This window comes from Podarcis tiliguerta, assembly GCF_965153285.1.
Source record: "Podarcis tiliguerta genome assembly, chromosome: 9".
In the NCBI taxonomy this organism is placed as follows: domain Eukaryota; kingdom Metazoa; phylum Chordata; class Lepidosauria; order Squamata; family Lacertidae; genus Podarcis; species Podarcis tiliguerta.
The window spans coordinates 23,386,124-23,437,246 of NC_139542.1; the positions used below are offsets into that span (position 1 = coordinate 23,386,124).

Genomic DNA, 51,123 nt, shown 5'->3' on the forward strand with positions numbered 1-51,123 from the left:
GGCAAAATGTATAAAGGAGAGAGCATTTCTGTATGAATATAGCATTCAAGCTGTGTAGATCAACAAAATGTGTGCATATGTTTGCACATTAACAATCTACACCTATCCTGCATGCTACAACAAAGTGGTTCTCATGATGCATTTTATCACATTTGAAGCAACCCTCAAGCTGGACTGAAACTCAGATGTTTCAAAAGCAAGTGGCAAAGTTCGTGGTAAAACTTCTGTGTGGACAAAAGGTCTCGTGTCTTTTCAATACGTTGCATGTGTATTAGGGGTTCAGCCAGAAATTGAAAGCTACACTTGCAAAAATAGTCTCTTCCTTCAAGTCCTCAACCTGGTTTCTGTACTTTAACATCAAATTGCTAACCTTTTAAATTTCTAAGGTAGACCATCTAGGTTTGAGGGCACCATCTGTGACTGAAACATGTACATTTTATCTCCTAGACGACAAGTGTAGATCAGAGAAAGTTGGACTGTTTATCTCCCATTCAAAATTGGTGAAACTTGAGCTGCAATTTTGTGCTTTTAAAAAAAATATTATTCAGGGGGACTTTGGCATGCTTCTCTAAATTGCTTTCAACACTAAAGCACAAGGATCTGGTATTCAAATAGTATATAAATGCACTGGCCAGTTAATTAAAATAAAGAGATAGAATTGAACTATACAGCTATTTCCATAATTCACAGTGAAATTTGAGCTTCTTGGTTTGGATTCTTGTTTTGGATGAGAAATACTAAAGTGGAGAATAAATGAACCCATCTCCTTAGATGGCAAGTGTAATTTGATAAGCTTGTAGATAACTGTTAGCAAAGGAATGCCTAGTAAACTACAGTAGTACACTACTTGAAAACAGCTTCAGGATTAATCTCCTGACAAATAGGGGGAAATAGGGAGAATATTGAAAATGATGCAGTTTTTGTTGACCGTGTTTATTCTGGTTCTTAGTGAGCTTTTTTGCTCTTGTTCATTTCAGTATATTGTTTAAAAGGCCTGCACAACTTATGACAGACATGTCTGCTGGATACCTAAGGGCTTAAATAATCCTCTTGGTTTTGCTGTCTACAAAACCAAACCAGGGGAGCTGTAGAGTACCTGGCTGACCATCATATTTGGCTGGGAGGCTGCATTTGGCAAGATGGTCACAGGCTATGAAGGCCTGGCCTCTGGTATTAACTTTATTGCCAAATATTTCCAATAACTTTATTGCTTGACAAATCGACTGAAAACGATTGTAAGAAAAGAAAGTATACAGGATAGGAAGGAGCTTAAATATAAGTTTCATTATCTCTTTAAAACTATAAAAAATACCAGTCTGTACTCTGAAGTCTCCTTCAGCTGTCAAAGCAAAGGCATCCCAAAAGCATAGCTCAAAAGCTTGAAATATGATATACATAAAGTCAAATTTGTAACTGGCACAGCGAGGTAGATAATGTCCATCCCGAAGTAAAAACGAACCAACAAATGAGAAACAAACAAAAATCTTAGAATACATTCAAAATCATTATTGTGGTCACAGCCCATCCTCCTTTTGTTTCCTTCCAGTTTTATGGATTTTTATTGAATTAAATATTCTTTATACAAGCCACAGCAGTAAAGTTGAAATTTCTTGGGCATGCCCCCCCCCCCCCCGGGTAGGATGTGCATTTCTCTTGTGATGTCAGTGAAGTGCCTCTGATAACATTTCTAAAATACCAAGTTCTGTTTTAGGTGCTTATTTAAAGATTTTGGCCATAGTTGTATCTTGTAAAGAAAAGGAGGACAGGGAGAGTGCTTTAGTATGATGACTGGCAACAGAAGTCTTGGATATGTTACTAAACCTAGATATATAATCCAGTGTACGTAGCCTCTGTGTGTAGTGCCTGTTAGCCCCCTAATGGACATGCACAGTGTTGCATTTCTGTTCAATGTCAATCAGTTTCAATGAGCATATTCTTGTGGCTGAATCTTTAAAGGTTTATTAATTCAAGTAAAAAAGGCACTGTATGCCCACATGTTTTGCATTAAATATAATTTCAATTTACTTTTTGTCTACAACACTGTTGTAGTGTATGCTTCTTAGGTCTTTCTAATTTGGCTCAAGAGGCAGAAGTGAATATATTATGACTAGATATGCAGTATTTTGTGGGTTTAAACCCAGCAGCTGTAAGTATAAGATAGCGGCATCTGGATGAAGTTTTCAAACCCTTTACCTATGATCTGTCAAAACAGATCCTATGGCTTGGATCTAGTTGCATTGAAGTCAGTTGGAATCTAATCATCATGACTATCAGCACAATCTTAGCCATGTCTCCTCAGAGGTAAATTCTATTGAATTCAGTAGGGCTTACTTCCAGGTAAGTGCGGTTATACTCAAGTTGTTTATTCCAGTGGCACCCGAGTTCAATTAACTTGGGCTACAATCTGATATTCATACTTTCCTGAGAGTAATGCCCACTGAACTCAATGGGACTTACTTCTGAGTGGACATGTGTAGAATTACACTGTTAGTCTGGATCCAGCTCGTTATATTTAATTTTTAGAAATCCTCTGAACTTTTTGAGTGCTGATATATTTTGATATAAACACCCTGAGCAGAATAAATATTTCAAAGCTTGGATTTTCATCATACTACAGAAGCAGATGTTGAACTCCCTGCAAAATCAGGATAGTGAGAATTGCACTTGTAATCTAGCAGCAACTGGAGGTCACAATGTTGTCTACCCCTGCTCTAACATATCCTGCTTTTCCCCAGATAAATTTTGACTGGGATTCGCTTTCTTTATGCTAAAGTAAGCAAAAAGAGCAGCTAAAATTTACTCTGGTAAATGTTGCTTGAGAAGAGTTAGGATACCTTTCCAAGTATTATTCTAAAAAAAAGAAGAAGAAGTTGCACTACACTATCTGTATACAACCACAAAGAGGTGTACCTAGGGGTTGGCAAATTTGGCCCACCCCTCCTTCTGCAAAAATCACCCCAGGCTTATATGTTGCACCCGTTGCTCCCCACTTCCTTGCTCATCAGGCGCTTCTCCTTTTGCTCAGGAGAGAGAGAGGTGGCTGATGGAAAGGGTGCTCAAACCCTCAGCCTCTTCCTCTTCCTCTCCATCTGTTGTTCCTGCTGATGCCTTCCCTTCCCTTTTATTACAGCAGCCCAGCAATCAGCAAAGGAGCTACAGCATCTTGTTTACATTGGATACACACACCGTTTACTGGTATTGCGAATGCACAAGACCCCTCCCATGCGTTGGGGTGGGTGGGTGGGTGCATGAGTGTTGGTTGGGAAAGGCTTGGGAATATCCTTTATCTTTCTTTCTTTTCTCCTTTTCCTCCACACTTTAATGCGGACATTAAAGTGATGGAGAGATCAGACCTCCCCCTGCTGTCCTTTTTGGAAACAGCCTTTGCCATGAATGAACATAAGGGCAAATTTGCAAGATAAGCACTAGGGCAAGGTTTCCCAAACTTAGGCTTCCAGCTGTTTTTTTGGACTACAATTCCCTTCATTCCTGACCACTGGGTCCTGCTAGCTAGGGATTATGGGAGTTGTAGTTCAAAACAGCTGGACAACCAAGTTTGGGAAACTGCACTAGGGTATTGCTTGCTTATAATATTTGTTTGTGTGCATTTGGATCTAGAAGACAACATATATGTTTACACCAATGTGAATACATAAAAAGGGCATTGCTGCATACAATCAGCTACAAAAACAGAGTCCGGTTTATACTGAAAATAAAATACCTGAACTGAAGGAAGGAAGGAATGGTGAAGCTGACATACATTTTGAAGGAAAATGTAACCAATCCACTTTAAACACTTTAATTACAATAGTTTCTCAGCCAGCATTTTTTAAAAAGAAAACTCATGGAGTGTTTTATTCCTTTGTTGTAAATAGAGCCTCACACTGCAAGACTTTACATGCCTACTCAAAAGTAAGCTCCACTGAATTAAATAGAGCTTACTCCTAGGAACTGGATAATTACTTTGCAGTCTTACACTGTGCCTGAGCATTCTCACAGTTTCGTTTCATTCATTCATTCATTCATTCATAGCCCACCTTTTTCTCTAACAGGGACTGGAGGCTGCTTAATCCATCTAGTCTAGCATCCTGTTCTAACATCCTCTCGGCATTAAATCCACATCAAGCACCTGATATACTTTATTACTTCCTGCAGGTACTTTATTACTTCCTCCAGTGCTTTTTTTTTCTGGGGGGACGCAGGGGTACACATACCCCTAAACATTTTGTGAATCTAAGTTTGGCCTCATTGAGGGGTCAGTATTTCAATATGAGTAGGAAAATGAGAGTACCCCTAAATATTTTTTTATTAAAAAAGCACTGCATGCAGTTATCACCGGAATAGCTTGGGAAGCTTGAGTTAAAAAAAAAAGCAGCCCAAAATACCAGAGTTGGTTACTGCTGTATTTAGGATTGCTATTTTCTGGTAGTTATGGATTTTCCCCTTCTGATTCCTTGCTACAACTGTAATACATGAAATGTGGGGATAAGGACATTTTAGTTTTTCTTTTAGAACATAGAGCTCCAGTGACAGTGCAGTGCACATTTACTTGTGTGTGCATGATAGTCCTGTGCAAACTAATTTACACAAATGTATGTATAAGCCCTGTTAAACACAGACTTACTTCTGAGTAAACATGGATAGGATTGGACTGCCTGCATTTCTTCAGTCCCGTACTCAATAGAGGTAAATCTGCAATCCATGCACATTTACTTTGGGGTAAACCAAATTTTTTCCTTATTCCACCTTTAACAGGTTAATAGAGATGGTTGTGTTTCTACTTACACATAAATAAATGAAAAGACTAGTTCCTTAGGTTGTGATCCTAATCACACAAGCAAATAAGCCATATTGAACTCAATGGAACTTACTTAAACACTCACAGGATTGTAAATGTAGTTCCCCAGGTTGTAAGCAGAGATATATCTGTGTGTTTGGAACTGCAAACTTGTAATAACAGTTCGATACGATCATAAACAGCTCAGTAATGTTTGATTCACTAATGTTGAACCTTTACAAGTGCAAACATCCACTGTGAAAATCAATGGATGTGCTGCCCTTCTTAAAAGAGGAACATTGTCAGCAAATCATTAGAAAATATAAAGCACCATTACAGTGAAGGTTAAAGACCTTCTCCTGCTGCAGTGAAACAATAGCGCAAGGGTAGTTAATGCAGTGCCCTCCAGATGCTCCCCACAACCCCAGCCCACATGGCAGATTATCATGGTGTTGTAGTCCACAACATCTGTAGGCGGGGCAGCCCAACTTTTCATACCAAGTGGGCTGCAAGAGTACTTTGACGTGAAACATGCAGGCCACGCACTACCTTGTCACACTGAGGCCAAAATCTGATGCCCCCTCCAGCCCTCACACTGCTTTCCTAAAGCTGGCTGAGCTAGGTGCTGAGCTTTTGGAAGGAGGCATGAGGCTCTGGCAGGGTCCCAAAGTCTAGCACCTCAACCAGCTTTGGAAAGGCAGCACAAGGGCTGGGAAGTACATCAAATGTTGCAGAGGACCGCAAAAAAGGCATGCTTGATCTGAAGGGCATTATGTTAGCTATCTCTGCAATAACCCTAGACACTTCCCTGAACATAGTCTGTTTCTACACTATATTGTACATATGTTTTAAACATATTTGAGTATTTCCACTCAATAAATCCTGTCCACTGTAGACCTATTACGAAGCTATCACTGCTAAGACACAGTTATCAGCATTTGCACAAAATTCATGATCCTTGGGGGGGAAAGCAGTACAATTTTAGCTAATTTAAATATGTGTGGTAGATGTGCCTTTTTGGTCTTGGTCCTATCCGGACAGTAGCTTTGTGATGTTCTACTTGTAATATACAAAATGGGTGTAGAGGATATATCCTAGGAAAAAAAAGAGATATCTCTTTCAACCAGTCCTTCATTCACAATAGTTAGCAGCAGCAACTGATCAACATCTACCGATCAATTCTTGACAGTCCTGCAGTCTAAAAGAGCTTAGTACAGGCCGGCCTGACCCAGCTGGTCTGACCTTTGCAGTGTTAAATGCAGTCAAACGGCACAATCTCTTAATAAACTATGTGAGTGTGTGCAGATCTCAGAAGCAGCACAGTATAAACACTTCTGTGTGGTAGAGAGCTGCCAAGAGCTGGCAGGTACTGGAACAAACCTGTAACACTACTTAAAGGCAGGGCTTTTTTTTCCAGCCAGAACTAACCAAAACTCAGTTCCAGCACCTCTCAGGTGGGCACCACTGCCATGATAAGAGAACAATGATGATTTCAGGCACCTCTTTTTCCAGAAAAATAACACTACTTAAAGGCATATATTAGTGCTTTGCTACTACATTAAGAAATGGTGCCTTTTAAAATCTCATTCTAATAGCATTGTATGCCTGTGCTGTGATTGATAAGTGATACAATGAGAGATAAACATTATGGCAGGATTCTGATTTAGGTGACTGGCCTTATGCAAACATTTTTCTTTCATTCATGAATCTGTTTTCCATAGATTTTCACAGCCTTTGAAGTTATTTGTTCTGTAAATTGCAGACTTTATGTACACTTACCAGTATTAGCGGTGTGGTATGTTTTGTAATATTCTGAAAAACTTCACTGCAAAACAATGCTATAAGAATAAAGTGCCTATTGAAAAAATGGTTGAGAACTGTATTTTGAAATGTGTTTATTTAAAAAGTATAGTCTTCCTTGATCACCTATTATTCTCTGGTTCCTACTGTAGTGTGCTTTTTTATTATTAAAGTTAATTCTGCGCAAGAATCCTTGCTTTCTGTAACCTGCTACATAATGCAATACTTTATTTTGCATAATATGACCAGTGGCACATGGAAAGATGAAGGCAAGTACTTGCCTGAAGTCCTGGGTACTGAAAACACCACAATCTCCCCGCTATGTTCAGAGGAACACAAACCCTGGTTAAGTGCCAAGACCCCTGAAATTTCTTGCTACCGCTCAGCAGGGATTGGAGTGGCCCTGTTAACAGTAGAAATGGGATGGATAGATTAGGCACAGCAAGACAGACTAGGGACCTGGTCAAGTTCACTGTGCATCTCAAAATTGTATCACTGTCTGACAAAGGGGCGCAAAATGGTTAATTCTATCCTGGTTGCCTCCTTGGTTTCTAAGGCTGATGATGAGTACGTTGTCAACAGTTTTGGTGACTTGTATTGTTTATTGTCAAGGGCCTTTACAGTTCACATCACATAGTATAAACTATCACAAAATTAAGTGTAGAGCATCCTTATTATCAACCATGTGTTACTGTACATTATGGAGGGTGTGCTGGTTTGTATATGTTAAATGACAAGAGGAGGGAGCGGCCATGAGGTGGAGTTCAGAAGTTCAGAAGCAAGGCAGGGCATGGAAAGGAGTTGAAAGGGCGTTTGATAAACTTCAGTTCACTTGCTTTGGGTTTGAAACAGCTGATTTCAGGTATTACCTGTCAGAAATGGCTTGGTTTCTTTTGAGTAACAATAATAGCTCTGTAACACACAGAGTGGCCCTCTATGCATTGGCTGCAAAAAATATCAGGATAACGCATTTAGATAAAATCCCTGTAAATTGTTGTGGTGACTGAGAGCTTTAATCTGAAATCAAGCTAGATTTAAGCTTGTTGATGTCTTTGGCACCTTCTCCCTCTTACATCATGGATCTCGCCTTATATTATGAATGCATGTTCTGTATTAGTTCATTAGCCCTATCGCCACAAGTTTAGTCAGCTGAACAATAAACTTATGAACTAGAAACTACTGCAGATGGGTGCAATATGGCAGCAATACGACGCGTCCTGAATAAACTAATAAAACTCCAATCCCACCCTGAGGGATATAAATACATAAAAAAACAAGAACAAAACAATGCTTGCAGAATGCACCTGTCCTGCAATAAACATGGGGCTGGGAGATGTCCCCCTCCTTTTCCGCTTTTCTCTTCGCCTTTGACCCCTTCGCTTTCTCCTCCCTTCCCTCCCTCCCTCCCTGAACTCTGCAGCAGGCCGCTGCAAGTCGCCATCGTCACCCAGCTTTTTGCGGCAATCTTTGCGCTGGGGTCTTGGGCAGAGAGAGAGAGATATAGATGGGTTGGGGTGGAGCGCAGCGGAGAGATAAGGCTGGACGGTCAAAGCCAGGGAAGCCCTTTCCCCGGTGACGCAGCGCCTCGGGGGAGTTCTGTCCGGAGCTGGGCGTTCTGATTGCGCCTCCTCTGCCCCGCGGGCGGCCAACCAGAGGCGGAGGAGGAGGCGGCGCCGCGAGGAGGATGTAGCGGGATCCGCGGAGGGAGACTCCAGGGGGCCGCAGAGCGCGCGCAAGGGAGGTTCCGCGTTGCGCACGGCTTCTGTCCGGCGAGCCCGCCCTGATGGAGGATCCCGTTAGCTCGGCGCTGCTGGCGGCCGCCGGGCTGCTGCTGGCGCTGTGGTGGCTGCTGGGCCGCCGCCGCCGGCCGCTGCAGGGGCTCCCGCCGGGTCCCAAGCCGTGGCCTTTGGTGGGCAACTTCGCCTTCGCCTTGCTGCCCAACCCGCTGGTGCGCAAGCGGCTTCTGAACATGGACCGGCAGAAGCAGCTCCCCAAAGGCGAAGGCGGCGCCGGGAGGGAGCAGCAACCGCTGCAGCAGAACCCCCCGCACCTGCTACTCACCGCCCTGGCCAAGATCTACGGTAGCATCTTCAGCCTCTTCGTGGGCAGCCGGCCGCTTATCATGCTCAGCGACTTCGAGGCCGTGCGGGACGCCCTGGTCAACCAGGCCGAGGTCTTCAGCGACCGGCCCAGCATACCCATAGTGGCCCTCCTCTCCAAGAGGAAAGGTAAGGCAAAAAGGGGGCGGCGTGGGGAAGGGGTCAGATCCGCAAAGGGGCACTTCGGCCGCCTTTCCCCAGGGTCGTGGGTTTGGGGCCCGCGTCAGGCAAAAGAGGCCTGCATTGCAGGGGGTGGGGACCCTTGCCGTCCCTTCTAACTCCCCAATTCTCTGATTCTGTGACTCCTGGCAGCTGCATACATTGGCCCGTGAAGCAGGATGCCAGCGGCAGGGTGAGTGTGGCACCTGTGGCTGGGGCATATAACTTGAATAATAATAAGCACCCAAGAAGGAAGCCCTATTAGGATTATTGAGTGGCAGGTCCAGCTGCAGGGCTCCCTTGGAGTGCCAGGAGGGAGTGAAATACGACTTTGATTGAGGGGCTTGATGAGAATATTGCTTAGGATTAACAGAGTGCTTTGCTTATATTGCCATAAGCCAGATGTTCTTGGGCTTCAACTCCCATCACTCACTGCTGGGAGCTGTGTTCTATAACATCTGGAGGGCACCAGGTTGGCAAAGGCTACTTGAAGCTGTGCATCTAAGCTCCTTGAACATGGTGGGACATATTTCCTAATATTTCCACTGTCCTGCATGTAATCCTTCCAACAGCTCTGTAAGGTAGGCTAACATTATTGTTGGAGTGTGTTATGTGGTTTGCCTAAGACTGTTGCGAGGAAAACCAGCAGACTTTTAAGACTGGATTACCACAGTGTGCTCTATGTTGGGCTTCTGTCACTTGATCCAGAAGCTGAAGTTAGTGCAGGATGCGGCAGCCCGATTGCTGACAGGAGTGAGACCTTGTGAGCACATAGCACCTGCACTCAGAGATCTGCACTAGTTGCCGGTATATAAGAATGTTGGAATTGTGTTAATTACTTTGCAGTTATTCAGGGGGCTGTAGAGTTCTAAAGTGGAAGAGACCAAGGAAGCGTCTGTGGATGTACATAAAATATTCAGCAAAATACAGATCCTATAGATCTGATTTTACTCTGGCCATCTGTTGGCGATGCTCATATAAGTGGGAATTGCCAATCTCACTGGCATCAATCCCTGTAGCACTGGGGTTGCAAACCTTTCTTGGGCCCGTGAGCCCATTTGCAAACTGTCACGGGCATCCCACACAAAAAACACACAACCAAGCATGCACTGTATCCTATTCTGTTGGTAGTGAATCCAAGAATTGTAGAGTTAGAAAGGGTCCAACCCCTTGCAATACAGGAATCTCAGCATGCAGTTCCTCATCCAGTTTGAAACCTTACCGGATCCTGCTTAGCTTTGCAAATGTGCTAGCAGTTTTATTGTGGCAGCAATAAAGTTTAACAGGAGATAGCTGAGTACTTAACTTCTCAGATAGTTGGCAGTCCTTTAGTAAGAGTAAGATAAGTTACTTCATAGAGGCCTCTGGTGATGCTGCAGGCTGCATCTTTTCTGCATTAACACATGTAGCTGTTTCCAGCATTTCTTTGCCAGCGACACCTGTGTGTTGAAAGCTGCAGACTGTTGTAGCTGATTGCATATGCAGATTTCCCATTGCCTTTCAGGTTTCCCATATAACCTGCTGCAAAGGGAAACCACAGGCACCTGTTGTTGAATACTGCGGTATAATATGACAGTGGTGAGAGAGATACGCTTGTGAGTTCTATCCCTATTCAGGATTCTTCTTTCTAACAAAGGAACTTTGCCATGTGATGCTGTGTTTGTTTTTGCAGCTTCCCTGTCAGTCTAAAATAGTTGGAGAGGAGCACCAGATAACTAGGCAATCTCCCAGTTCTGACCAAACAATTCACTTGGACTTGTAAGAAGAGCTGCGGATAAATGTAGTTTCCAAATACACTAACAGGGATTATTGTACAGTCAGCAAACACACACATACACCCCCGCCGTATAGTCAGGAGTTGCAATTTCGACAGTCTTTGGAAGTTCCCTGCCAAAGTTTCTAGCAGGATGAAAGTAGAGTTTGAAAATATTGAGGCAGTTCTTCAAACGGCTCAGATAAAGAGACAGCTTGCTCCTTGTCTGCATTCTGTTCCTTTATCCCTTGCTTGCCTTCTGTTGCCCATTTTCATAGTTTCTCTGCTAATTTTGCAAAACAATAAACAAACATAAACTCCCCCATAAGTTCCAGATTAATATTGTGCAACTCTTTTGTATAATCGTACATGTCCGAATTTGGTTCTCCTGGGCAAAGAATACCTGTCTTCTGAAACATAGTCAATTCTTGGTTGTGCAAGTCCAAAAAGCAGCAGCTCTGCCTTCTCAGGTAGCCCAACATCTAGCCTGTTAAGCACCATAGCAGCTTTCAGAGATTTGTGCAAGGAATAAAGGAATTTAGAGTAGCTCTCAGTAGCTACTTCAAAAAACAATGCTGCAAAGCTAACATGACTAGAAGCGTTTGCCTTTTAACATGGGACCCATTCCTCTTGTCACCGAGACATTTATACTAAGGAAGTTTTACACTTAGAGGTTTTTGCGCAGAGGTTGGATCATGGATGCTTTTTAGCTGAGATTCCTAAATTGTAGGGCGTTGGAATAGATGACCTTGGGAGCCCCCCTTCCGACTCTACGATTCTATGAAATTGCATAAAAACTGTGGAAGGCAGTGGAAGACAGGAGTGCCTGGCGTGCTCTGGTCCATGGGGTCACGAAGAGTCAGACACAACTAAACGACTAAACAACAACAACGTTGCTTTGAAGTAAGCAGAATGTGATTCCAGCATGTGTCTTAAATTAAGGGCCTTATCTAATTAAAAGGCCCCCTTCTCCCATTGCCACCCTGCTCCCTACTGATTGGAGGGATGGTATCGGGAAGGGCTCTGAGGAAGGCAGGTTGATGTGGCAGATGGTATTCCTTCAAAAGTCCAGGTCTCAAGCTGTATACAGCTTTGTACTAGGGTTTGTTAAAATGCGTATATTAGTGAAGATAACATACAGAAGTGAATTATATTTTGTGTATATTAAGCAAAGTTGCATATAAACATAGGTATAACAGGAGAAATTTGTGCTAAAATGCTGGTGTATTTTCATGGGGGCTTTTTAAAAATAAAAAATTGCAAACGGATGTGGAGAACTGAATTGAACACTGGAAAAATGTGAAACTGGGAGAAGCTGAAATTGGCAGATTCACCCATACCTAATCATAAGTGATACCTCTTCAGCAGCTTACTGATAAAAGGGTTGGTGTGGTGTAATGGGATCCCTTGAGGCATTTTCAGCTGGAGCAACCAAATTCATACCCTTGCTTGGTCTCAAAGCCAATTGAGCAAGTTGATATCTTGGCAACAGTGCAACTACAGTTTCATCACAAGTATAAATGCCCTTGGGTATACAGTAGATGTGAAGATATGGTACCCTGATAACTTGTTATCAAGACTGTGTGTAAATAATACTATTATGCAAGTTTGGACTTGAACATTGGAGCCAGAGTGTCCAACGTTCATGTGTATTCATGCACACACTACCAAGAGCTTTAGGGTCTTTTGCTAGAGCTAAGGTGTGTGTTTGCCATGAATATCTGTTTACCCTTCACTTTATGCCCACAATAAGTTCTTGCATAAAATAAATAAAGATTTATTTTATGGTTTATTACATGAAATGAAAGGGACGGAATATATAAATGCTGCTTGAGACAGAAAAATTGCAATTTTAGCAGGCAGCAAATCCTACAGTTCAATCACATCTGGATCGAAAGAGTGAAAGAACCTCAAAACCTAAGTGAGCGTGGCAATTTTGCTGCAGAACCCATGCTACTAGTAAGGCAAGAAATGGAAGGGGATACCAGTCCTTTAATAAAGCATAGCGTCAGGCTGGTCCTTGAGAGCATAGAGTGAAAAGGGGTCCATGTTGGAGCTTTGAGAACTAACCAACCATTGAAAATCTAGGGCTTAAGTACTATTTTCAGTCAAGGTATTCTAATGGAGAAGGGAAGGAGGTCTTTGAGATGAGCAGTTTTTATTATTCCAATAACTCTGGTAGTTCTGTTGCCTCTTCCTGTAATTTTCTATTTTCCATTTTGTATTTTTTTCTGCTTAATTGAATATAATCCTAGTGAGCAATGACTAAACTGGTTATCCTTGTTTGTTTCTTGTCTTACTGTTATCTTCTTATTGCCTAGGTGGGAACCATTCTTTAATTGGAGTTGTTTAAATTTTGCTGGTAACTAGGTGCAATTATCATCATCAACATGTAGTTCTCTTTACACAAAGTATTAGAATCACATAATCATCGAGTTGGAAGGTACCCAGACCATCATCTTGTCCATCCTCCTGCTGCACATTGGGGAAAAGATTTCTGTATTGCAGAGGGTTGGACTAGATGACCCTCGTGGTTTCATCCAACTCTGCAATTCTACGATGCTATGATTCAATGAACTTTTCCATAAACCACTCTGAGGTTTTGGGGTTTTTTTATAACCAAGCGGTGTGTAAATATTATGAAATATGAAATAAGTAAAAATAAAGGACCCCTGGATGGTTAAGTCCAGTCAAAGGCAACTATGGACTTGCAGCACTCATCTCGCTTTCAGGCTGAGGGAGCTGGTGTTTGTCCACAGACAGCTTTCCGAGTCATGTGGTCAGCATGACTAAAATGGTTCTGGCACAACGGGACACCATGACAAGTGCCAGAGTGCATAGAAATGCCATTTACCTTTCCTATTTATCTACTTGCACTGGCATGCTTTTGAACTGCTAGGTTGGGAGAAGCTGGGACAGAGCAACAGGAGCTCACCCTGTCCAGCGAGGCTGAGTAGTTTAGACCACAGCACCACCCGTGTCCCATGAAATGAAATGAAAACTGGGGAGAACCCAGGATTTCCTGTAGTTCAAAGTTTCAAGGTATCTTACAAACAAAACTGAAAACTCTGTTCTCGATTTCAATGGTTTACCCCTTTCTTTTCCTCCAGGTGTGGTTTTTGCCCCTTACGGCCCAGTGTGGAAGAAACAGAGGAAGTTCTCCCATTCAACCCTCCGTCACTTTGGACTAGGAAAGCACAGCTTGGAGCCTAAAATAATCGAAGAATTCAAGTATGTGAAAGCAGAGATCCTGAAGCACGGGGACGAGAAGTTCAACCCCTTCCCCATAATTGGCAACGCCGTGTCAAACGTCATCTGCTCTATGGCCCTTGGCAGGCGCTTTGACTACGACGACGCCAGCCTCAAGACCATGCTGAAGCTCATGTCTCGTGGTCTGGAGCTAAGCCTGAACAGCCACATGATTCTGGTCAACATCTGCCCTTGGCTCTACTACCTCCCAATCTATCCTTTCCGAGTGCTTAGGCAGATTGAGCTGGATATCACGGCCTTCCTGAAGACTATTATCGCACAGCACCGGGAAAGCCTCGATAGCCAGAATCCCCGAGACTTCATCGACATGTACCTCCTTCACGCAGATGAGGAAAGGAAGATAGACAGCGAGAGCAGCTTCACTGAAGACTACCTGTTTTTTATTATTGCGGACCTTTTCATCGCAGGCACAGACACCACATCCAATACCCTTCTCTGGAGTCTGCTTTACATGTCGCTTCACCCACAGGAACAAAGTAAATGTCATCCTTTCTCCGGTGGCTGATTCTTAATTGGGTTTGCTCTTATTATGCAAGCTATCCATTTTGGGGGAGGTTTTCCACAGCATTGTTGGGAAGAACTGGGTGTATAATACAGTGGTACCTCAGGTTAAGTACTTAATTCGTTCCGGAGATCTGTACTTAACCTGAATCTGTACTTAACCTGAAGCACCACTTTAGCTAATGGGGCCTCCTGCTGCCGCTGCGCTGCCGGAGCATGATTTCTGTTCTCATCCTGAAGCAAAGTTCTTAGCCTGAAGCGCTATTTCTGGGTTAGCGGAGTCTGTAACTTGAAGCGTATGTAACCTGAGGTACCACTGTATGGCCATAGCTGCACCCTTCTGATCAAATCTTGCATGGAAAACAATCACCCGCAACACAACAGGGAACACAGTACTAGGGTGCTGACAGGCTATCCATGGGTACTAGTCAAAATGACTCTCTAGGCACACACACACCAACACACAGGGCTGCCACCCCTGTTGCTCACTGCTTGCCAACCACACCTCCTCACCACCCCCCTTGCTAACTCTCTTCCCTCACACCTGGGTGACCAACCCCCCCCTTGCTTTAGACTTTGCCCACGTCCCCTCATAGCTTGCCCCAATCCTCGCTCCCTTTTAAAGGAGGGTGGGAGGCGTTTCAGAGAGTGGTCCAGCAACTGTGTTTAATATAGGGCACCTCCCCCCGTCCTTCAAACAGCTTGCCTTGGCCAGTGGCCACCTGTGCTGCTCGCTTGCCTGCCTGCTATTCTCTCATGCTACAGTGTAAAGACAGCTTTCCATTTTTATCTATCTATCTATGAGGCAGTATATACCTCTGAATTGTAGTAGCTGATGGAGGGAGCAGTTGTTCTCAGGTCTTCCTTTGGGGCTTGTTGCCAAAGGCATCTGGTTGGCCATGTCAGGAGTTCAGCCTACACTCGAGTAGGACCCCGGCAGAGACACATGCCCGACTGGCATGTTCTCTCCCTCCTGGTCGATTGTTCCAGAGCTTCGTAAGCTTTCTTCAGTCCAAACATCACAGCCACCGATGCCAACTGACACCGGCACATTTAGAGATCCGCAGAGTTTGCGCATCATGCGTGTGACAGACCTCAACAACTCAGCATTTTGACTAATCTACTTTATCTACATATAAACACACGCGGAGCACTGCAACATAGCTCCCTCTCTCTTCAGCATCAGACAGCAAAGAGAAAAAGAACAAAGGGCAATAGTCCCACTTCATGGAACACAGTAACACAAACATCCTGTCTCCGTCACTTCCCACTCTGTGGAGTCAAAACATATACCGTCATGTGAAAGACAAAAATCCCATCACTGCATTCATAGATCAAGAATTCTAACAGGCCATTGGGTGAATAGGGTCCCGAGCTAAATGAGGCTCTGGTTGGATCCAAGTGGGCTCTTATTATGTTCTTATAGGAACCCAAAACAGGGTCACTGAGGAAAAAGCAGATAGCTATGGGCATGCTTTTGTGAATCCTGAGGTATGCAAAGAGACAAAAAGCAAACTTCAAAGTGACAACTCCCCCACCCACTCACACCTAAAGTTCAATGAGTACTGGACATAGAATCATTGAACTGCAGAGTTGGAAGCGACCCCAGTGGTCCTTTAGTTCAACCCATGCAATGCAGGAATTTCAGCCAAAGCATCCATGACAGATGGCCATCCAAACTTGGCTTAAAATCCTCCAAGGAAGGGGAGTCCACCACCTTCCGAGGGAGACCGTCCAGCTCTTCCCACCAGAAAGTTCTTCCTAACATTTAGTTGGAATTTCCTTTCTTGTAACTTGAATCCATTGGTTTGGGTTATACCCTCCAGAGCAGGAGAAAACAAGCTTGCTCCATCCTCCATGTGACAGATATTTGAAGATGGCCATCGTATCTCCTCTCAGTCTCCTTTTTCCCCAGGCTAAACATTCCCAACTCCCTCAACCATTTCTCATAAGGCTTGGTTTCCAGACATGCTCATTGTTTTCCAGGGATAATGGAATTTTGAGTGTCGGTGGAAAAAGAAAAACAGGAAACCAAGGAGGAATAGCAAATTGGATTCCTTGAGACTCCAACGGCTTATAGCAGGGCTGGGAACTTGTTTGGCCTTTGAGGTATTGTTGGACTCTTAACTCCCATCAGCCTCAGCCAGCATGGCCAATGATCAGGGATGATGGGAGTTGTAGCTGCAGGCAGAATTAGTGTTTCTGTGTTTTAATACATTTCTTCTCCTCTGACACAACACTCTCTAACCCACTCCCCAATTCCTGGACAGTTTCAAGTAGATGACTGCAGATGGGCTTCATTTTAATAAGTTATTATACATACAAAGCCAGATTTTCTTATTACTGGGTTTGTATGTCTCATGGGGCAAAGACCTAGAGTATCCTTGGAGTTGGGTTACATTAACTATTATATTAAATAATAGTTGGGTTATATTAAAAGTGTAAAGTTGGTTTTAATGGTTACCTAATGTTTTTTAATATATTCCAGCTTTTATTCATTCTCTTTCCACCCCATAGCCATTTCGATTTCTAAATCACATAGCTGTGATGAGCAGCTAAAATCAGTCAATTTTACTGCTTGGCGTACATTTAATGCTTTCTGTTTCCCAAAAGTTGATTCTCTTAGTTTCTTCCAGAAAACAGACAGCTGCGTTTTGAATGTTTGTTAGATGCGTAGTGGCATGAATGTCAAAAGATGATGGTGTGATGGCAGTCTGTGGTACACAAAGCTCTCTGAAAGGTGTTAACATGACCTTCACTGTAAAGACCTTTTCTAATCTTATCTAATTCACATGGAGTTCCATTTATTGTACCGTGGCTAAAGTCGCTTCCAGACAATCTGTTTATTGAGCACCCACCCTGTTTAGTGTGGGCAAAGTTTGGGGGGATGTTAGGTGACATTGGCTACTTATTGAACATTGTTTTGCTCTACATGCAGAATAGCTGACCTCATGTCAAGCAATTTCCACCCCATACTTTCCAGTGCATTTCCCCATCACTTTCCTTATTGCAAACAGCCTGATTGTATGTGTGCAAGAGCCCAGCAAACTTTTACTGCACAACCTGAATTTGCTAGTATTATATGATTAAATCCCACCTGAAAATAGCAAAAATCTGGAAGTGCCCTTAAGTCAAGTATTTTTAGGGTCACAGCAGTAATACTTCTGATTGTAGACACTGGAGGGCAGTGTTTGACATGCAGTTGGTGTTTAATTTGTTAAAAGAGAGAGGTCTCAGTGTAATCTCTCTCTTCTTCTTTTTGCAGCCTTGCTCGCTAATCCCAGAAGTGCATGATGCCATCATAGAAACCTAATGTAAAGTAAATAAATTGCATAAAGCCCATTTAGCTAGGGTTGCCTAATTTGAAGACCAAAAAGGAGGCGACTCTCATTTTAAATACCCCTACTATATGTAGGCTATAGAAGCTGTGATATATTGCTGAGAGGGGCAGGAGAAGAGAAGAGGAAAGCCTTCATCCACCAGCTATGTCTATGTCTCATCCAGAAAGTATAGCCAGAGACATTTTGGCAAACTTAACAAAATCCACCTGGACAGAAATTTTACCCCTGAAAAAGAGGATGTGTCCTGGAAAAAGAGGACACGTGGCAAGCCTAATTTCGCCATTTAGTCCCAGTGCTCATCTTACTGTCTCTTGTTTTGCACAGAAAAGGTCCAGGAAGAAATTGATTTGGTCATTGGGCGCAATAGGCCTCCTACCCTTGCGGACAAGGCACGTATGCCCTTCACAGAAGCAACCATCATGGAAGTTCAAAGGATGACGGTGGTTGTACCTCTTTCAATTCCTCGAATGGCCTCAGAAACTACAGGTAAGCGTTTTTGATAGGCTGCTGCTCTCACGTTTTGGTACGAGTTCATTTAGCCAAAAGCTGATTTTCACATTGGAGAGAAACAAGGAAGGCTGAAATTTGAACAAGCTTTCTTTATACTAGGTCTATCCTGTTAGGTCTTTTGGTCTATCCTAGATTGGCAGAAGCTTTCCAGGGTTGCCAAGGACAGGAGAGTCTGGAGTTTTACAGGCAAATTGCCCATTATCACATATTTATCTGCTTTATACTAGCCCGGACTTTGAAAATCATCTAATCTTCCTTGCTGTATTATACTGTATTGTTTAATTAGTGTTTTTATGGAGCAGTCAAGTAATTTCGTTGTCCCCGAAGGGGGCAATGACAATAAAGATATTATTATTATTATTATTATTATTATTAAGCAATACCAGAGCTGAAGTGAGAATGGACTGTGGTCAGGTGTAAGAGAGCCAGTGTGGTGTAGTGGTTAAGAGCGGTAGACTCGGAATCTGGTGAACGGGGTTCGCGTCTCTGCTCCTCCACATGCAGCTGCTGGGTGACCTTGGGCTAGTCACACTTCTTTGAAGTCTCTCAGCCCCACTCACCTCACAGAGTGTTTGTTGTGGGGGAGGAAGGGAAAGGAGATTGTTAGCTGCTTTGAGACTCCTTCGGGTAGTGATAAAGCGGGATATCAAATCCAAACTCTTCTTAAGTGCTTGAACTGTTGTGCACCTCCAGGCATTGCACATGTAGTAGATACTTCATTAATGAGCTGCTTTTGCAACTAGTCAAGTCACCCAGGGCTGATTTTCAGCTGCTGTAAACTGCAGCTTGGACTTTGCAGTGTTGCCTCACGGAGTGTGCTCCTCCTTTAGGTCAGATGGTATCTGTTAGCAGCTGACAAACTTAAAGCAAGCAACCCCTGTGTTTACAAAGTGCTCTGATAACAAAGGGTCTGTGTTTTTGGTAAGCTTTTTGTTTTCTGTGCCCTTGGTGAGGGTATTATTTGCCCCTTCCCGCTCCTAGAGAAGTCCACAATACCATTTTAATGGCACATAGAAATACAAAAGTGTGCATTCTCTCAGTCACGAAGCAACACTTTCCCACAAACCAACCCAACCCAAACACAAGCATTTTATGTTCCTTTGATTAATATGTCTGTGTGTAAAATCTCTCCATAAGGGTAATGCCATTTATTAATTTGTTTACCTCTCTGGTTGTGTATGTGTTGTTGTTGTTGTTTTAAGTGCTCCAGGGCTACACTATTCCAAAGGGCAGTATAATCATTCCAAACTTGTGGTCTGTGCACCGAGATCCCAACATATGGGAGAATCCGGATGATTTCCACCCAGCAAGGTTTCTGGATGAAAATGGCCAGCTCATCAAAAAAGAAACATTTATTCCTTTTGGAATTGGTAATTCAACTCTGTTTGGTGTGTGTAGGGAGGGATGGGGGTGCAGATTGTGGGGACACCATCTCTTGATAGTAGGACATCTTTAAAGCACTGTACATTAAGTATTGTATGTTCAGCATTTGTGAAGGCCAGGAAAATGCTTGCTGGTCTCTCTCCTATTTATTTTTACTTTATTTTATTAGGGTTTATATACTGCCCTTCATCATAAGATCTCAGAGCCGTTCACAATCTATTATAGTCCATTACAGGGGAGGACAGTCTTCGGGTTTGTTTTACTAAAACTCCAAGGTTTAAAGTGGTTCAAACATTAAAGAACCTCTGAGCACATTCTAATGCTAGGAATTTGCTTTCAGTACCAGAACTGAATGGAGCTCATAGTCATTCCTTCTGCCCATCTCTGGTCTATTAAGTTATATTTAGCTGTCTTATATGGGACAGGATCCAGCAAAACCTGTCAGATAGTGAATAAAGAGGATTATTTTATACCATTTCTTTTCTTTTTTTTTTTTTAATATAATTTTTATTCAGTTTACAAGAAAGACAAATTAATACAATTCAAACAATTTATAAAACCATTCTCTCATTTTTTGACTTCCCTCAACTTGACTGATACTCCTTCCCTTCTCAATTTTCCACACATTTCTTAGTTCTTATCTACTTCTTAAATTAAATCTGCTTTCAATCCATAATTTTAACTTTCTTTTTTACAAAGCTTCGCTAAACGTTACAAGCGTTATTTGTTTTTCACCTAAATTATGCATATATTCTGAAAATTTTTCCCATTCTTCAATAAATCTCTGATCTCGTCGATTCCTAATTCTTCCTGTCATTCTATCCAGTTCTGCAAAGTCCATCATTTTCATTCTCCATTCTTCCAGTGTTGGTAGTTCTTCTTGTTTCCATTTCTGGGCTAACAATATTCTCGCTGCTGTTACTGCGTACAAAAATAATTTCCTGTCTTTCTTGTTTATCTCATTTCTCACAATACCTAGCAGGAATGCTTCTGGCTTCTTAACAAATGTATACTTAAACATTTTCTTCAATTCATTATATATCATTTCCCAATAATTTTTAATTTTCTTACATTCCCACCACATATGATAAAATGTACCTTCTTTATCTTTACATTTCCAACATTTGTTACATCCCTTGTACATCTTAGCTAGTTTCACTGGTGTTAAGTACCACCGATACATCATTTTCATCACATTTTCTTTTATAGTTGTACAAGCAGTAAATCTTAATCCTTCTCTCCACAATTTCTCCCAATCCTCCATATATATGTTATATCCAAAGTCTTTCGCCCAGTCAATCATAACTGATTTTATCTCTTCATCTTTTGTGTGCCATTCTAACAATATGTTGTACATTTTAGCCAGAATTTTATAGTCACTGTTTATTATTTCTTTCTGGAATTTCGACTCTTTCTCCGCAAAACCATTTAACTTAAGCTCTTTTCTAAACATTTCATTAATTTGGTAATAGTGCAGCCAGTCATTCACATATCTTTTCACTTCTTCATATGGCTTCAACGTCCATTTACCGTCTATTTTCCTTATTAGTTCTCGATATGTTACCCATTCCCCACTCATATTCGTCTTTTTCACACATAATACCTCCAATGGTGACAACCACCATGGTGTTTTTGTCTCCAACAGATTTTTATATCTTTCCCAGACTTCTATCAATGAGCCTCTTATGGTGTGGTTTCCAAACCCTCTATGTACTCGCTTTTTATCATACCATAGATACGCATGCCACCCAAATCTATTGTCAAATCCTTCCAAATCCAACAAATCAGTATTTTCCAATTTTATCCATTCCTTTAACCAGCAGAGGCAGGATGCTTCATAGTATAATTTCAGGTCCGGCAGGGCGAAGCCTCCTCTTTCCTTCGCATCAGTCAATATCTTAAACTTTATTCTCGGCTTCTTACCCTGCCATATGAACCTTGAAATTTCTCTTTGCCAATTTTTAAAAATCGCTGCCCCCCTGATTACTGGGATGGTTTGAAACAGAAATAACATCTTTGGTAGCACATTCATTTTAATTATTGCGATTCTACCCCAAAATGAAAATTTCATTCTTCCCCACACCTCTAAATCTTTTTTAATCTTACTCCATGTTGGAATATAGTTATTTTGGTATAAATCTATACCTCTTGGGGTTAACCAAACTCCCAGGTATTTAACTTTCTTAACCACTTCTATTTCTAACTGTTGCTGCACTTCCTCAATGACTTTTAAGTCCATGTTTCTGCACATCATTTTTGTCTTTTTTTTGTTTAGGCGGAAACCCGCCAATTGTCCAAATTGCTCTATTTCCTTCCAAACTTCCCTTGTAGTGTCCGTCGAATTTTCCAGAGTTAAAACCAGGTCATCGGCAAATGCTTTAGTCTTATACTGCTTGCTTCCTAACGTTATCCCTTTTATCTGTTGGTTATTTCTTATCGCTCTTAACAAAACTTCCAGGACCGTGATGAATAACAGTGGTGAAAGCGGACATCCTTGTCTTGTACCCTTCGTTATTTTTATACTTTCTGTCACCACGTTGTTAACTATTAATTTTGCTCTTTGGTCTTTATATATTGACCCTATCCCATTCAATAGGTTTTGTCCAATGTCCATCATTTCAAAGTTTTTTAACATAAATTCCCAAGAAATATTATCGAAGGCTTTTTCCGCATCTACAAATATTAACATTGCTTGCTTGTCAATCCTGTCATTCAAATATTCCAAAATATTAATTATATTCCTAATATTGTCTTTCATTTGTCTGCCAGAAAGAAAGCCTGCTTGGTCTTCATGTATCAACTCCATTAACAATTTTTTCATTCTATTTGCCAATATATTAGCAAATAATTTATAATCATTATTTAAAAGCGAAATCGGCCTGTAATTCTTAACCTGGGTTAAATCTGAATCCTGTTTGGGAATTAAAGTAATATATGCCTCTTTCCAAGTTTCTGGTATCTCATTTCTCAATAATATATCATTCATTACTTGTTTCAGTGGTGAAATTATGATGTCTTTCATTTCTTTATAAAATCTTGCACTGAATCCATCCGGGCCTGGAGTTTTCCCACTTTTTAAGTCTTTAATTGCTTTTTCAATTTCCTCTTGTTCAATCATCTCATTTAGTTTGCTTTTCTCTTTTGTCGGAATTTTCTGCACCCCTTTCTCGTTCAAATATTCCTCTATTTTCTTAAGGTTGTATTTCTCCTTTTTATATAATTGTCTATAAAAGTCTACAAATCCTTTCCTTATTCCCTTCGGATCATCTATTTCTTTGTCATCAACCACAATCTTATGTACCATGTTCTGTTCTTTCCTTTTCTTAATTTGCCATGCCAACAGTTTCCCTGACTTATTTGCGTGTTCAAAATTCCTTTGTCTCATCATTTTGATGTTCCATTCCACTTCCTTATTTATTATCATAGAGAATTGCGTTTGTAAAGTTTTTATATTCATTTTCAACTTTTTATCATTTGGTTTGTCTATTAATTTTTTCTCAATCTCCATAATTTGCATTAAAATTTCTTTCTTCCCTTTCTCTCTCTGTTTATTTTTGATTGCATTTTGTTGTATAAAGAAACCTCTCATAACTGCTTTTCCAGCGTCCCACACTATATTGTTTTTGGTTCCCTTATTCATGTTGTTAATAAAATAGTCGCTCATCTGCTTTTTCGCATTCTCTACTATTTTTTGGTCATCAAAAAGACTTTCATTTATTCTCCAACGAAAGGATTTTTCTTCAAATCCTTTTAGAGTACATTTTATTGGGTTATGATCCGAAAGGACTTTGGGTTGGATTTCAATCTTTAAAATTCTTGATATTAAATCATTTGTTATCCAGATTTGATCTATTCTTGACATTGATTGATTTGCTTCTGAGTGATATGTGAACTGTTTTTCCAATGGGTGTTTTAGTCTCCAGATATCTATTAAATTACAGTTCTCTACCATTGAAAAAAAAGTCTTTGGTAATTTCCCTTCCTTTACTTTCCCTGATACTCTCATTCTGTCCATTTCCATCGAAACCACTGCATTCATATCTCCCATTATTATAATTTTTTGATCCATGTATTCAAATAGTTTCTCCTCTAGATTCCTAAAAAAGTCTATTTTGTTTTCATTGGGTGCATACACTCCGACAATTATTATTTTCTCACCTTGCCATTTGACCTGTACTGCCACAATTCTACCTTCTTCATCTTTAAATATTTGTTGGGCTTCTATTTTATTTTTTATGTAAAGGACCACTCCTCTTTTTTTGACTTTGTCTGATGAGATAAATTCATTCCCTAATTTTTTATTTATTAAAATTTTTCTGTGTCTTCTCATTACATGTGTCTCTTGCAAACAAATAATGTCCAGATTTTGCTTTTTCAAATATTGCTGAATTTTATTCCGTTTTTTTTTATCGTTAATCCCATGAATATTCCATGTCCATAATTTTAACGCCATGCTGATTTTTACTTTATTTATTTAATAATCAATTTTAATTTGTTTTTCTTTCTTCGTCCTCTTCTTCTTCCTCCTCTTTCTCTTCCTCCGAGTCTTGGGTAACTTCTCCCTCTGCTCCTGCCCCCAGTGGTGTGGTCTCTTCACTTCCCAGTTCTTTATATCTTCTCATAAATTTATCCAATTCATCTGGTCTTGTTATTCTATGTCTCTTCCCCTTGTATGCAAAGGAGAGCCCTTCTGGGAATTCCCATCTGAATTCAACTTTGTTCTTCCTGAGAGCCTGCACCAAATTCTGATATTGGTTGCGTTTTTTCAGCAGATGTAGTGGGACATCTTTAAAGATGATTATGTTATTCCCTCCAATGTTTAGTCTTTTCTCTCTGTTTTTTTGTAAAATTAAATTTCTCATCTCTATATCTTTAAATATCACCAAACAGTCTCCTGGGAATTTCTTCGCTTTGTTTGTCCTCACTTTGATTCTGAAAGCATTCTGTACTGTCTTTGCAACTTCTTCTTCTTCCATCTCCATCCAAATTGCAATTTCTTTAATCAGTTTCTCCTTTATTTCTTCCCCTTGTGTCTCTGGAATTAATCTAAATCTTAAATTACTCGATCTCTGCCTCAGTTCATTCATTGAAATAGCATCCTTTAGTTCTTCCTGAGTTTTATTAACTTCTGCCACCTCTGCTCTAATCTTTTCCTCTCCCTTCTTTAATTCCTTGATCTCATTTTTGTTCTTTTTTGCCCCCTCTTCTAAATTTTGTGTCCTTTTTATCATATCTCGTAACTGCGCTTTAATTTCTGTAATAGATTCATCTATTTTTTCCACCGTAACGTCAATTTTTTTGTCCACTTGCTCCAACTTGGATCCAATGTTTTTTTCACTCTTATGTATTTCCGATTTTAACTCTGATTTAAGTTCAATTATCATCTTTAATATTTCTCCTTTTGTGTCAGATTCCTGTCTTGATCCTTTTCTTTCTGCTGGTGTTCCTTCTCCTTTCTTTTGTGTGTGTGCCATTTTCTAAGTTTGTAAATATCCACCAGGGGGCGTTTTGTCGCTGTTCAACCAAATATATATTGTCTTTATTTCTATAATATCCTCCAAAGGGCCAGTAGGGGGTGTTCTAATTTTGCCCAACCAACGTGTTTATCACAAAAATAAATAGATGATATTCTTCCCAATCCTATTTTTATATTTAAATTTTAATTCTTCTTGCCTCTTGGTTGGCCAAATCCAATATTTTTATTCAATATACAGCAGTCTTAAACCCCCTTCCGCCACTTAAATTCACTCCAATTATAATCCAAAAAAGGGGTCGAAAAAAGGAGAACCAAAAAAAGAAAAATACGAAGGCTGTTCCTCAAAATTGTAATCCTTATGGCCCGCAGCTCTCCCACCCTCAAAAATAAGGTCTTCCCAGTTCTCAGAGTCAGAAAGAAAAAAAAGAAAATAAGCAACAAGGGGAGAGACAGAAGTTTACAAAAATCTCCTGTCCCTTTTAGAGGAAGAGACCAACTTCCAAAAGGGGGGGTAAAGGGGGAGAAGAAGAACCCAAGTCCAAAAAGCAAAAATCAATCAGTCCGTAACTTTAAAGTCACACAAGATGGCGACTCCTCACCCTTCACAAAATAAAACAGGGGGGGGCGGTCTTTCTTCTTCTTAAATTAAAATAAAAAGCACAAATTTAGTTCATTTGTCTAGACCAGTATAATCCAATATAGCTCAAAGCTCTGCCAGCTCACATGCAGAAGAAAAAATATCCAAATACCAAGAATGGGTATAAAAATTCAATCCATATAACTTATTGCGCAGTTCTTTTAAAAACGAAAGTAATCTGGCCAGGAATGCTGCGTCACCCAGTTCTTTTCCAAAAACCAAATAAATCCCAAAAATAAAGAGAAAATAGTACCATCAAATTATAGGGAATAAAGCCGGAATGTCTTCTCCCCCCATAAGTCCAAATTTAAAACTTTAACTCCACAGAGGGGCAGATCTTTTTGCTCAAAACACCTCCGTTTGTTTTTTTACTCACAGTTCGGTCTGCTCTGTAAATAGTCCCTGCGTTTTCTCCGGAGCCCAGACAAAGTTGACCTCCTGTTTTTTCCTTTGTCTGTTTCGAATTAGGTCCGAATCCACAAATTTAGTCTTCTTTTGATGATTGCCAATTCGAGTTCTTTGATATGGAAAGCCGCTCGCTTCAGTGGGGAGGCTCGGGGCTTCGCTCCCTGAGGCTGGCAATGGCGTCCCGCTGTCGGCCCTTCTACACCGCCGCTCTCGTCTCCTCTTAAAGAGGGTACTTGGCGGCCGGGAGAATCGCTCCTCTGGCAGCGCTGGGATCCTCGACCACTGAATATCCTTTCAGTGGGTTTTGGGGGGTTACGGCGCCCTTGTAACACCCCCTTTAATGCCTCTTTGGAGCTAATCCCCCTCTCCCGAGGGGAATTCGCCTCCTTCCACCTCGCGATCCGACTGGAAGCCCCTATACCATTTCTTTTCAGGGGTCTTTGTGCTTAATAAATTTGGAACTGCCTTAATGGATTTATAAAAGCCTGGTTATCATAGCGTACGTCCTGGACCTCGTAGCATTTCTTTCTTTCCTTTTTAAAAAATGGATTCCCACAGAGATTATTAATATTTATTTAAACTGTGAAGTTCCCCGCCCCCCTTTCATCTCTCTCACCCACTTTGCTTTCCTTTTCAGGAAAACGTGTGTGCATGGGAGAACAACTTGCCAAGATGGAGTTGTTCTTGATGTTTGTGAGCCTCCTGCAAAATTTCACATTTCAATTTCCCGAAGACATGGAGAAGCCGTCGATGGCAGGAAGATTTGGCCTGACTTTAGCTCCACTTCCATTCAACATCATTGCCTTAAAGAGATGAAGGAACCTCAGACAAGAACACTGCATGAAGTTTGTATTACTCTTACGAAAATTCAGGGCTATATATGAAATGCACTTCAGTAACAAAATCGCCAACCCTGAGCAGGGAGGGGAAACCTGCAGCCCACAGGGTACTCACAGGCTCATAAAGCACTTTCCCCTTAGCCTGTGGGCTCTTCCATTAAATGGGTTGAAACTTTTTGAATGCGGAAAAGGAATAAAAGCTTCTAGTCTTCGAAGTTGCCGGATGGCAAGTGACAACTGGTGCAGAGACTGTTAATGTCAGGCATTGAGTGGCTTTTTACATTAGCTTAGAAATGAAGGAGGAAAAACATAAAAATTCAGTTTTGCATACAACAACAGTGGGTATCTCTCTCTTATACAGGAGTCGTGACATCCTTTAAAAAGGACACATTGAAGAGAGAGGTATAATAAAAACAGGATTTGCTGTGGTTTTTTTTTGCTCCTGTGGGGTGAGTCTGACTTCTATCCGCCTTCACTGTGAAAAGAGCAGCCTTACACACCCCTGATTCAAGTCTTCAGGGTTGCCCTTCCCTCATGTTTCAGACTGATTGACTGCTTTTCTTTCTTTTAACTTTCAAAGCATTGAGTATGCATTCGTTTCCATTAAATGTGCATTTCATCCCCTTTAATACTAAAAACATAGAAGCATTTCTGAAGTGTTGAAAACTCTAGCGGAGGTGGGTTAGTGATGTCACCATTCCAGACAATCAGTGCTGTGCCCAGCTGGTTTCTAAGAACATAAAGAAGAGCCTGCTGGCCCATCTAGTCCAGCATCCTGTTCTCACAGGGGTCAACTAGATGTCTGTGGGAAACCAGCAAGCAGGATTTCAGCAGAAGAAATCTCACCTCTCCTGTGGTTTCCAGCAACTGGTATTCAGAAGCATTGCTGCCTTCAACCATGCAGAATCTCTTTCCTCTTCGTCCAAGGAGGGAGACGATCACTTCCACAGGATGCTCACAGCTCAAATTATATGTACGTCTGTAGGTACACGAGGTTTGTCTCTTGGTACCTCTGTTTATTCCTGCTAATGGGGATATGAAGGCACAAACGGTAATGCATGGATCCACACACAACAGGAACACTTTGTGTGCGTGGTTAGCATGAATTTAGGCAATTGCATCCCTTCACTGTGCTATCTGTGTGCATCTGAAATATGGTAATTTTAAATAAGGGCCATCTAGGAAGATGGCTGGCACATAACAGTTCCCCCAGACACATGCATGTATGATAATAATACATGCATATCCTGGGAGGTAAAGCCATACTGCCAAAGCCTTGGGCTGGCCTTTTTGGCAGAGGATAAGCTGCTTTGATATAATCATGGAGTTCATTTTCAATTCATTACCTTGTAAAGGAAGTAGTGACTTGAGACAAACGGGGTAGGAGCTTATGAATCAACACTGTGCAGGTATGAGCTACAGAAAGCCTGCAGTGCAGAGAAACCTTTAGGAAAGGTGACTCGGACTCCTTGGGCCATTCTTAGTTAACTGGAAACTTCAATGGAAAAACTAAAATTGCACTGCTAATTTTCAGCTGACTACTGTTAAACAGCCTGAGTGTGGCAGGGGCAACATGGCTGGCAATGCAACTGATTCTTTGTATGGCATGTAAGCCCTATTGTAATAAGGCAGCCTTTTTAATGAAGCACTTTATAATTTTGTCAGGATCCAAAGATCTGTATTTCTATATTTTACTAGTTGTTAAGAGCCTCATGAATGATAATATATATTACATGGATTGCCTATATCTTGCTGATGTTTACCTTGCCTGCTTTATTTCTTCCCCTTCCCCCATGAAAAACAAAACAAAACGAATGCCTTGTTTAGAATTTTAGTATGGAATATATACCGTATTTTTTGCTCTATAAGACTCACTTTTTCCCTCCTAAAAAGTAAGGGGAAATGTGTGTGCGTCTTATGGAGTGAATGCAGGCTGTGCAGCTATCACAGAAGCCCGAACAGCAAGAGGGATTGCTGCTTTCACTGCGCAGCGATCTTGCTGTTCTGGCTTCTGAGATTCAGAATATTTTTTTTCTTGTTTTCCTCCTCCAAAAACTAGGTGCGTCTTGTGGTCTGGTGCGTCTTATAGAGCGAAAAATACGGTAATTGCTGTTAGAAACTAGCATTTGAGATCATTGCTGACTATTTTTAAAAGGTGCCTATCTTTCTAAATACAGCCTGAGATGTGTTTCTCAGTATGAATCTTTGTCTAAATAAACCTTTTTATTTTAAAAGCAATACTGTCTGGAAGCCGATTTTGCTTTTTAAACAGATATTTAGAGCATCTGTTGTTACCTGGTTTCTTATTGGTCCCTCAAATAGATAATTTCGAGTGAGTACTGTAAGCTTATGTAGCCGAAACGATACCATCACTGCACATAAGGGGAGTTATCAGAAGGCTCAGAGAAACCCTGAGATTTGCAGATAGACAAAAAACAGAGGGGGGACTCTGTTTTTGAAACTGGTGAGGAGTGAATATGCTTTTTTGCAGGAGGACTGGAATTGGCGATGTGGAAAGGAGGACATGTTAGGGATCTCTTAACAAATAATCCTGTTCCAATGATTCTTTCTAGGAAACCACAAAGTGGTTTACAAAGTGCTGCAAAACAGATATGCCTTCAAATTATTTCTAAACCAACTACATAATTTTAAATATATGCTAACGAGCTGCTGAGCTGGATCAGCTGTTGCTGTAGTGACTGGCTGGAAAAGTTGCACCCTAGCATAGGAACACAGGAAGTTGTCTTGTACCAACTTCTGCTCCATCTAGCTCAGTATTGTCTACACTGGTGGGCAGCAGCTCTCCAGAGGGTCTCTCAACTCTTCTAGGAGATCCTGGGGACTGAAACTGGGACCTTATGCACTCAAAGCAGGTGCTCTACCACTGAGCTGTGACTCTTCCCGTAATTTAGGGTACCTCACATAACAGTAAGTCCCAAAGGTCATAGCACACTTATTTAGCAGCTGGGATCTTGGGGTGAATGGCAGGTAATAAATTGTAATAATAATAGACAACTGGATCATCTGGCAGTGTTTAATGCAAGTGGGCACACACACACAGGGAATGTGTGCGGGGAATAATAATAATAATAATAATGTGTGCTGCCCTGTTTTCAAGTGGAATCCCGTTGGATGTTGTAGGAAACAAGAACGCTGGCCTGGATATAGCTTGGATGTGATCTAGAAAAACACTTTATGTTCTTGCTGCAATTTTTTAATTGCTGTACTTTTAAAAGTGTATAAAATGTTTCAGTTGACTGATGGCTATCTCCTGAACATCTCAGCCTGATTTACTTAGAATCAAAGCAACCTTTGATTGCACTGTAACTTTTAAGTGTGCACTCCTATGATCTGGATGTTAATCCTCTTGCTGGAAATGGCATCCTTGTGCAATATTCATCTTTGAACTGCCCTGGAATTCATCATGTTCTTGTTAATTTTATGCCAATTACAAATAGCGCTGTCCTTTGGCTTATGATGCTGTTATGTATCTCTCCTTCCTTTGAAAGTTCTCTATTCCCACCCCCCAAAAAACCCACTATAACCTTGTAGAGTCGATTCTGCAAAGGTGTAGTTTACAAAAGTTTAGCACAATCTGTAATGCGGGTGAAGGAGATAATTTCTTAACACCCCTTGTTTCTGCAAATGTTACTCAGGCACAACGCAAAACTCCAGTGTACACTCCATAAGAAACCTGTAGAAGTGTGGAGCACATGGCAATATACTAACAGCCAAGAGGACTGGATTTCTGTAGCTAGTACTGACTATGGTACTACCAGAATGTGGCAGCTAGACTGGTGACTTGGAGTGGCCGCCGAGACCACATTACACCCGTCCTGAAAGACCTACATTGGCTCCCAGTACATTTCTGAGCACAATTCAAAGTGTTGCTGCTGACTTTAAAGCCCTAAACGGCCTCAGCCCAGTATACCTGAAGGAGCGTCTCCATCCCCATTGTTCTACCCAGACACTGAGGTCCAGCACCGAGGGCCTTCTGGCAGTTCCCTCACTGTGAGAAGTGAGGTTACAGGAAACCAGGCAGAGGGCCTTCTCAGTAGTGGCACCCACCCTGTGGAACATCTTCCCATCAGATGTCAAGGAAATAGGCAACTATCTGAGTTTTAGAAGACATCTGAAGGCAGCCCTGCTTAGGGAAATTTTTTAATGTTTGAAGTTTTATTCTGTTTTTAATGTTCTGTTGAAAGCTACCCAGAGTGGGGTAGAAATAATAATAATAATAATAATAATAATACGGTAGGTCTTTTTAGATGGCAAACAGTCATTATTTGCTTTCACTTTTTTAAAGTAAACAATAGTTTTGTGGCTCCATATGTCATTGTGGCATAAGCTAGAGCCCATTTTATCTTCTACTTAATGGCGCAGCAAGTTCTAAAGTTTGCAGCGACAGACTTGCAGGGCGACCTCACAAACTCCATTTTACTCAAAATCAAAGACCATTGTGTTCCATGGGGTTTTCTCCCTAGAATGTTTTAGCACTGCAGCCGAATCCCTTTTATATATAATGGCAGTAACAAACTGACTCCTGCAGCTGCTGAGGCAGCCATGAAAAGTTTTAACACCTAAGCATGGACCCCTAACAGAGCTGCACTCCTTAATCACCCTACAGCAGGCATAGGCAAACTCAGCCCTCCAGATGTTTTGGGACTACAACTCCCATCATCCTTAGCTAACAGGACAGGGATGGTGGGAGTTGTAGTCCCAAAACATCTGGAGGGCCGGGTTTGCCCATGCTTGACCTACTACAGCCTTCACTACACTGACCAGTACAAACTACAAATCCCAAGATTCCTGGCGGGTGGTGGGTGGGGAGCCAGGTGCTTTAAATGCAGGCTTCAGATGTGACCTTTGCTACGAGTTTTCCCGGGGGAATATTTTGAGCGTGCATTTTTTTCTTTTCTTTTGCCGGAAAACAACGTCTGAATAGCAGCCCATAGGGTCGGATATTCCAGGGGGAAACCAGCTGGACACCTACATTTCCCCTAAGGGCCCTAAAGCAAGCAAGGCAATGCAGAGGAGAGCTGCCGAAGTGGTGGAGGCGGGGACGCCTTTAAGGCCCGAGCTCCCGCCCTCTTCCCCTTTCTCCTCCTCCTCCGCCTGGGCTGCAGCTCCGCGCGCGGCTCCGCGGCGCCCACCCCCTCGACCCTTCCTGCTCCTCGGTTCGCCATGGCCTTCGCCACCCGCCCGTTCGTGCGCTTCTCGTCCGCCACCGCCGCCGCCAAGAAACTGGTGGTGAAGCATGTGGCGGTGATCGGCGGCGGCCTCATGGGCGCCGGGATCGCCCAGGTGAGCTGCGCGGGGGGCGGAAGGGGCGCTGCGCGGGCGCTGCTGCTGCTGCTTCAAAGGGGCGACAGCTGCAGCAGTACTTAAGTCCTTGCCAAGCAAGCACTTTCTTTTTTTTATTCTTAAAAATTTAATCCCTCCTTGAATTGCACCGAGGAATTTGGTAGCCCCGAAACCTCACAAACTCCCAACAATCTTGTTCCTCTGTGTTGGCGAAGGAGCTTCTTGCCAGGAAAACTCCTTTCGAGTTTAATTTCTTAACGCCTCTTTACAAGTGGAGGATATTGGTAGGTTATGCAAATGTTATTGTAAGGGTGTCTCAGAGCAGCTGGGAAGCTTGGTCTCCCGACGTGGTAAACGTGCCCCGCCCCTTTGCCCCTGACACGTGTGTACGGTACACACGTGTGTGTTGCAGGTCTTATTAACTCGGAGGCTTCCCGCCCACTTGAGTGCATGGCTAGTGCAGGCTTGTTGCTCAGGTTCTCGTGCCTCGGCTGCATGGCTTTTTGAAGACCAGAAGCAAAATTGCGCTTGGGTGTTTTGGCTGGGAAGATGCACATTTCATATCAGATAGGCAGCAAAATGCATGTGGCCTGAGTGGAATGTGGTTGAGCAAATGTCATGGTAAGTGTTCAAGGTCTTAGGCAGGAGGAGAGAGCATCAAATTTCAAGTTATTATTACATATTTACCCCGGAGGGTAGGAGAGAGAAATTATAATTTTCTGCCCCTGCAGAAAAAATGCATTAACCATCCAGATATGTGGGCTATTTACCTCAGGAGGACTAATGAAGAGTAGTGCAACTTAATCCCCCTCCATGATCACATGTTTTGTCATAGGGTTGCTTAATTTTTTTGCAGCTGTGAGGGCCCTTTGCAAGACTTGGTTGCCTGGAGTTGAGGGTTCCCACTTCAAACTTAACACTAGCAGCAAAGGAGCTCCCAAACCACCCTGTCTATGCCAAGGGAGAAACCAGTATTGTGTTCAGTGATCTTGGATTGTGCAAATAGTAGACCATAAAACACAATATACAAATACACTGTACCCTGAGTTCCCTCTGTGTGAGGCTGTGAGCAGTGATAAGGGAGAGGGTTTTTTGGGGTGTGGTGATAGGATTGTGGACCTTCTCTCCAGTCACGTGTGATTTTTATACCTCTCCTTGTAATCTGCCTTTCTGGATCTGTTAAGAGCTGGCGCCTCTTAGGTTGTGGATGTTGCTCAACAATATGCTGCAGGGGAGTAGACAATACTGCTGTTGCAAGTTACATGCATGTCACATTGGGTTTTGCAGAGATTCTTTAATTGTGGTTTTGCTGTTGATTTGTAAATCGTTATTTGGAAAGGCAGAGGAAAAACTTTACAAATGTTTGCTCTTCTGCTTGTTTTTCCAGAGACTCAAAAGTGGTTAACGGCAGTGCTGTTTTTCTAGAAAAAGAGGTGCCAGAGCTCACCATGAACACCTCCCTCGTTTAATAATAATAATAATAATAATAATACCCCGCCCATCTGGGTTTCCCCAGCCACTCTGGGCAGCTTCCAACCGAATATTAAAAATACAATACAGCATTAAACATTAAAAACTTCCCTAAATAGGGCTGCCTTCAGATGTCTTTTAAAAGTAAGATAGTGCTTATTGCCTTGACATCTGATGGGAGGGTGTTCCACAGGGCAGGCATCACTACCGAGAAGGCCCTCTGCTTGGTTCCCCGTAACCTTACAGTGAGGGAACCTCCAGAAGGCCTTCGGCGCTGAATGATGGGGCCTACCTAAGAGGTGCCGGAAGTGAGTTTGGGCTGGGGAAAAAGCCCTGATAATAAAAACAGACTAAAGCACAAAAGTGGGAACACCAAAAGGTGTTTCCCACACACCCCTCCACCAGTACACCTCTGTCTTGTGGGGAAATTGAGTGAATTTTCAAATAAAAAATGATTTGAGCTTTGCATAATCCCTCTGTTTTGTTTTTTAAAAATTGGTCTGATCCATTCCTGTAATGCTGGTGCTTGTGTGTTTTTCTCTATAAGATGTGTTGAAGTGAGAGGAATATAGCAATTAACTCTATAACCAGACTGTTACTATACTGTTCAAGTTTCTATTTTTAACATATCCAAGAAGCACTGCAGATTGGTTTTATAGTATCATTTCTGTGTTCTTTACTTAAATGTCTCTTTCATTCTTTGCTTATAAAAACATTAAAAACCCAACACCTGTAACTACTCCTAGCCTGCTTCCCATCGAGCACAGTCTTAAATAAGATTCATCTTCCTCTCCAGTTGGCTTCTATACATGCAGTGATAGGGGTGACGACATCTTGTTCTTTGTCTCAGGCAGCAAAATGTATTGTGCTGGCCTTGTTTCCAAAACTGCTTACCATCTTGCCCATTTTGTAGATTCTTTTATGTAGGAGTATGCAAGTCTTCAAGTTACTCATGGTCTGCAAGTGAAATGACCATTTTTGCTATCTTGTATTCACTAAAAAGCTGGTGCAGTAAAAGGCAACCATTTATTTATATACACCCTATAAGGAAGGGTACTTTGCTAACATCATAAACATGCACTACCTAGCTTATTGCAGAAACCTTTATACATTTTTTAAATATATATGTTAAATTTCCAAGAACATCTCATATTGCAGAGAAGAGATTTTCTTCTAGAACTAGGTCTTGACATGTCAGAGAATGTCTGTTTTTTGGGGGGCGGGAAATGATTGCTGTTGCAAAGTAACTTTTCTAAAGCAGGAAATGAGTTCTGTTACCATGTTTGGTCTCTGTGGGTGTGACAGGTGAAGGTTCATCTTGAAAACCCTTGTCTCTTTTTGCTGAGTGCCTTTTGCTCCAGTAAGGAATGTGAGGGTTGGCTGAGGCACATTTTCCATTTGCAGTGATACTGCCTGCCCTTTGGTACCTAGGAAAATGTTTGGTCTTCCCTCACAATTCATCAGTATCACCCCTCCCGCCTTTTTTTTTTTTTTTATCCAGAAGGTAGAGGGCTGTAACCAACTCACCGCACCACTTAAGACTGCTTGCTTAAATTCTTGTTCCCAATTGGGATCACTGCCACTTTGGGCACATAGCGATGACAGATGTTCGAAGTTCTTCAGAGCTCCTAGATTTTCTTATGGCCTGAAGGGAGGAGATCTCTAGGTGCACAGACGCATATGTTTTTGTTACTAAGCCCAACACTTCTCAAATTGAATTATTCTTTAGGGAGCACGCTTGGGTACAACCAGTTTCAGTTGCTAGTCTGAAGACTGTTGCAAAAGTTTGCTGCCGAGTTTGGGCACTAAAACTGGATAAGGTTGAGCTGAAGAAGATTCGAAACACTCAAACAAAACACACATGGCATTTTCTTTTCTGCTTATCCTCTTTATGTACCCAGATGATAAACTGGACCAAGGCCCCTTGCTTTTTTGCTTTTATAATTTTGCAATTTTCATCATGGGTATATTTTGTTTGCAAGGATGTAACACTGGGAAGGTTGGAGAATCTGTCTGATAAGGAGATAGGGTTAGAGATCTGAGCTCCATATAGAAGGTAGCTCTTTATCCTTGTTGGCAGCTGCTGAACAATGCTGGTTTCTTTCTGTAGATGTTTAGCTGCAATTTTTGGCACTTAAGGGCCATAGCTCAGTTATAGAGCCTCTGTTTTTCATGCAGAAGGTTTCCAGTTCAATCCCAGGCATGTCCGAATAGCATCGCAAATGGCCCCTGTCTGGAACCCTGAAGAGATGCTGCCAGTCATTGTAGACCAGGCATGGCCAAACTTGGCCTTCCAGCTGTTTTGGGACTACATCATCTCTGACCACTGGTCCTGTTAGCTAGGGATGGTGGGAGTTGTAGTCCCAAAACAGCTGGAGGGCCAAGTTTGGCCATGCCTGGTATAGTCAGTACTGAGGAAGCTGGAGTGATGGTCTGATTTGCTATAAGTCAGGTTCCTGTGTTGCTGATCCAGAGCAGTATAGTGGGTGTTGGGCTAGGACTGGAGTTCTATGAAGCTCACTGAGTGATCCGGGCCAGCTACAATCTCAGCCACAAATCCACCTCACAGATTTGTTGTGAAGATAAAATGTGAGGACAGAACCATACATTGAACTCTGGTTGTTAGCCAGATATAAATGTACTAAATAATTAAATATTAGTAATGGGTGCTCCCCTCTTTTTTTCCATGGGTTGCTTTCCTTTTTCATCATTATTTTTCTCCCCTGTTTTTCCTGTAGATTGCTGCAGCCACTGGCCACACTGTTATATTAGTGGACCAGTCAGATGAAATACTGAATAAATCCAAGAAAGGAATCGAGGATAGTTTGAAAAAGCTGACAAAGAAAAAGTTTGCAGACAAACCTGAGGTGGGATCTTTATTATTTATAAATATTGGAAATAATGGTTGCATGTGATAAATCTACCTTGTTTGTTTGGTTGTAATGCCTAGATAGACAATTGTTAGATTAGCATAATATTTTAAATAGATTCCTTTCAAGAGCTGGGGTGATTTCCACACTTATAACAACTCTGCTCTTTCCCCTACCCCCAACCTCAGTCAACAAGCAAAAGGAAACTTCCATACGTAGGCTGATTTTTTGCACGTTACCCTTGCAAAAGGGAATTGTAAGAAGGTGATCTTGCATTCAGTACCTAGGGCTGCCGACAGTCTACAACCCTTCTAACCACTTGCTTGTGTGGACCTGCACATACACACGTCTTAGCAAATTGGGGAACTGAATCTTGCCTTTCCCATCCTTACATATTGCCCCTAGTGATATGAAGATGACGTCAATCGTGTGTAGGGAAAAACTTAAACACGATGCAGAGTTCCCAAAAAGAGACCAGAGGCAATAGTACTTCATCCAGCAGAGCTTTACTTGTGCTGAAGGCAAATGGGTGTAATGGTCACAAATCTAGATACATTCAGGATTGGCACAGTCCATAAAAATATCCATTTGCAGCACTTACAAAAACTTACAAACTTGTAACAAGGGTAAAACTTAACAGTGTAGCATACAGAAACAAAACACCACACCAGACGGAAGAGAGAGAGAAAGAGAAAGTAAAACCCAGGCTCCTTCTGGCCTATATTTATAGTCAGCATGACCTTAATTGGAAGAGATAAGAAAACCAGTTCAAACCAGCTTCCCAGAAGGTATAACCCAAACAACTCATGACCCTTCTGCCTGCTTCTCTCACGCAGAGAAGCTTCTAGTAGCTTATAGAATCGTCTTGTATTAATCAGAATAGGAAAGATCTGTACACATCAGTGCACTTTCTGCACTGACAGATAGTGGGAGGGCAATGCAGTCCTTTTCTCATGGCCAGACCGTTATTTAGTTAAGTTTGGACTGACAGTGGCAGTTCCCCGCTGTAAGGGTGGTGGACCCATTTGGATGGCCCACCCTCAGAGACTGATGGAGCCGGATATGTTCCTGGATGTTCTGGGGAATTTTTCAGTTGAGAAAGCTGGTGATCCTGTCAAAGCCCTGGTCTCTCGATATGAAATGACGAGATGAAATGGGCGGTTGACATTATCGCTCTTGAGTGTCCCTTCTGGCTTTGTGCAGCCCAAGCTGCTCCAGGCTATGAAAAGCCGGACAAGAACTGGAGCGCAAGTGGTTCAAGTCTTGCTGGAAAACTGGCTGAACACTGGTAAATAACACATAATCATGTGTACCATGTGGCAGTATGGACTGTGGGAAAAGTCTCATTTTTCAGCTTGCATTGCGTCCCCAAGTAGGTAGCCATCGGAATTATTTCTGTTCCATTGTCAAGTCAGTTATTGAGGCTATTTGCTTTTCTCTTGAGTTAATTTACCGTATTTACTGAAATCTAATGCTCACCATTTTTGGCCACCTTTTTTTCACAAATTACATTGCGAAAATTAAGGGCGCACTAGACTCAAGTAAATACGGTACTTTGCTAGTGGCTCCCTATTTGTGGACTGTTCTCCCCAGGGATGTTCCGCTGGTGCCTTCATTATACACCTTTAGATGTCAGGCAAAAAATGTTCCTTTTTAACTACGTTAAACTTGGTTGATTGACATCTGCTGCCTTTTAAAATGTGTTTGGAGGCGGGGGGAATTATTGGGTTGTCTTTGTTTTTATTATGTATTTTCTGTTTTTTATGTTGTGAACTGCCCTTCGATCTACAGATACAGGGCGGTATACAAATTTAATAATAGTAATGATAATAGTCTATATTGTGTGTTAGGAGCAGCGGTGTGCTAGGAGACTGGGGGATTGCAGTATTCATGCACAGCTAGCAGGAGCTCTTAATTTCAATGTGCAGCACTATATTTGTTTTATTTGTTGAAACACATTTTTACCGTTGAAATTGTAATCCTTCTCATGAAGGCAAATGAAATGCTCTGTGAACAGATTTTTGTTTTTTTCTCAGGCTGGTGCTGAGTTCATTGAGAAGACCTTAAAGAACCTGACCACAAGCACAGATCCAGTCTCTGTAGTCCACAGCACTGACCTAGTAGTGGAAGCCATTGTGGAAAACTTGGCAGTAAAAAACGAGCTCTTCAAGACATTGGATAAGTTTGCACCAGAGTATGTTCATAAAATGTTACAAAACTAATGCAGAATGTCCTTGTTATCTACTAGTTTTCACTAAAATATGGGCCTGTACAGAGTAGGCGAGGCAAGCCGAAATCTCCTATCTAGCCACCCTTTCCCACTGATTGGTGTTTAGTTGGATATTTAGACTTCTCGGACGCTTCTAGATGGGGACTTGAATTTGCAGACAGATTATTGGGATATCACAAAATGGGTTGTTGGTCCCAGGGTTTCTCTCCCCACTTACTGAAAGCAGATTAAATGGGAGAGGGGACTGCGAGCTGGTATGTGAAACCTACGATCGTTAAGCAGACGGAGATTATTTCAAAATTGATTGGTGACCTCCTCCCAAAAACTTGGGCAAAGAGATGCCTCTTCAATTAAAAGTGAAAAAGAAAATAAATATTGCAGCTATTTCACCGGCAGTGCAAACTGAGATGCTTCAAAAGAAAGCATTCAGTATGAAGATTTAAGTTCTACAGGAAGTTTGGAAGTTCATCGTAATTCCGTATATATTATTCGGTGGTAGCTAATCATTTGAAGATCCCTGTTTCTCTTTTTTTGCTCACGGGGAGAGGCCTGAGAACTGAGTGAAGATACTAACTTCTGAAGTGAACGGAGGTGGAGCAGTTCTCCGCTTGTGAGCAAAGATTAAAAAGATATCCCTGTGCCAAAGAGCCACCTCCAACCAATTATTTATGTAAAGTCCCGCCCAGGCCTCCAGCTGTTCATGCCAAAGAAATTTAATCTTTGCTACCACTGTAGTTTCTGAAGAATCCTACCCTTAAGTGAGCAGCGTTATACTTTCTTCTAGACTGATAAAATAACCAGCTAAGAAGGCTGAAGGGGGGGGGAATTAATATAGGCCTATTCTAAAGTGGTATATTTATCAGATTGATTTGATTATTACTGAATGTTTGTGGGCAGTCTGCTGACTCCTATTCTTCTTCCATAGATAGTAGTCTGTTACATTTTACATTTATTATTTATTAAAAACACTCTGTGCCACCTCTCGCATCAAGTCTCAAGGTGGTGTACAGTAACATTTTTAAAAAAACAACATTTCAGTGAGATAAAGATAACACCTGACAATCCAGGGTAGAATTAAGGTCTCACTGAAATTAATTGCCCACAAATGCCTGGGAACATAAATATGCATTTAACAGGCTTTGAAACACCATCAGTGTTGATGCTTGCATCAGCTTCGACGGCAATCCCTAGACAGGGTACCACTGCGGAGAAGCCCTCCCTGGCCATAGAATCATAGTATTGCAGAGTTGAAAAGGGGCCACAAGGGTCATCTAGTCCAACCCCCTGCAATGTAGGAATCTTAGCTAAAGCATCCATAACAGACGGCCATCCAACCTTTGCTTTAAAACCTCCAAGGAAGGAGAGTCCACAACCTGCTGCTAAGCAAGTCTCCAAGGACTGGAGCACAACGTGGGGGCCTCAGACCAAGTAGGGTAAGGTGTTCCTTCGACTAAGCAGGTTCCAAGTTTAGAGCTTTACAGGGGAGAACCAAAGCATCAAACTTGACCCGGTAACCTCTTGGCATGTAATAGCAGGACGCCCCAGTGAATAGCTTAGCTGCTGCATTTTGCAATACAGGCGACTCCCCACTTATGCAGAAGTTTCGTTCCAGGCCCCTCCGTGTGCATAAGTGATGTGTGTAAGTGGGTTGCCCATTGCAATGCCTGCAGCTTTCTGCTCGAAAGCTGTTGAGCTGAGTAGTGTGGCAAAAGCAAGAGCTCCCACACGCCATTTTGGACCCCTTGGAGTCGTTGTCCTCCTAGACTTCTGGCTCATGGACATCCTCTTTGGCTCAGGCCGTGGGGACTTTCCAGCTCTCTCCTGCCATTTCAGGTTAGAATTGAATTACATATTTCCCTGCAGTTATGTGCAAGTGAGGAGTCGCCTGTATAGTTTCAGCCTCCAGACCAGCCTTTAAGGAAACCTCACAGTCCATTACGGTAGTCCAGTCTTGAGGTTATCAGTGCATGAATTGCAGTGGCAAAAGTACCTATGTCCAGGAAAAGTTGCAGCTGGACTACCAGCCGTAACTGCAAAAAGGCATTCCTACTGACTGCAGCCACCTGGGCTCTGGAACAAGGAGCGTCACACATAATCAGTTCAGAAGGGTACTAGATTAATCAAGTGGCAAACTTTAAACTGCAGCTAATATTATTAATTAATTGCACCACACAGTTGAGTAAATCTTGCATTAAACCTGTTAATAATTCACTGGAATTGATTGGGCTTTACCACTTCTAGAAGCCCCCCCCCCCCTTCTTTGTACATTTGGACCACATTCCTGTCTTCCTGTTAACAGACTGACTCTTTCTGAGACTTATAAAATTAGTTCATCACAGAAAATGAGTTCACTAGCTGAAGCAGAATATAGAACAGTGAGTGGTGACTTCTGAACCATGCTATTTTAATTTTTATTCCCATTATATAGCCCACAAGATGGCGCTGCAAATATGGGAATAGATTTTATTAATGGTATTGGAGTGGTGCTGGAATTTTAAAGGATGCACTTTAAAAGAGTGCGCCGTGTAGCCTCTTATTCAGAACTGAAAGCTTGTTGGAGGGACATCTGGCTATGACTTCTGTGTCACTGAATCTTTACTTGAGATTGAGAAAGACACAGCATTTTGAAGACTATTAAATAAAATGAAAGATGTGACTTTTTAACACTGCAGCTAGTAAGGTTTTGTTGTTTCTGGGTACATGGGGCATAAGGCAATTGCTGCATGTCTAAAGAGCAAGTAAATCACACAAACACAATCAACTTAAAATAGAATTGCAATTTATTTTATATTAAGTGTCCTAAGCTTGCTGTTTATTAAATTCAACCTTAGAGCGGGGTAAAGGTAAAGGGACCCCTGACCATTAGGTCCAGTCGTGACCGACTCTGGGGTTGCGGCGCTCATCTCGCTTTATTGGCCGAGGGAGCCGGCGTACAGCTTCCGGGTCATGTGGCCAGCATGACTAAGCCGCTTCTGGCGAACCAGAGCAGCGCACGGAAACGCCATTTACCTTCCCCCCTGAGCGGTACCTATTTATCTACTTGCACTTTGATGTGCTTTCTAACTGCTAGGTTGGCAGGAGCAGGGACTGAGCAATGGGAGCTCACCCCGTCACGGGGATTCGAGCCGCCGACCTTCTGATCGGCCAGTTCTAGGCTCTGTGGTTTAACCCACAGCGCCACCTGCGTGTTTATTATATGCTTAATAAAAACCACTTAATAGGCATAACTAATGTAAGTTAATATGTTTCATTACAGTATAAGTAGCAGAAGGCCAGGCCCCATTTCCAGCAATAACAACTAAGCCAAAGGACTGGGTGAGAAATACGTTTTTACCTGGTGCCAAAAAAAACCATTGGGGTAACTGCTGTTTGAACCTCAGAGGGAAGTTCACCCAGGAATTGTGATATCCCTGCTGCTTCTATAAACTATTACTTTAACATGCTCTGTGTGGGGCTGCCTTGGGAAAGTGCTCAGAAACTTCATCTGACTCAAAGACCTGCAGCCAGATTGCTAACTGGGGCTGGTTGTAGGAAGTATACGGCTGCCTTGCTAGAACAGCTTCATTTTCTACTGGTCTGTTTCTGGGCAGAATTCAAAATGCTGGTTATCACCTATAATGCTCTATATGGCTTTGGCCTAAGCTATCTGAAAGACCATACTGCCTCATACGAACCTGTTCAGGTTTTGACATGTTTAGTGGGAGGTCCTGCCGCCCTCACAGGCACGCTTGGTCGGTAAGCAAGAGAGGGCCTTATCTGTCCCTGCTCCCAGACATTTTAATTTCAAGCAGTAAATTTCCAGGGTTCTGTCTCTTTACTTCTGTAAAGTGTTGGACCAGGACCTGAGAGACCAGCATTCAAGGTCCCACTCATCCGTGAAGCTCGCTGTGTGGTGTTGGGCCAGTCACTGCTTCTCAGCCTAACCTACCTCACAGGATTGTTGTGGAAATTAAATGCGGAGAGAGAGAACCATGTATGCCACCTTGAACTCCTTGTAGGAAAAATGTGGGGTATTAATAAAAATAAATAATAGCCTATAGAGTCCTGAGAGCAGAGAACATGCAACTGATGCCAAATGCATGTTGTTTCTCCGCAGGCATACCATATTTGCCAGCAACACTTCATCATTGCCCATCACGGAGATAGCCAATGCTACCACGAGGCAGGATCGCTTTGGCGGCCTACATTTCTTTAATCCGGTGCCTTTGATGAAACTTGTGGAGGTAAAAGGATTTTGAAAATGTTCTAAAATGTTGCAGCATGGTCGGAGTGTCTTGCTACCTGTGTGTTGCAGAGGTTCTCCATGTTTGTTTGTTTGTTTATTTCAACTTCTGTCTCCGCGTTTCATCAATCATGATCCCAGGGCAGGTTTTTGCACCACAGACAAAATCATGTTAAAGGTAAAGGTCCAGTCGTGGTCCATTAGGTCCAGTCGTGGCCAACTCTGGGGTTGCGGCGCTCATCTCGTTTTATTGGCCGAGGGAGCCGGCGTACAGCTTCTGGGTCATGTGGCCAGCATGACTAAGCCGCTTCTGGTGAACCAGAGCAGCACACGGAAACGCTGTTTACCTTCCCGCCTATTTATCTACTTGCACTTTGACGTGCTTTCGAACTGCTAGGTTGGCAGGAGCTGGGACTGAGCGACGGGAGCTCACCCCGTCGTGGAGATTCGAACAGCCGACCTTCTGATCAGCAAGTCCTAGGCTCTGTGGTTTAACCCACAGCGCCACCCACGCCCCAGCACCACAGATAGAATCATGTTAATCTACAGTAAAAACCAGGATGTGATTTAAACATCAGACTTTTTCAAACAAATCTTTAAAAAATTGAGCAGAAAGAACAGAATATTGATTCACAACTATCACATTATGTCGGCACCCTTGGAAGGCCTGGGGGAGAAGATGTATCTGGCACCCACAAGTGAGTGGGGTCTGTGCTAGCCACACCCGCCAAGTGAGGGTTTCCCATAGCGATGTTTGTTGTTCTGCTCTGGTCATTTCTAGTGCTATTTTGATAGCACAGTTGTTCAGAGGGTAAAAGCTGCTCAATTAAGGTGGCACTGAATATTCAGGTGAGGCTGTTATTCCCTCTAATGGTGAGGGTCGAGAGAACCGGAGCCACAACAGGGCTGCTGAGAAATAGGTGAACTTACTTCCAGCTGATCGTCCCTGAAAGAACATGGAAAGTTCTTCAAAATGACTGTCCCGGGATAGGAAACTCCTCATGAGCATAACCACATAGACAGACCAGTGAGATCTTACATGTGAACAGAATGCAGCTTTTTATCCAGAAAAGAGTTAGATGATGATTATTTTTTAAATAACTGCATGTAGACTCTTTCTCATGAGTAGCTGACACAGGTATAGATTACGTGTACCTAGGGAAAGCATGGTATGTGTACACCAAACCTCCACATTACCCCCCCCCGAGATCCACGGATTGTGAACCACCCTGAGATCTACAGATAAAGGATGGTATACAAATTTAATAAATAACAGTAATAATGTTCAACAAGTGGATGGTCCACATACATAATAGTTGAGCTGTAGAAATCATAAAGTGTATGCTCTTTCATGCAAACGCTTCTATTACTATTACTATTTATTAAATTAGTATGCTGTCCTTCACCTGTTGATCTCAGGGCAATTCACAACATAAAATTACATTATAAAAACCACAGAAGACATAACAAAAATAAGAACAGCAACAGACCCATAATCGCCCCCCCCCCTTCTGCATGTGTAGGGACAGCGTGTACCTGTGTTCAGTGTAATGTGTGAGCAAGTATTGTGTTGGTCCCTCTCTCAGGATGGCTTCTTTTATGAAAGTTAAATTTGTTGTTGATGTAAAGAGAAACCGCCCCCCAGCTCACCCACCTTTGATGCTTTTGTTCTTAGGTTATCAAGACTCCAATGACCAGCCAAAAGACTTTCGAGTCCCTCATGGATTTCAGCAAAGCATTGGGGAAGAATCCGGTCTCTTGTAAGGCAAGTATATTTTATATTGTGGGAGGAGGGAGGGCCAGGTAAGTTCAGAGTGCTTCAGACTTGAAGGCATTGGGGATTTTTTCTGCTCTGCTCATGAAGTCATCCTTTAAATTTTAATTAAAAAAAAAATCACAGACAACAGGTTGCCAAAAATGATTTTTTAAATAAGACTCAGTGCTCTGCCAGCCCCCTCTGCCTGCCTTCTTACCATCCGAGGGGTGGTTCTGGCTGTCAGCTGCCTCCTTAATTTCATTGCTGCCTTTGTAGAACTTGAGCAGGGAAGAGGATGGGGAGAAAACTAGAATTAGTTGGCTCTGTCTGCCCTTGGATGTGGTTCCACCGAGTGTTGGTCTCACTGCCTTCTTCCAGTCGCAGAGGCCACCCACCACCATTGCTGACTAGATTTATCACAAATGATCATCATATCTGAAAGGCCAGTCTGAGCCAAATAGAAGAGATTTGGGGCAGGACGGGAAGAGAATAGTAGAAACGACAAATAGCGTAGAACAGATTCATGATGTTCATGAGGCAAGCTAGTGTTCTGCAATGACTAAGACTAAGCTCAGGAAGTCATTGATTTAAATTTGCCAGTAGGTGGTCTTAGACAAGTGCTTCTCAGCTTCAGCCACCATCACCAGCCGCCGCCAGAGCTACATAATATAATTTATTGACTGTTCATTTTGGCTCTTCACATTCTTGCTGTTTGGTTTCTGCTTTAGTAACTGCATTTTAATTATGGGTTGTTGTTGTTGTTATTATTATTATTGGTTTTTTGTAATCTGCTTTGAAGTGGAGCAGAAGGAGAAATAACACACAAACATTGGTTAATAATACTAGTCTAACTTGCAGAGTTACAAGCTAATGCACGTGAAGCACTTTGAACATTGGAATGCGTTCTGTAAATGCTAACATAGTATTTTTGTCAAAACAAGGAATGCATCACTTGTCCATTGTATTCTGTAGCTGATTCTCCTTCCTCTTGCTTTCAGCTTAGTAGGCACATTTTGAAATAACTTACCAGTATAGAACTTGATAGGGTCCACTTTAATCCCTGTCTTTCTGTTGACAGGACACTCCTGGGTTTATTGTCAACAGGCTTCTTGTGCCTTACCTGATGGAAGCAGTTCGGCTCTTTGAGAGGGGTAAAGATAAGCAGAGTTCTGCTTTGTGGGATATGAACGGCTTATTTGTATTGTGTTGTGGAACGTTGTTCTCGAGCAATCATTTTCTCTGGCATTTCATACTGTCAGAAATCAGAATGAAAAATAAATTCTTGGAACTATTCCTGTTAATGTGGGGAAATTACCTCTGTGAAGTAGGTACTTGTGTGAAAATGGTTGTTTTTTGTTGTTCAGTTAGACAAAACCCTTTTAGCATATGCACACAACTTGAGAGTCCACACCAGATCTGTTCTGACATGTGTTTCCTAATTTACCCTGTCACTCTGCTTTTCTTTCATTGTAAGTGCAGCATTGCTCTTATATTCCCCTTGTGCCCAGTTTGTTCATTATCTAGCAGTGTTGACAATACAACATGGACTAGAGAGCTGGTGCCATTTTGCATACTCTGGTGGCACTTGGTTAGTACTGTCTGCATGGCCACAATCCAGCCTTTTTGATAGAGCACAGTGCATTTCTTATCTGCCATTACAACTCTTCCTCATTTGTTAAAGATCCCCCCCATACCCAAAATTAGCTTATTGGGCTTTGAGACAGAGGGTATCTCTGGAAGTGGACCTATTAACTACCATTTCAATTAAACTGGGAGGTGCCAAATTGCAGTTGGAGGCATTGTACTGAACAATGTTGTTCTTAAGCTTTTTTATTTTAACTCTATGTACAAAATTAGAGCCAAAAAGAATCTAGATACATGAACTGAAAAGTGAGTATTAAAAAACATACATCAATAGGCATAAGGAATAATGAGCTTTGTTCTTCTTGCCCAGGCTGGGTATACTCTGGGCTAAAATATCCAAATTGTACATTCGGTTCTGTAAAGACCTATGCCAGGTACAGGTGGCCTGCTGCAGCAGTGGGAAATCTTGCTCAAATATTTTTTGTTTGCAAGCATGGTGCTCACACTTTCAAACCCATCTTTATGCCATCAATATTAGCCTCGCATCTGGCATTGCTTGGGAATTTTAAACCAGCAAAATTAAGTGCAGTTTTACACCAGTGCATAAAATCAGTGCAATTTTAAAAGATCTGTTCCGCCATCTTGATGCAAAATGGCCTTCATCTCAGGAACCATTGCACAAAATTTGGTTAAGATACCTTAAGCGGTTTCCAAATGCTGCATCGGGGACAAACAATTTCCCAAAAAGACATAGCTGATGCCATTAGAGATAGGAAACTTGCTTTAAAAAGACTGGTCTTTGGGAGATTGGATCCTTTGAATTACCCATAGTTCTCTCTTTGCCAGTCTTTCTTACATTCCTGGGCCAGCACAAATGTTTTTGAGCAATAAAAATGTCTTGGGGCATTGTGATCCATTTCTCTTCTCTGTGTACCATTTTGCTGCTACAGTGGTTCATAGGGTAGATGGGGTTGATGAAAGCAGTTTGATGGAAGTAGGAATAATGAGCCAAGGGCAAATTAACTGCTAGCACAAAGTCCTGGACAGTTCCTGCCCTGGTACTGTGTTGATGGAAATAAGGAATTATTATTTTTGTCTTTCATACCTGAGAGCCTGCCTTGAAATGAGCCTTGTCGTCTTCAAAGGAAACACGCTTGTTGTGTGAAAAGCTAAAGAGAAAGTTACTCTGTTGTAACTGTTCAGATTAAGCCCCCTTTCATGGTTGTCTGCTATTAAGAATGTTATTTCAAACATTTTATTTGGAAAGCAGCCTTCCCTCGCAGATGAAAGACCTCCATTATCAGGATCTCCGCAAATATATTTTAAATATTAAAAGCTCCCTTTGTAGTTCATAAAAGTCTCTTCAGCTTGTGAAACAAAATTAACTATACTTCTTGCTTATCCATCAACAAATACTGCTAATTACTCCTCAAAGGCAGTATAAGAACAAATTAGAGTGATTTTTCAAAAAGCAAAGGAGTGGCATTATGGAAACAACTTTTGTTTTATCTGAAAGCTCACCATATAAAGTGCTTCAGTTAAATGTTGCATTCCTGCATGCATAAAATATATATCCATTTTAAATTTACATGGGTGAGAAACGGGATGTGGCTTTGTCTGATTAAATGTATTCTTTAATTTAAGTCTTCGCCCCCTCCCTTCGGCTAAGTAGCATCCTGATTTTTGTTTTTGATGTGGCTTTTAAAAAATTTAAGACTTGGGATTTTTAAGAACTTGTTGGAAAATGTATTAAAACTAATGTGGTAAAAAAAGGGGGGGGGTGGCATCTCACTGCAACCCGATGTTTTGCTTTAATTGTGCCAGACTTGAGAGAGGTTCTATTCATTCCAGCAGGAGAGGTAAAGGCCAGTGTAATTCTATGTATTAAATTGTAGTTTATGGCTTGGTCCTTGGCCTTTTGCTCACACCCTCCTAAAAAAAATAAAAAATCAATGTAAGATGGAAGTTCTAGCATGCGATTTTTCAGACTTTCCATTTTCAGGAAGCGCTTTCTACTTTAACACAGCTTTCTGAAGAATCTCATAAGCCTCTGTCATGGAACCTCTTTACACTGCACAGGATTCTGTTTGCTGTGCTATTGTTGAGCACTGAGCCTGCATTTTTTACTTTACTGTTGCACCAGTCTCAATGCCTGTGCCTACTGCCATGCAGACCCTGCTGTTGGGCCCACTCACCTCCGTTTGCAGGTGATTCAAGCTCAGAATGAAGCCACTGACCCCTGTTAAAAGCAGGGCACCAGGTGGTCCCCATCCCAAACCACTGGGAAGCCACACCTTTAGTTATAATCTATTAACTGGTATACGGAAGTTGTGCATTTTCTGCAGCAAAGCCTTCTTAAAAGCTGCTGCTTTATTGAGTGTGGAGCCCAAATGCCTTAGTGAGTTGAAACCAAGTTTTAGGCCTTGAAAGAAGGGAGAACAGATGCTGACCTTTGTTAACCCGCCTGCCAACTGTGTCCTTAGGAGATGCAGCAAAGGAAGATATTGACGTTGCCATGAAGCTCGGGGCAGGCTATCCCATGGGCCCGTTCGAACTCCTGGACTACGTTGGTCTGGATACTAGTAAATATATTATAGATGGTATGTACATTTTTCCTGATGAGCTTGATGATATATAGCATATTTTTCGCGCCATAAGACGCACCTGAGGATAAGACGCACCTAGTTTTTAGAGGGGGAATGTAAGGGGGCGGGGAATTCTTTAAAGGGAGTGCTGAGAAGAGCCTGTATGCATCCCAGGCTCTGCTCAACTCTCCCTTTCACGAGCCGCGAGGAGCGTGGCTCCTCCTTTAAAGGGAGCTCTTGGGGGCTTTTCTGGGAGGTGGGGGAAGGGGCAGAGCTGTACGCTCTGTCCCTTCCCCCACCTCCCGCAAAAGCCAGGGATAGCCCCATGAAGCCTCCGCAGGGCATGGGAATGAAGGCTCCCCGTGCCCTGCGGAGGCTTTGTGTGGCTAAGCCAGAAGCTAGAACAGCTAGAGGGAGCACTGCACAGTGCTCCCTCTAGCTGTTCTGGCTTCTGGGATAGCTGCACAGCCTGCATTCACTCCATAAGACGCACACACATTTCCCCTTACTTTTTAGGAGGGAAAAGGTGTGTCTTTTAGAGCGAAAAATACGGTATCTATTTTACATGCATCTTTCCATATCGAAAGAAAAACCCAAAGTGGCTCACAAGTTAAAATAGATATGGTGTGTGTCCCCTGCCCCCTGTTCTTGCAAACTGCTAACGGGGCTTTGTGAAACTTCAGTTGTGTTGAATTCTGTTGCTGTTCGGGGGGAAAGTGACTATTTTCTTCCTGAGAATCACAGAAGAGGGTTCCTTATTGTCTGTCTCAATCTTGCTTCTGGTGAGCTTGACTAAACTACTGTTTATGGTAGGTTCCCCCCCCCCCCCACTGCGAGGGGTCTTTGTCAACAGTTCCCTTGGAGGTGCTAAAGATGACAGTTGCATCACCACAATCCCTATGTTAGGGAGAGTTTTAGTGGTCCTGGGGCTGTGTATGTGTGTGCTCCTAGAGCCAGGTTCAGGGAACCTGTGGTTCTATTGATTTTGGACTATAGTTCTCATCACTATTGTAATCTGCATAACATCACCTGAGTCACTAAGACCTGTGCTTAGTCTTGAATAAAGTGGAAGAGGTTGCTGGATTTTCAGAATTTAGTCCTGTAATTCCTCTCCAGTCCTTTTTGAACAGGTGAAGTATGCAGTTTACCCCTCCATTCTCAACTACCCCAGGTGAGTTAGTTGGGAATGAAGGCCTTGAAAATAACGAGCATCTGATTAAATTGAGACTTTACGTAACAGGCGTGTGCTACTCCTTTCCCCCTCTCTCACCAGGGTGGCATTTGTTAGAGCCAGACAACCCTCTCTTTGCTCCAAGCCCGCTGCTGGATAAACTCGTAGAGGAGAAGAAGCTGGGGAAGAAGACTGGAGAAGGCTTTTACAAATACAAATGAACTTGGCCATGTTTTTCCAGAGTTAAGGATAACCTCCTTGTGCCATTTGGATGTACTTGGAATGCTGCTTAATCAGGGCTTTTAAAAAGTAGTCGTCAACACTACTATATAATCAAAATGCACAGTGTGTCTTGAGGCAATTGTTTTCCCGGGTTAATGATTTTCTCGATCTATGATTCTGAGAGCTTTACATTCTCAAAGTGCCTTTTTTTCATAAGCTCCCTGTCTCAAAGGCCAAATAAATGGGGTCTGAGTTAATAAGACTTGTAACAAGCATCCTGTTTAAGAGGCGGACACTTGAATGTGAATAAAATAGTCCTGAGATCATCTTGATAAGCAGCACACTGCTTTTAATTTATCTTTTTCTTTCTTGGCCAGTAGGTGGCATTATGACAGCATTGTTCTGAATGCAAGTGGAAACACAGTTTTTGCATGTCAACCAGTGACATTTTATGAAAGGCAAGCTTGCACCTACTGGTGCAAATGAGTGACACCTTAACCACTATCTCCTTTATTCTATTGTCTCTGTATAGGTTTTCAGCTTTAAACCTGGACACGTGTCCTTGCCTTACTTAATAAATAGAGGTGAAGGAGACTTAGAACAGCAGCCGAGAGTTCCTAAGCTACTTAATAATTTTAAAAGGGGGGGAGGCTCCCTTGCTAAGGAAACTGAGGTATGATCTTTCCAGCCTTTGTTTTTCTTCATTTAAAAGCCACCCATCTAAGTGTGGCTACAACTGCAACTAAAGCTTATGCA

The 51,123-nt window shown here is 42.1% G+C and overlaps 2 protein-coding genes across 3 annotated transcripts; both read left to right on the forward strand.

Annotated features, from left to right (window-relative positions):
• Positions 1 to 7,985: 7,985 nt before the first annotated feature.
• CYP2U1 (cytochrome P450 family 2 subfamily U member 1) lies at positions 7,986 to 28,764 on the forward strand. 2 transcript variants are annotated; one of them, XM_083456788.1, is made up of 6 exons: positions 7,986 to 8,805; positions 13,699 to 14,334; positions 18,025 to 18,186; positions 19,413 to 19,580; positions 26,752 to 26,959; positions 27,315 to 28,764. In XM_083456788.1, exons 1-5 carry the CDS (start codon positions 8,361 to 8,363, stop codon positions 26,928 to 26,930), a joined length of 1,590 nt encoding a protein of 529 aa, XP_083312914.1. In that variant the 5' UTR covers positions 7,986 to 8,360; the 3' UTR covers positions 26,931 to 26,959; positions 27,315 to 28,764. The 2 variants fall into 2 exon arrangements, with proteins under 2 accessions (XP_083312914.1, XP_083312913.1); XM_083456787.1 differs by having other exon boundaries at positions 26,752 to 28,764.
• A 3,246-nt stretch (positions 28,765 to 32,010) lies between these two features.
• Positions 32,011 to 50,702, forward strand: HADH (hydroxyacyl-CoA dehydrogenase). The gene is made up of 8 exons (XM_083456837.1): positions 32,011 to 32,257; positions 36,466 to 36,594; positions 38,634 to 38,791; positions 42,924 to 43,050; positions 44,725 to 44,814; positions 45,884 to 45,956; positions 48,873 to 48,989; positions 50,248 to 50,702. The coding sequence occupies exons 1-8, from the start codon at positions 32,138 to 32,140 to the stop codon at positions 50,364 to 50,366; spliced, it is 933 nt and encodes a 310-aa protein (XP_083312963.1). The 5' UTR covers positions 32,011 to 32,137; the 3' UTR covers positions 50,367 to 50,702.
• Positions 50,703 to 51,123: the final 421 nt, after the last annotated feature.

Excerpts from the sequence above, each read along its gene's own strand:
- CYP2U1 (XM_083456787.1), top strand. The coding sequence starts at position 8,361 with ATGGAGGATCCCGTTAGCTCGGCGCTGCTGGCGGCCGCCGGGCTGCTG. Across the intron at positions 8,806-13,698 it reads CCTCCTCTCCAAGAGGAAAG|GTGTGGTTTTTGCCCCTTAC; the intron begins GTAAGGCAAAAA and ends CTTTTCCTCCAG. Across the intron at positions 19,581-26,751 it reads ATTTATTCCTTTTGGAATTG|GAAAACGTGTGTGCATGGGA; the intron begins GTAATTCAACTC and ends TTTCCTTTTCAG.
- HADH (XM_083456837.1), top strand. The coding sequence starts at position 32,138 with ATGGCCTTCGCCACCCGCCCGTTCGTGCGCTTCTCGTCCGCCACCGCC. Across the intron at positions 32,258-36,465 it reads TGGGCGCCGGGATCGCCCAG|ATTGCTGCAGCCACTGGCCA; the intron begins GTGAGCTGCGCG and ends TTTTTCCTGTAG. Across the intron at positions 43,051-44,724 it reads CTTTGATGAAACTTGTGGAG|GTTATCAAGACTCCAATGAC; the intron begins GTAAAAGGATTT and ends TTTTGTTCTTAG.